The sequence below is a fragment of the Sesamum indicum genome, linkage group LG1 (assembly GCF_026168435.1).
Source record: "Sesamum indicum cultivar Baizhima isolate 11 linkage group LG1, ASM2616843v1, whole genome shotgun sequence".
In the NCBI taxonomy this organism is placed as follows: Eukaryota; Viridiplantae; Streptophyta; class Magnoliopsida; order Lamiales; family Pedaliaceae; genus Sesamum; species Sesamum indicum.
The window spans coordinates 18,252,424-18,318,788 of NC_142657.1; the positions used below are offsets into that span (position 1 = coordinate 18,252,424).

At 32.4% G+C, this 66,365-nt stretch overlaps 7 protein-coding genes across 12 annotated transcripts in view; 5 read left to right on the top strand and 2 right to left on the bottom strand.

Annotated features, from left to right (window-relative positions):
* Positions 1-3,661, top strand: part of TOC64-III (translocon at the outer membrane of chloroplasts 64-III) — a 10,880-nt gene extending 7,219 nt beyond the window's left edge. The window contains exons 8-13 of one of the 2 annotated variants that reach the window (XM_011085867.3): positions 642-779; positions 868-1,068; positions 1,708-1,835; positions 1,919-1,970; positions 2,835-2,904; positions 3,245-3,661. In XM_011085867.3, the coding sequence (XP_011084169.1) occupies positions 642-779; positions 868-1,068; positions 1,708-1,835; positions 1,919-1,970; positions 2,835-2,904; positions 3,245-3,327 (672 nt within the window). In that variant the 3' untranslated portion in view covers positions 3,328-3,661. The remainder of the gene's footprint in view (positions 1-641; positions 780-867; positions 1,069-1,707; positions 1,836-1,918; positions 1,971-2,834; positions 2,905-3,244) is intronic. The other variant, XM_011085878.3, reaches the window with a different exon arrangement.
* A 1,886-nt stretch (positions 3,662-5,547) lies between these two features.
* LOC105166506 (nuclear localized protein) lies at positions 5,548-8,338 on the bottom strand. 2 transcript variants are annotated; one of them, XM_011085887.3, is made up of 7 exons: positions 7,876-8,338; positions 7,604-7,680; positions 7,193-7,255; positions 6,995-7,096; positions 6,858-6,923; positions 6,242-6,314; positions 5,548-6,070 (listed from the first exon to the last, which is right to left on the bottom strand). In XM_011085887.3, the coding sequence occupies exons 1-7, from the start codon at positions 8,324-8,326 to the stop codon at positions 5,574-5,576; spliced, it is 1,329 nt and encodes a 442-aa protein (XP_011084189.1). In that variant the 5' UTR covers positions 8,327-8,338; the 3' UTR covers positions 5,548-5,573. The 2 variants fall into 2 exon arrangements, with proteins under 2 accessions (XP_011084189.1, XP_088734221.1); XM_088878095.1 differs by having other exon boundaries at positions 6,236-6,314.
* A 2,130-nt stretch (positions 8,339-10,468) lies between these two features.
* LOC105166516 (protein C2-DOMAIN ABA-RELATED 4) lies at positions 10,469-12,092 on the top strand. The gene is made up of 3 exons (XM_011085897.3): positions 10,469-10,602; positions 10,779-11,185; positions 11,279-12,092. Exons 2-3 carry the CDS (start codon positions 10,907-10,909, stop codon positions 11,567-11,569), a joined length of 570 nt encoding a protein of 189 aa, XP_011084199.1. The 5' UTR covers positions 10,469-10,602; positions 10,779-10,906; the 3' UTR covers positions 11,570-12,092.
* Positions 12,093-17,901: 5,809 nt separating this feature from the next.
* LOC105166523 (putative auxin efflux carrier component 1c) lies at positions 17,902-22,613 on the top strand. The gene is made up of 6 exons (XM_011085905.3): positions 17,902-19,445; positions 19,740-19,971; positions 20,058-20,143; positions 21,010-21,167; positions 21,871-21,947; positions 22,387-22,613. Exons 1-6 carry the CDS (start codon positions 18,266-18,268, stop codon positions 22,451-22,453), a joined length of 1,800 nt encoding a protein of 599 aa, XP_011084207.1. The 5' UTR covers positions 17,902-18,265; the 3' UTR covers positions 22,454-22,613.
* An 18,178-nt stretch (positions 22,614-40,791) lies between these two features.
* Positions 40,792-47,597, top strand: LOC105166538 (phosphoethanolamine N-methyltransferase). Of its 4 annotated transcripts, none has more exons than XM_088882062.1 (12): positions 40,792-41,019; positions 41,263-41,378; positions 43,707-43,844; positions 43,943-44,080; positions 44,234-44,377; positions 44,801-44,911; positions 45,124-45,265; positions 45,642-45,922; positions 46,472-46,633; positions 46,970-47,023; positions 47,116-47,190; positions 47,281-47,597. In XM_088882062.1, the coding sequence occupies exons 1-12, from the start codon at positions 40,950-40,952 to the stop codon at positions 47,377-47,379; spliced, it is 1,530 nt and encodes a 509-aa protein (XP_088738188.1). In that variant the 5' UTR covers positions 40,792-40,949; the 3' UTR covers positions 47,380-47,597. The 4 variants fall into 4 exon arrangements, with proteins under 4 accessions (XP_088738188.1, XP_011084235.1, XP_011084227.1 ...); XM_011085933.3 differs by having other exon boundaries at positions 40,988-41,149; XM_011085925.3 differs by lacking the exon at positions 40,792-41,019 and having other exon boundaries at positions 41,238-41,378.
* A 5,064-nt stretch (positions 47,598-52,661) lies between these two features.
* On the top strand, positions 52,662-56,020 carry WOX1 (WUSCHEL related homeobox 1). Its single transcript, XM_011085944.3, has 4 exons — positions 52,662-53,382; positions 53,559-53,870; positions 54,093-54,169; positions 55,283-56,020. The coding sequence occupies exons 1-4, from the start codon at positions 53,196-53,198 to the stop codon at positions 55,760-55,762; spliced, it is 1,056 nt and encodes a 351-aa protein (XP_011084246.1). The 5' UTR covers positions 52,662-53,195; the 3' UTR covers positions 55,763-56,020.
* Positions 56,021-64,647: 8,627 nt separating this feature from the next.
* Positions 64,648-66,365, bottom strand: part of LOC105166560 (thaumatin-like protein) — a 2,708-nt gene continuing 990 nt past the window's right edge. The window contains exon 3 of the mRNA XM_011085956.3: positions 64,648-65,113. Coding sequence (XP_011084258.2) covers positions 64,812-65,113 — 302 coding nt within the window. The 3' untranslated portion in view covers positions 64,648-64,811. The remainder of the gene's footprint in view (positions 65,114-66,365) is intronic.

Consider the following 66,365-nt stretch of genomic DNA (forward strand, 5'->3'; position numbering starts at 1 on the left):
CTTTCTTGCATTTTATTTATTAGAAATTACTTTTTTGCTGTAGTAAATCATTAGATCCGTTTCAAATTGTTGTGTGAATTGATTTTCTGTTTGTCAGCGCCCTGTACCACTGCCTCACCTTCTCTTTCTGTCTTGTAATTTGGATTTATGAAGTCTTTGGTTTAGCATATAATGCTGTTATATTCTAGGAACTTTCAAATGGAAGTTGGTTTAGTCATTTTCTCACTTAATAGTCAGTAACACTAATGATTTATATAACCAAGGAATCTCACTTGAGGTCGGATTTTTCTTTTTAAAATATGTGCTTGAGTTTGTTGCCATTGCTACATCGTAATTTCATGTGCCCTTTATTGTTATATGTTATCTGGTTTACAGAATTACTTAGATTAAGAAAAGGGTTCATAATTTTCTAGCACTTCCATGAGATTCTTGGTCCTTAACATCATAATGTCAAGTACCTGTGCTGCTATGACAACAAACCTGGGGTGGGGATGGGAGGAAAGCAGCTCTTCTGTGCTCTTAGCAGAGATACTTTCTCTAGCCAATATTGTTTCCAGATGTTTGGCCTGAATTTGGTACTTTTTCGCATCTTTGCTTGATGCCATAGTTTTACTTATTTTTTATCTGAAAAATGGTCTAAGCAGGATGATGGAATATTAGTAATTCCAACCTCTTCTGATCCACCTCCGAAACTTGGTGCCAAGGATGTTCTTTCAGAGGAATTCCTTATTCGAGCATCTACTCTTTCAAGTTTAGGTAGTATGTCAGGATGCTGCCAGGTTAAAATTCCCTCTCTTTTCCACACACATTTCTAGTGGTAACATTGAGTATAATATGTTTTCACACTGGCTTCTACTATAATTGTAGGTTGCCGTACCGCTCGGTGTGTATGAAAAGTGCCCAGTTTCTTTGTCACTCCTAGCTAGGCATGGGGGTGATAGGTTTCTTCTTGACACTCTGCAGACTGTATATGCATCTCTACAAGAACAGGTTGATACAGCTGGAAAGCCTAAATCATCTAGTAAAGCTGTTACACAGGAAACATCAGCGGAGATGGCCAAAGAAAAGGTAATTCCTAACTGAACATGTCTTTTTGGTGCTGACATGAGTTGCCTCTACAACAAAATGAATTGAGTAAGTCTTTTGTTGTACACTGTCATTGCATATATTTTCTGCATTTGGAGTTAGTAATGTTAGTTTTGTGGCATTCTCTGTGCAAAATTTCCTAGGAACCTTCCAGAATGTTGAATTGTATTTTCTGCATTTGTTTTCTATTGACCTTTAGGTGAATAAATTTCTAAGTTGTGGCATATCAATCTTCTGCATGTAGAGAAGTAAACTAGCAGGTGAATTTTCAGGCCTATTAAGGAGATGGGTTAATCTAGTTACATGGGCAGTTTTCTGGATGAAATTCAGCGGTTCTCATCCTAAGAATAACAGTGTGCTGTAATTTTTTCCATGCATGCACTCACCCATGCTTGCCCCACTACTCTGATCTTGACCTATTTGCAACCCTGCCCATTTAGGTTTCCTTGAATTCTCTTTCATATCTTCTTGTCGAAGTGGATTGAGGATTTTCGTTAATCTTCTTCCGGTCCTGTTAATTTTGTACGTTGGCAAAGAAATTAGGTTAGAACCTGTTGCTTAGTTAACTCGTGATATTCTTCTGAAGAGATCTTGACGTTCTATTAATCATCTCTCTTTTAGGGCAATCAAGCATTCAAAGATAAGCAGTGGCAGAGAGCCATTGGATTTTATACAGAAGCCATCAAACTAAACAGTAGTAATGCAACATATTACAGTAACAGGGCTGCAGCTTATTTGGAGATGCGAAGGTAGTTGAGCTTTTAAAGCTTCTTGGTTTATTTCATCTGCTTGGAGATTTTATATATGTTGCTAATTCATTCTTGCTTGCCAGTTTCATCCAAGCTGAAGCCGATTGTACTCAAGCCATTGATCTGGATAAGAAGGTTGTCTCTCTGTCTCTTAAAAATGTTCTATCTTCTTTGGGGTCTTGTTACCGCACACCTTGCCTAAGATATGACTTCTGCATATTATGTGAAGCTTTAGTAATTTGTTTCCAACTATGTAGTTGATGTCTTGTGATGATTTGTGGTTTTCTTTCATTTAATCTTTTGCCTTCCAATTTGAGAAATGGAGTTATTAAATCTTGCGACAGAAATGGCTGTAGAGGTTGCTTGTGCATGTCCTCAGGTGTTCTTATTAAGACGACTACTGTATTTCTCTGTTACTGGTTTAATGGTTGCAATTTGGTAAACCCTGGCAGTGCAATTGTTACAAAATATTGATGCAATGTATAAACTTGTTTTTAAACTGAGTTTTTGAATGACTGCTTCGGTTTTGGAGACCAGCGGCTCTGGTTTCATGTAAGGTGATAACAAACTTGGGCTGGATGTAATTTGAGAAACTTCGCTTGAGTCTACTGTATCTAGACCTAACCTCAAAGGCTTTCCCACTACTATACTTTTGTGTAATTCAATATGCCTTATTCTTGGCAATGCAAGGATGTTCTTACATCCGTTTTTGTTTCAACTACTAGTTTCTGCATTTTCCACCTGATGAAATTTGATGAGATTATATGTGATTATTTGTTTTTTAAACTTTGGGGACCTTCTGTTCGAATTATTGTGCTTCATGTAGATGAGGAGGTTGCATCTGGTATTTATTTGGCGGTGCAACCATTATTGTGTATTGTTTGATCTGAACATGTATGCCTCTTGCAAACGATTCCCTGCTCCTTGGTTGGTATGGGAATTTTGTATTTGGATAAAGAAACACATGACATGTGCCTGATACTTTTGGTACACTTGCAGAATGTAAAGGCCTATTTGAGGAGGGGAACAGCACGGGAAATGTTGGGATACTGTAAAGAGGCAATGGAAGGTTAGTCCATTTTTTCTTTGCTTGTTTTGTAAATGTGATGTGAATCAACTCTGGGATGCAGAAAAAGGCGAGGGGAGTTGGAGTGAATCAGAAATTTAATATGTTTAAAGTGTTATCGAGAATATTCTTGGTCGAGCCTCGAGAATAGTTGATGTTAGCGTGATTGGGTTGACCTTTGTTTCTTATTAGAAGAAAACTATCTGGATTCTCGCATTACTGCTTTGGTTCACATACAGTATGATGTATGATGATTCGTGTTTCGTGGTGTGAAGGCACTCTACCAACTTTCTTGTGCTGTTACTTTCTTCAATTTTCCTCAAACTCTACTTTTATCTCGCAGATTTCCGATATGCACTCGTTCTTGAGCCAAATAATAGAAGAGCAGCTCAGTCTTTGGACAGGCTGAAGAAGTTGTTTCAGTAGTTCATTATAATGGATGAAGCATCAAGAATACCTCAAGTTGCCAAAATGTTGTTTGTGTAAACTGAGAAATCAGTTCTTCCATGGAGCCACTATCATCTTTACAAATCCAATTACCAATTTGCGTTAGAAATGGAGGTCTTGATGATGGTCTCCCTTTTTGTCATGTAGCAAGAGGACCTGATGAGAAATACTTACCTGAGCACGGTACATTCTCAGTAGTTGTAGTTTACATCATTTATTTGTTTAGTATAGCGCGATTTTTGTCTCAGTTAAACTTTACATTTCAGGTTGTAAGGTCATTTTATTTTTTTGGTAGTATCCATATTTTCCATAATTTTTTTTAAATTTCTTTTGGTCCCTCAGCTAACAATAAACACACTCTTGTTACATTAACCTGGTAGAAGTGAATTCTGATATCTCTGGGGGAACAATGCCTGAAAAAGTTTATAGTTTCTCTGGTTCTTCCTGATATTAGCAAGTGTTGCTCAAACTTCTTTGCCCTAGTGCTCTACACTAAATGGATTAGAGCATGCTTTATATGCTGGTGGTGATCATTATTGCGATTGAATTACCAAGTAGATATTGCAGCTGAACATGTTTGTTTGCTTTTTAGCTTGTTATTACAAGTGGTGGATGTCTATTGCTAATATTGCTGCACTTCTTGGTTCATCCGGCGCATTGCTGGCTGAACATCTTTTGATCTGCATTCACATTTTTCTCAGTGTAGATTGTATCGAAGTAAAATTTATCTCAATTTGTGCTTCTGAGCCGCAATTTGGTGGTTGCTTGTGTTCATGGGAATGACTGCATGTACCTGAGAGTCAATGTAATGACTAGGAAAAGAACTATGCTTGTTTTTGTAAGTGCTTCCTCTTATGATGTATTCAGCATTGTTCCTAAATTTGCTATGGTCTTTGTACCTGTTGTCCAAACAGTTTATCCACACATCTGGCGGATGCTCACAAATAGAACAGGAATGGGGCTAAATCATACTTTGCTACATCAAAGGTTGTGATGAAATATTTCTGAACTCGTAGGAATTTGTTGACTGAAACATGAGATGATGTTGGAAATAATCTGGAGATCCCTTTGGCTGAGCTTGACAGTATGAACACTGTAACATCTTTGTCCTGGAAACGATTAATGGTGCTTCTATTTCCCATGAATTTGCATCAAACTATTTCTGAGAGGCCAAAGAGTTGGCATAAGAGGGTGTTTGGGTGAGGTGATCAGCTTAACAAAATATTTTATGAGATCTTGAAAAATATTTGGTGAATTTTTAAGAGAATGAGTTTATATGATTAAAGAATCAGATACTAAATTTTTATTAGTTTCTTTATCAACTTGTTTATGGGTTTGTTCCTGTAAAGCGGTTGAAACCCATTTTCCTCTAGAGAATTAGCTTTTTGAAGTGAGAATCAATGCCAAAATAAATAAATGAATATAAATGTATGTATATATATATATGTGTGTGTGTGTGTGTGTGTGTGTGTTCATATCATAAAAGACGCTTGCTAGTTTAGTGGAATCTTTGGCATTATGGTATGAATGGAAATTTATAATTGAAATTGGTATTATGATATGATCAGAAATCTATCGAAGATTAAATTAGTTCATTATAATATTTCAAACCAAAACCATTTGTACTAGTTACAAGCCATTTAAAAGATTTAGTATCCCATTGTTCAAATCATAGTTATATGATGTATAATAATTGCTTCAAAAGAAAATTTTGGTATATGATTTTAGATTTAAAATTCAGAAAACCAAGAGGATAAACTCTCAGAGTGGGATCCCGATCCCCGTTCGTGGCTGCACCCTCAATAATATGATCGACGTTATCCATGATTTCTTCATGCATAAATTTTAAAGGGGACATCAAAGCTTGATATATACAGCTAAATATAGATAAAAATGGGAACAATAGCTCAAGCAACTGCTCGATATACCTGCTTCAGTTTGTAAGATACTTTCATTCCATAAATTTGCTTTGGTGGATATAAATTAAAAGAACAAGTTGTAAAAAGATGATACTTGGAACCAAAAATTCTTCTTTCCTTATAAGCTGTCAAGTTCTGTTATCTCTTACTCACTAAAAACAAAACGTGTCCCGTAAGGGTTTGCTCTTTTTTCTTTCTTTTTCCTTTCTTTCTTGGTGAGGATGGTGGGGTGGGGAATATACATTCTTTTCCAGTATCTGTTCAGTTAATTCCTGAAATCTTTGTAAAATGCTGCCAGAGGAAATTTTACCAGAACAAAGAGCCACCATCTTCATCACCAGCAAAAAGTTCATCCAACTGTTCATCTGTCCACTGTGGCAGAGAGGTTTTCGATATCTGAGGCTGCCTTTGCATCTGGACTACATCAGCTCCTTGAATCTCTTCACAACTACTTTTCCCAACTGAATTGGTCATATCGTTAGTGTCATTGCCGTTTCTTTTACTTTTATCATTGCCATTCACAAACTCTAGGTGGTCAGCAGTAATCCTAGTTCTGGTCATTTGTTCAGGTACTTCTTTACAGGCATCTTGGCTTAAACTTTTAGGCTCTCTCCAGGCTGCACTTTCACTGATGGTGGCACTATTTTTTGATCGAACACTTACAGTGAAAAGATTCTGCCTCTGGATGACACTAAAACTTTGCAAATTCTCAGCCTCTCTCGTGCATTGTCTCTTCTCAATGGCTTCCACTGTGACACTTTGCATAGTGGTCATCTCCATTGCTTTCGCTTTTCCACAATATTCTGAAATGCATCAAGTGTACGAAATATTAGATAGATTTCTTTCTCTGAGCAAAGACTTTCAGCTGTTTAGCGTCCAGGTGAAAAAGAGATTCTTGAAAGATCTCTTCGCCACCAAATGTTAGCAGCAAAATAGAGTTTGCTGATAAAGTAAACTCTTTGATGTACCAATACCAGGATCAGCATATTGGACAGGATATGCACAGCCTTGAAGTTTTGAAGTTGAGCAACTGTCTTGGCTGAATACCTGCAGATATGACCAAAGGAAGCAGTGACGATGAGAGCCAAGAGGTACCACAAGCACCTAAACTAGTCAAAAACATATATGTTAAGAATGTCAATAGGACTGTGTAATACTGTTGTTTCATGCTAGAGCAAGTGGACAACAAGCTTAAGAAAACTCTTTACCAAGAATACAAGTATGATATATGGTGTGAACATTAGATAATGTATGCCCTCTGCAACTGAACAAACTGCTGCCCACAAGAGATACTTGCCGCAGAGATGGCTTGCTGCAAGGGCAGCTGGATTTATGGTTGATGCTTACTGTGATGAATATACTCATTGGCCCTTTTTATTTAATTTTTACTACAACGAAGTTTTCTACAACTCTTAATTATGTGATAAACAGAGAAGGAGAAGTTGCACGATAAAATAGTAAACTGCATTTGTCGCAGCGACAACACAATATTATACATATATATATATTCATTGACCAATGAAGTTCTAGGTTTTTGAAGTCATCACATTGACCATTTCATAATGGGACATGCTGGAAAACAAAGTGCACCTTCACCATATTCCTCAGCGTTATATTGAGATAGTGTGCTGACCTTACAGGAGCAAAAACAGCAACCTGAAACACAATTTCTCATCAGTTGCTGAAAATACAACACTAAAGCAGAGCACAATAGATTTTGAGTGTACCTTATGAAGTATTAAAACGGACCCAATAGAGATGTTCTTTCCAAATTCACTTTCAGAGAGGACCTTGTGATGAATGGTAGCACCAACTGTACCTGTAGGGTCCTAAGTTTGGAAATGATGAAGTCAGTAACATAAAGTTCAGTGTATTATTATTATTATTATCGTTATTTGTTATTATTAGTATGCTCTCCTTTATACCTTTAATAACACCATCAGACCCCCAAGACCATTTGGTGTGCATGACTTAATAACAGCCACAACCTAACACCAGAAAATCAAACATGTAATGGAGCAAATAATGGGTTTCTGAATTCAACCATACAGAAACATCACATATATAGCTTAAGCAAACAATCAGGTTATATTATTTTCAACGTGTGGACAACGGACTTTTTTGCGACCTCTGTTCTCCATTTATGTATCAATTTTTGCTTCTCTTCACTCAGCTATTTCAGTTTCAAGTTTGCCTATACCAGTAATCTGGTGCTTGTTCCTTCTAAAATATTATTTATAACTTTACCATCAAATCCATATCCCAACCTCTCTCTTAAGAAATATAAGTCAAACTTTTTGTTAGCTTGCAGTGCCTTCGGAAATCTTATTTAATACCTGAACAACCTTCCCAGCATTCAGGCATTTCTTGATAGAGCTGATAGGTGTACTTCGGATCACACCAGCTTCAGCACCTACAGAAGAGAAACACGGGATACATTGCCATTCATTACATCTAAAAACAAACAAATAAACAAGAAATACGTTTATGCAAAAAACACAAACATATAAGCTACACTAAATACGCGAGAATCTCACATAAAATGTTGAAACCTATCAAAGCATAAAAGAATTAAATAAAATTCGTGGGCGGTAATTTATCACAGTACCGAGGAATTGGAGCGCAGAAAGCCAAGGATGTCCAGTGAAGTCATCATCAAATTCGGCAGTGTCTTCCATTGCCCTCCTTATATAATCTTGTGTAGAAATTACTCCATCACTATGATTGCTACCGTTAAGGTCCTCGCAATTACCATCTCGACGGCAGGAGAAATTCAGACTCTCGGAGTCAAGATTTTTACGAAGAATGGCCGCTTGAACTGCTCCGGCGGGGCCAGGAATAGAGCGGGGGCGCGAAGTGGAAGGCGGTGGTTGGTGTTGTAGTTGTTCGGGGTGGTTTTGAGAGGGTTGCGAGGCAGGCGATTGAGGAAGAGGATTTGCAGCAGCAGGTGTAGCAGTGGTGGTAGGGGAGGGGGAACGGCGTCGTTTGCAAGCGCGGAGGAGAGAAGGGAGGTCAGAATCGTCTAGATCTAAAGCTTCCCATGGCTCCTCCGCCTCCATTGTTTTGACTGTTTCATTTGGAGGGAAACTCAAAGGTTAAATGCATAAAACCTCCTTATATTTTAGTAAAAATGCAAAAAAGCCCCTTATCATATGATAATTGTATAAAATGCCTTTGTGATATTATTATAGTCTGAAGACCACTTGATCTAAAACTATACTAATATTTTTATTTTTTTTTTAAAAAAGGACTCTTTTCAATAACCAACGGTTACTGTATCATTTCTTTTTTTTTGGTCAATAATACCCTAAGGCTGGTTTTTTTTTCTTTTTATATTTTTGAAAAACAACGTATTAATTTATATATTTTATTCTTATATGTACTAATTGATATCTTCCTCGGTTATTTTTCTAATTGCCCAAAACAAAGGACCAAAGTACTAAACCCATAATTTTTGGATTTACACTAGTCACAAACAAGTTTAATTCAATATGACGACTCAACAAACAATAGAGGTTCCACGTCATACAACTCTCCAAATTTCAGGCAATGCTACCTAAAAAATCTCTAGCCAATTCTTCCTGTATCTTTGAAATCTGCCCTATCAAGCAGCAAGTATTTGTCTCTCTGGATTTCAAGTTAATAGTCATATTTTCGTCAAAATAAGACAAGTCGAGGGTGTTTAGCTAAGCTTATAAGCTCATCAAAATATCTTATAAGGTGACTGAGAGTTTATAAGCTCAAACAAGGTGCTTGACAATTTTTTTTAAAGAATTTATAAGATCTTAAAAAAATTAACTTTTCTAACTTTTTTTAAAACGTTTTATAAACTTTATAAAATTAATATATAATTAGATAAAAATATCCTTACATACACAACCACTCTCTCACACACACACACATACACAAGGATATAAAGAATTTTATTGCTATTTTTTTTGTATTTGAAAATGAGAAAATGCTTCATTAATTTAATAATAAACTATTATTGTTAACATAAAAAAATTGCTATTGAAATTATATTTGTTGAAAAAATATAAATACAAGATATTATAAATTTTATGACTAGATATAGTCATGATAAAAAAATAATTAATTATATATCTATGTTAATATTCTACTAGCAAAAATTTAGGTAATAATTCATTATTTTTTTTATTTTTTATAAAAAAATTATCTATTAAATTTTTATTTGGAGTTAAACTAATGTGAACTATTTATGAAAGTATTTTAAAATATTTAAATAAAATATGTTAAAAAAATAACTACTTATTTGATTATAATAGTATAATGTCCTTTTTTTATCATCTTACCAATAAAAGATCTTATTATGCCAAACATTCTAAAATTTCATAAGATGTGAAAATATTTTATAAACTTTAATATCTTATTTTATCCAAATATTTTAGGGGCTTATTTTTAAAATAAGATCCAATATATATAAGCTTCTAAAACATCTTAGCCAAAACACCCTTTAAATCCACGTTTGATCGTTATATTAGGTAGCTAACACGTGCAGTTTTCCAATTACATATAGATTGTACTAATCAGATATCCAATTCTATCCCAAAGAGTCCTATAAATAGAGACATAGTGTAGTTAATTTGATCTACACATCTTTCTCTAGGCCAACAACATGGAGATCCACTCTCGGCTCAATTTTTGCACTCCACAAACCTACTTTAGATTATATTTCAATCGTGTATCATTCCGCACCAAGTATTCCACCATTATGTTTTGTTAGTTTATCACTTCACATCGATCCCGTGCCAAAGGAAATAGCACGTCTAGAGATTAAAAAATATTTAGGCTCTATATATCAAAAGTACTTATATAATTCTTGATTTTCTAAAAAAGAATATATATTTGACCAAAAATACAATTTCAATTAAAACAACAATAATGTAACATAATTCATTCTTATCACCTATTTTCACAAATAAATACATAAAAAATTAACATTTCAAATTATATATACATTGTATTATCTGAAATAACATTATATATAAAGAAGAATAGAAAATGCAGCACCGTGAAAGGGACAGTGTGTGTGTGTGGACAGGAAGCAATGACAGGCCGGCGTTCTCGCCATAGCACTCCTGCACCATTACATCATCATCGAACAATTAGGCACACCACCGCCCATTTTCCATATTTATATAATAACAATGCATGCATGCAAGCATCCCCTCTCTCTTTCATCCATATATATATATATATATATATATATATAAAACACAAAACACAAACATTATATTTAATTAATTGAAATCAGCTTTAATCGATCCCTCTTCTCACTCTTCTTTCCGTTTCTCCAAAGGATACCTCCACAAAAGTAAGTTCATTCCCACAAATTAATCCTACACATCATCATCATCCCATCCCATCTCATGCATGCATGCATGTGGAGTGAAAATTTTGTCTGTTTATTTTGTATCCCATTTGTTGTTGTAATTATAATGAATAAGGATATATGATGAATGTACGTATGCATATCTGGTTTTGTGGCAGCTGAGAGGATCGATCGAGAAAGTTAATTTCATGAGTTTGGGAGGAAGAGAATTGAAGAGAAATTAATTAAGACAAAAAAGGAGATCAGAATTGTCGTAGTAGTAGGTAGTGGGTGAAATTAATTATATATGGTGTCTGTGATGGGTGGTGGCGAAGCAGCTGATAGTCCTCAAAAGACATCGATATCGACCTCATCATCAATCGACACTCTGTTGGGACTGCTGAGGATTCGAGTGAAGAGAGGTATTAATCTTGCTGTTCGTGATGTCCGAAGCAGTGATCCGTATGTTGTTGTGAGGATGGGGAAACAGAAGCTCAAGACTCGCGTTATCAATAAGGATATCAATCCTGAATGGAATGAGGACTTGACTCTTTCTGTTTCCGATCCTAATCACCCCGTTTCTCTGGTCAGTACTGTTTATTAATTTTTCACTCACACCATCCATCCTTCTATTAATTTCATACCTACAATTAATAATAAAATGACGGATTGCATGCAGACGGTGTTCGACCACGACACTTTCAGCCCAGACGACCCCATGGGAGATGCTGAGTTTCGTATTACTCAATTCCTGGAAGCAGTAAGCATGCAACTTGATGGCGTCCCAGATGGTACAATCATCACAAAAGTACAACCATGTAGGGCTAATTGCCTGGCTGAGGAGAGTTGCATCGTCTGGACAGACGGTCAGGTGTTGCAGGACATGTGCCTCAGACTCAAAAACGTCGAGTGTGGTGAACTCGAAATTCAGCTCCAATGGATCCAGCTTCCTGGTTCCAAGTCCGCCTAGACGGACAACCACCATACATATGCCCGCCATCCAGTTGCTTCTGTTTCTATTACCATCTATCCTTTATCTTTATCTCCTTCATAAACTTCCATGTTTGTTCTTTTTTAAGGGTTTAATCTTTTGTAGGTGAAGTTGGGAAGAAAAAATTGTTGCTCAAATCGAGTTTGATCCGACTAAATTTGTCACATAACAGATATTATATACTTGTTATGTGATTGATTATCGTTTCTAAAATATATATCACACATAACAGATATTATATACTTGTTATGTGATTGATTATCGTTTCTAAAATATATATCAATCACACAACAATTATATTATACTTATCATATAATTAATTCAAATTCGAACAAACTCGATTTGAGTTACAAGAATTTCCCAAGTAGTAAAAAGTGCCTTGGATTACATTATACGTGTATGAGGCATATTTGTAGCTTATTAAGTACACATGGGGATATTTGTTGTTGTTGCTAGTAATTAGAGAATACGTATATACGTGCAAAAGTATATGTACAATTACAATATAAAGAAGTTATTGTTTTGTCTTTCTTCTAATTGGTGATGGCATGATTGTCTTTCTTCTAAGTTGCAGGATCAAAATTATAATTTATTTGTTTGTTTTTCCAAAATATGGTCATGATATTCCACACCTCAGCATGAGTTATAACTATTGTTTGCAAATTACATGATAAATATCATACACTTAACGTATGAGTGGCATACAATTCAAAAAAAATAACTAATTGCATGATAAGTATATCACACTTGCTCTATTGATGATGGTTCGACAAACCTGATTCGGGTATAAATTTTTTCCTCCTAAGAAGCCAAGTGGCTTCCTGTTAGAACCACACATGTCTTCCCTCAGTCATTGGGCCATCCAATTGGGCTGATCCTTCGGTTTTAGTGTACATGGGTGACTCATTCTTGGGTAGTTGGGCTCACAGGTTCTTTGATAAATGAGAGCATTAGTATTGATCTGGGATTTCCATGAATGATGGTGTTTAATTTAATAAAAATAAAATTTCTGAGAAAGAAATATATCCTTTTTTAATATTCCAAACTTGAATATCAATAAACAAAAGAATCATAATATAAGAAGACAAATAGTAATTTTATCCAAAAAAAAGAGAGTAGTTGTTATAAATAATATTTCTTTTAATGAAAAAAATGAAAATATAAAAGAATTAACGTACCAATTTTAATTGCAGGATAAGAGTTAAAAATTGTGAGTCAATCTTTTTATGGAAGTCCAATTAATATTTGAAGAATGGTGGACGCAGATTTAGTAATTATGCAGTCAAAGTAATTAACGACAAAAGATGGATGATTTCGAGACTGACCCTTAATCTTTATCCAATTTATGTTTATTTACACCAAAATCATGAAAAGTGGTCCTAAACTCCCAATAACTATCTCTTATTATATAAATTTCTGGAGTAGAAAAATGACATCTTTTTAGAAAACCTAAGTAAAAGAGGAGGGGTTTTTAATTAATTATCCCATGGGATAAGAGACAAAAAGATGACTTTCCCTCAAAGTAATCAAAAAATTGCATGCCCCTTTTGAAACCCTAAATCCATTCCCTAATCTCAAATTTCCACACCAATTTGTGTGGTTCAAAGATAATGTCTAGGGTTTATAACTCCAAGAAGGTTTGTAAATCTGACACGCCAATCTTTGCTCCCCGCCCCTAATTTCATCTCTCGTACAAGTTTCTTTTCTTTCTTCTTTTTTTTCTTTTTTAAATATATATATATAGTTTTAAACCAATTAATGTACTATTATTATAATATTCAATACACAAGAAATCGATATTTTTAAATCGATCAAGAAATTCAAATTAACAAGAAAATAACATACTATTATTAAAAATAGACTAATTATTTATATCCGTAAAACTCAAACAGAAACTCAACCTCACCACTCTAATAAAGAATCACTTGTCCTAATTGAAGTAGTTGATTATTTTGGAATTACACCATCATTTGTATATATATGTCGTCTGGGCGTTTTTTTTGCCCCCCCCCCCCCAGTAAAAGATAGTAATTATGTAGATTATTGAACATGAATTCAATCATAAATTCATATAAAATAAAATAAATATTCATATATTTCATGGAATTAAAATAATTGATTATATAGACTCTATGTCAAGGGTCCAAATATCTATATTACAACCATTAATTTTTTTATGATAAAAATACCCTTATTATTTATACCACTAAAATATCTATATTACAACCATTCTTCTATATAATCTAATTATTATAAACCTGTTATTTAAAATAAAAACTATCCAAAATTTATAATTTTTATATTGAGTATAAAATATGTATAAACTCCATAAATTTACGATTTTTATATTTTTTACATAACTAGTTAAAAATTTACATAAATTTTGCTTGTGATAATGTTATTTATATTGATTTCTTTTAAAAAATAAATTATCAACATAAATTTAAAATATTACATCGAACACAAATATGTAAATATATAGCACAAATTATACAAATCTAATAATATAATTAATATAATATTCTATATGTTTTTAAGTAATGATATGATTAATCTCATAACTGCAGCTTCTATTTTTATATTTGAATTGAATGCACGCTTGTGTGTGGGCTTTAAACTTTGTTTCTTTCTATTTGATAACTTGTAGAATATAATTTAATTTTGTTATTTTCTAATCATATTATATCTTTGAAGATAATCTTGTAGGAATGTGGTAGGTATGTTTACTTGGTAGCCGCCAATCAGGATCTCCCCCACCCCCATGTTTGTTGGTACTTGGGAAGTTTATTCCATCGATACATTGAAAATAAGCCACGAACCAATCAAATTAACTTTTTCCTACTCTTTTTGTTAATTACATATAAACCCCTCGAAAGATACTGGATCATATTTTTTGAAATTTCACTTGTATCTCATTTTACAATTTGTACCTCTTCTGTTACGATTTAAATAAAAAATATTTATATTGAATAAGATTTATGTAAACGTTCAATTTTACCCTTCATTCAATATTTTGTGTAATTTATAGATAAATATACCATAGTAATATTTTATACTTATAATTGCAATAAAATGTCATTCCCAAATCATTAATTGGATAAAAAAAGTAGCCATTGACGAATAAAAAAACTACTTATATTATAATAATATATACGAAATGCTAGGTGAGGAGTAAAATTAAAAAGTAATATTTTCTTTTTACTAAGATCAACATTTTTCGTCCACCACATAATGAAAATGGTATAGTTATTAAAATAAGAATCTAAGAGGGTGTGCAATTGTAATTTAACAAAAAAAATAGAAAAAAAGGTTTAATTTTTAGAAGGAAATTAAGTATAATTAATATATATATATATGTAGTGATTAAGAAAAATAGCATGGGAAGGCGAAATGAAGTGTGTTTGCTCTTTTATAAGAAGATTATCTTCTCACATTGTAAAATGTGGAGGGCGCTATGTACAAGAATACATGTATTTAATTCTTCCTCATTGAATCCATTTATACCAAAAAAAGAGAAAAAAAAAAAAAAACCCACACTAGAAATACAAATGGAAACTCGTTCTTACCTCGTCTGATTTGGTTTTCACTGAAATTTTGTGTAAATTACAACAATTTTTTTAAATTTAGTATAATTATAAAAGAAGTCTGATCCGATCCATATTCAGCCCATCTCAATGTACATGTTTCTTTTATTTAAATTTAATAAGAATTGAACTCAATAAAGTGATTTTTTCTTCCCATATTTCTGTAAACATATTATACGATTGTGGTGTGAAGTCTGAATTCAACAATAACTAAGGTTTAATGTCCAAGTTTTTTATGCGGTCTCATGTTGTTGGATTTTCTTGTATTAAACTTACATCACAAAGTTGGTCAGAACACTGTCAGCTATGCCTTCATTAGAACTATTCGATACTTAAATTAGTAAGATAAAGATATTAAGTAAAGTTCGAAACTATTCAAAGTAGTATAAAGATATGTATGGCATTTAAGAAGTACGAATTTGTAAAAATAATCAAGTTGTATGATTTATCACGAATCATTTACTGAATCTTAATCAAACAATCATGGGGATCAAGCACATTAACAAGTCATATTTGTGTCAAATTCGGAACGAATTGGTCCAAGAAAAGAGTACGTGGATCCTAGGGTTATTTTGTCATTTTGGCATTGAGGGTAGTTTTGTCAAAATGGTGCAAAAAGCCATCTTTTATGTGAGCCACGTGTTGTCGATTATCTAAATTTGATTACTTCATGTAAGATTTTATTTAAATTTATGAGCTATATCTTATCTTTACAAATCAATTGTAGAGACTACAGATTCACTTTTGCAAATCTAGTGTTAATGGTTGTATAAGTCAAGTACGTTATCCCATTAGTTTTAGCTGTACTCAAACAATTAACAAGTTTAAGACAGCTCAATTCAAGAAAATGCTGACTTAAAAGTGACAACTCCTAAGCTTGAGATCAAAATTCAAGTCCTGTTTTAATAACTTGGACAAACTATAAGCATGTTCATATCTTTATTGAGAAAATCGCAATTTTAGTCGTGTAAGTATGGGATGGTTCCAAGTTTAGTTTAGACTCATTTTGATAATTTTGTCATATTATTTTAAATATTTCGCCCATTGAGGATAAAAACGTCTAGAAATTTGACCTGAAAAGTACACGTGACAAATTTAATTGAGTATACTTTTCAGGCAATTCTAGTAAATTTCAGTCATTTTTGTTTTCAATGTGCTAGATTTTAAAAAATACAGGACAAATTTATCATAATGAATTCGTAGGAAACTAAAATTGCCGCATCTATACTTACAGGACTAAAATTATTATTATTATTTCTATATATGATGAAAATCAATTGTAGTCCGATAGTAAATAAGTATAAAAAAATAACTATCAAACACAAGATCGAGTTTTTTTATTTTTCATTAATGTCAAATAAATTATAGTAGAAGGTCACTTATCACCTACTTATATTCAGATGTCTATAAAGTACTGTACATCTATAATTTTACCTCTTAATATAAATGTAACGTCGAATACGTGATTGTTGGTAATTGAATATAATATTGGAACAGATTTCACGCTCGAACGAATATTAATAATAAAATAAATATTACACAAAAAAAGTACCTAACAAGTATAAACATTATATTTAGGTGAGTCCAGTCTTTGCAGGGCTCAATAATTTTGAATATAAAAGTAGTTGTTATTAATATAGTTGCTAAGGCATAAAGAATGAACCCATTAATTTTACTCATTCAGCACCAATACACACATTGCGCTCTAATTTGCGAGAGAGAGAGAGAGAGAGAGAGGTTGTGGGTGGGGGGAATATAATAATAGTCCATGTAAGCACATTCATAGCCCATCAACAGCCCACGAGCGCAAAAAGCGAATCCAAGAAGAAAGTTAAGTGCAAAAGGAGATCGCAAAGCGCCTTTTCGATTTCTTTCTTTTTATTTTTATCTTTTAATTTTTCCAATATTTATATAATACACACTTCAATATATTTTTATTTAGGGATGATTACATTGTTCTAAATCGATATTTTGTGTAATTATAAATAGGTTTATCGTGACTCGAAAAATTACATTTAGTACCCTTTATGTTTGTTTTTGTTTAATAAATAGATATTTTCATTGGTAAAAATTTGTTGATATTAACAAATTTTTTAAAATTAAGATGAAGAATATTGTAAATGTCACATTATACTTTAATTAACAACTATATTCTCTATTTTTACAATTTTAGGAATCGAGCTCGAGCCATACAACTCAAAATTAACCTCGAGCTCGATTTGTTTACACCCCTATTTTGATGATTTATAGTGAAAGTTATGAGACTAGTCAAAACCCTTATTACATTATTTTTCGATCATACAATATTAGAAATAAAACCAAAACATAACTTTGATAACCAAATGCAAAATATTGATCCAAATAAACTTTGACTATAGTCGATCAATTATATTATTTATTATTTTAATATAATCAATGATCATTATAAATTATAAATCAATTATATTATATGATTAAAGAAAATTTTTATTTAAATTAAATTCAAGTTAACTAAATCAATTACAGAATAAGTGTAATGATTAATTTATTTTTTTTAAATTATAAATCAACTATAAATAAATATATTTTACTTATTATATAATTAGTTGAAATTTAATGTGAGTTGCGGTATGATTAATTCTGAATTTAGCGAAACCGAGTCCAAACTCTAAAATTGAGGCACCTCCTCCGACCGAATTGCCTTTTCTGCCACACTTTACACAACCCACACACCAACTCACTATCAAATTCACACACTCACTTTCAAATCCAAACACAGCTCAAAACAAACAGGAAAAGAACAAAGCCAGCCCCATCCCCTCCCCCTCCCTTTCTCCCTTTGGAGACTCTGCAAGTGCAAGCTTTGCTTTGCAACTCTCAAAGCTGCATTCTGCACCTCTATTTCTACCAAAAATAATTAAGGAAAAATTATATATTATACTCTCCTTTCTCCTCTTCTGCATACAATACTAAGTACTCGGAACCCCATAAACCAAAACACATGCTCCAGCTCTCTGCTCCAAAAACCTTCTCCATTTCTCCATCCCCACAGCCCCATTCTCCCTCTCTCTCTTGGTTTTCTTGATCTGGGCTTTCACAAAACTAGCCGAAAATGATAACATCCTCTGACTTCTACCATGTTATGACCGCAGTTGTGCCGCTGTACGTGGCCATGATACTGGCCTACGGCTCAGTCAAATGGTGGAAAATCTTCACTCCAGATCAGTGTTCCGGGATCAATCGCTTTGTCGCGCTTTTCGCTGTCCCGCTTCTGTCTTTCCACTTCATAGCCAGCAATAATCCTTACGCGATGAACTTACGCTTTATTGCGGCTGATACGCTGCAGAAGCTCATGGTTCTAGCGATTCTCGCGGTGTGGGCTAATGTGAGCAAGAGGGGGTGTTTGGAGTGGACAATCACGCTTTTCTCCCTTTCAACTCTCCCCAACACGCTTGTTATGGGCATCCCGTTGTTGAAGGGGATGTACGGGGACTTCTCCGGCGCTCTAATGGTCCAAATCGTCGTGCTCCAGTGCATCATATGGTACACTCTGATGCTCTTCATGTTCGAGTACAGAGGCGCCAGGATGCTCATCTCTGAGCAGTTCCCAGATACCGCCGGCTCAATAGTCTCCATCCACGTTGACTCTGATGTGATGTCATTGGACGGGCGGCAGCCGCTGGAGACGGAGGCGGAAATCAAGGAGGACGGGAAGCTTCACGTGACGGTGAGGAAATCAAACGCCTCAAGATCAGACATCTTCTCGAGGAGATCAATGGGGTTCTCGTCCACCACTCCAAGGCCATCAAACCTCACCAACGCAGAGATTTACTCTCTCCAGTCCTCAAGAAACCCTACCCCCAGAGGCTCCAGCTTCAACCTCACAGACTTCTACTCCATGATGCAGGGGGGTGGGAGGAACTCCAACTTCGGTGCAAATGACGTCTATGGGCTCTCGGCTTCAAGAGGGCCGACTCCAAGACCTTCAAACTTCGAGGAGGAAACTGCAAATAACAATGCGAACAAGCCAAGGTACTATCATGGCAGCAACAATACACAGAGCTATCCGGCGCCGAATCCCGGCATGTTCTCTCCCACCACCGCTTCGAAAGCAGCGAAGAAGGCGAACGGGCAGCAGCAGAAGAGTGAAGAAGGTGGGAAAGATCTTCATATGTTTGTTTGGAGCTCAAGTGCGTCGCCGGTTTCAGATGTCTTTGGCGGCCATGATTACGGTGCATTAGACCACCATGCTAATGCTAAGGAAGCCAGAATTGCCGTTTCTCCTGCCAAAGGTACAATTTTTGCCCATTCTCACACACACACACACACACACACACTCTCTCCAATTCATTTAAAAATAAATAAATAAATGTAATATAAAATATGACGGCAGAGAATGTCGTTATATTTTCTTTTTTAAAAATAAATTTTATGCTCTGAAGGGTTTAAATTAAATTTGAGATGGTAAATAAAAGACAGTAGCTACTTTCACCAACTTGTGCATTTTATTAATAAATGGATGCATTAGTAGCATACCAAAATTCCAATGTAATTAAAGTGATAACATATTAATGTTGTGGTAATAGGGGAGGGACAAAGAGAGAATGAGGAAGAGGGCGAGTACTTGGAGAAAGAAGAGTTGAGCTTTGGGAACAGAGGTGGTGGGGATAGAGAAGGTGAAGAGAACAAAGTGAAAGTGATGCCTCCGACAAGCGTGATGACAAGGCTTATTTTGATCATGGTTTGGAGGAAACTCATCAGAAATCCCAACACTTATTCTAGCTTAATTGGCCTTACTTGGTCTCTAATTTCATTCAGGTATCTATCTATCTATTCTCAATTTTTAATTATTATTTATTTATCTCATCATTTTCAAGTTAAATTTTTGATCTGGGCCTTTTTAGGTGGCATGTCCAAATGCCTGCTATCATAGCAAAGTCCATCTCTATACTGTCAGATGCAGGTCTTGGCATGGCCATGTTCAGTCTTGGTGAGTCTTCCTCTCTTTTTTCTCTCCATCAATTTATATATACTTTTCATTCAATTTTGTTTACAACATTTGTCAAATAATTCTGCATTTACCTATCACATCAAGTTATATTACGTGGCTATTTCTCTTCGTTCTTAAAAGATAACAGTTAAATGACTTGTATATAATTTTTTTTTTATAAATTTTAGTTGGTAGGAAAATTGAAAGTTAGAGTATTTGCAATTACTGGACGTAATTCGGTAAGCAATGAGATTAAAAATGTACTGAACCTAAGTTATGAGTATGAAAATTGCAAGTTCTCCCTCTTTATCCATTACAAGAAAGGGATTTTTTTTAATACATGATAAATGATTGTAATTTAAAATTAATGATAAATTAATATTATTTATCATGTTCAATCCGTATTTGTTATGATTTTTAACTATGTTTGACATTATGTGCAGCAATTACCCAACAAAATTATCTACTTACTTTTAATTATGATAATTAATTATAAAAAAATTATAATTTTTCTAATGATCATGATCTCTCTTTAATGACAATTTATAATAATTAAGGTCCATTTAATTAAATGAATAGTAAAGAGGAGGAGTTATCCATCAAAAGCATGCGAAAAGCGAAGTTGAGGTCATGATAGCATGTCTCCCTCTTTAGTTGCTCTTTTCTCTCTTTTATTTTTTATTTTTTTATTTCCCCCCCCCCAAGTCTCACAGTACTGTGACAGTAGTTTACAGCAGGAAAAGATACAGACAGAGGAGGAGGTGGTGGTGATGATGAGAGATGTGTGGGCGTGATTTCATTGATTTTCTGTTTTAGTTTTAATAATGTGATGATGGGATTGATTGGGTGTGAGTGGTGCACTGCAGGACTGTTCATGGCATTGCAACCGAGGATCATAGCATGTGGGAATTCTGTGGCAGCTTTTGCAATGGCTGTGAGATTCCTTACAGGACCAGCTGTCATGGCTGCTGCTTCCATTGCTGTTGGCCTTCGTGGTGTTCTCTTGCGCATTGCTATTGTCCAGGTCACTTTTTTTATTTACTTTTTCCCACTCTCCCCAACATTCTTTTTTCTTTCATCTTTTATTTATAGCAAAAAAAAAAAAAAAATTACATTATCATCACCATAACATAAATAGGAAAAATAAAAAGGACTTAAGTTGAATGAATATTTTCAAAAAAATTCACTTTTAATTATTTAATTTCATATTTATGTTTTGAATCGATAGATCTGAACGTGAGGATTTCAAGTCGTAATAACAATTTCTTTGTATCTTTTTGGACGACTGCATATCCCAAAAGATCTCAAATCTTTCGATTATTATTTTAAATTATAATTTTACATAATATCTATAAATTTCAGTACGAAGTGGGTTTGAAGTTTTATCTTTTTTCTAAATCCTAAAGTTGTTGGAGTTTGGAGATATTAATAAAAAATGAATGGTCCCCCATTTTAGAACCAAGTGAAGTGAAACCCCTTTTGAAAGAATCTCACTGAAATACTCCCAACACGTGAATCTAACTCTTTCTGGATTATTATTATTTTTTATTAAAAAAAGTAATTATTATTCGTACTAGTTCTGAAAGGGATGTTCAATAACTCGAAAAATGCAACCGGACAATGTCACACTCAATCCAAATCTATTTTTATATATAACATACTATAATAATTTTTCTTTTCTTTTTTCCCTATAATATGACGTTTGTTTGTGACATTTTGAAATGTAGGCTGCTCTGCCTCAAGGAATTGTACCCTTTGTTTTTGCCAAGGAGTACAACGTACATCCTGATATCCTCAGCACAGCGTAAGTCTGCTATACATGAAAAAAATTATGATTCAAATTGAATTTGAATAGATTATATGTCAAGTTTCAATATATTTATAGTGTAATTAATACTTAGTTAATGATTATATAAGCATAAAAACTGACATTAACGATAATTAGCTAGGAAAAATATTGTGTGCAAAATTGTTGTTACTATAAACAATTAATAACACATGTATAATGACGATTGATATAATTGTCAGTATATATATCTATGTTATTACTAAAAACGCATCATTCATCGTCTATTGTGACAATTTTTTCTCGGGGATAATTTTTTTACTAAAAGATTATAATTAGTTTTTTATTACATATATGCAGCGAAAACTTTAGAATCTGAAATTAATACTTTGTTATTAATATTATGCTTATTTTATCGATGTTATCGTCTCGTAATTCGTCTGTATAACCTTTATAGGGTTATATTCGGGATGCTGATCGCCTTGCCAATAACGCTCGTCTACTACATTTTGCTGGGCTTATAAACTCGGAGTTGGCCATTTGGGAAGAAACAGAATGCATCCATCCTTAGACTGATTTTGTGTTATTTTTTTTTCCTAGTAGAAGTTGTAAAATGATGTTTGTAGTTGATTTTAAAGGGGGAAGAAAAGAAAAAAAAGAAGAAGAGGAGGAAAATGTTCTCTACTTGATTTGGTGTTTGTGATATATATTCTCTTGTTTTTGTTTCAAGAATTAATATTGCTCATCACACTAAGGAGTAGAGGTCGGAAAAGGCGGACTGGATTTTCCGTTCCAGATCCTTTTGCATCTTCTATTTCGACTAATATGTATTAATATGCCATTTATTTTATTTAGGAAGATATTGTACGTATGTGGCATCTATATATTAAATAGAATAAAAGATGCAATATGATTTGAAATAAAAAAGTCGGGAGAAAAAATAAGTGGAGGGAGGAGGGGGGGGGGGTGAAGGTCTATATATGTGATTATATAATGCCCTTTTGATTTATGCAAATATATTCTATCAAAAAAGTTGTAGCAAAGGCTAGTTGGAACGTGGAATCTTAGGTTGAAATTTTGTCAAATGATCCCTACTTTTAGGTGGTATAAATGTGTGGTTGAATTTATTAGGGAGGAAAATCGTTTAATTTTAATTTTTTCAGGAAAGAGAATCGTTTGATTTTTAATATTTAGTATTTTTAATGGGGTTGAGTATTTGATTATTGAAAGTCAAAGTATAATTTTATTTTTAAAACTCATTAGGCATTATTTTCGTTATCATCACTTAATATTATTGATAAATTTAAAATTACTGTTTAATATTTGATTATTATACAACATTATTTCTGCTTGTAGTGCTTCAATAATTTAAAATTAATACATTAACTATATGTAACAATGTGAAACTTATTTCTAATCTCAAATTATATTTACTACATATTAAAGCTCATTTGAATTAAACCCATATGACCACTAAATGAATAATATGGTGTTAAATTTGACAAAAAGATGTGAACAATGAGATATTGGACGAGACTTTTACTTTCGTTTTTATACACTTGTTGCATCAAGAAACTCTCCTATATTATTTTTGGGTTAATTGCATTTTGTCACCATACCAAAATATAGAAGAAGTAAAAGGGTAAATAACATTAATATATTTGAGATTAGATTTAAATACATAAACATTCTTTACATTTTATATAAGGATAAATGATAATGACCTCCCTTAAGGTTTTACATAAGTACGAATATTCCCTCATCGTTTCGAAAATTAACAATACCCACTGATTTTAACGGCCACCTAACAATTAGTCAATTCCGTTAGGTCTTTATCCTTTTCTTATGGTCAGCTGACCATAATGCGCTTGTGGGCTAAACATTATAATTTTATTTATACTTTAATTTTTTTATTTTTTATTGACTAAGTACATAATTTTTCAAACTTTAATTTCTTTTTAAGAAAGAAAAAAATATAGTAGGGTATAGTTGCAATTTAATACCTCCATCCAAGGATTACATAATTTCATCAAACATTATGGGGTATTTGTAATTTTTTAAATAATGAGGGAGTATTCGTAATTATGCCAAATCAAAAAGATGTCATTGTAATTTACCCTTTATATAATTACAAGTACATCCCTTTGAAGAGGTGTTTGTGTAAAGGTTCACTCATTGAAGAAACTATATTTGTAATTTTAAACTATACTCTAATTAAGGGACATACTTATAATTTTAGAAAATAATAAGAAGTATTTGTAAAATTAGACCTAACATAAGAAAATGTCAATATAATTTCCCAAAAAAAATAATCTTTTTAAATAAAAAGAAATTTATTGTCTCCCTCGTTAGGTTTTTATTAATGTAAAGTGTTTAGATATATGATATATATTTTTTGTTTTTAAGTAGTGACATCTGTTTGAGATATATTTGGAAAAAAATATATATATACTGTACAAACATAAATTTGGTTGAGAAATATCCAACTAGATGAAAAATTTTCACAAGCAAATATCACTTTTTTTCCTCACTCATGTTCTCCATATTTTTTTTTTCTTTACAAACTTCTATATTTTTAATAAATGCACAACTATAATTTTTCTTTCTTACTTACTTTATCCCACATTTCTTTTTCTCAAATACTTCTTTCTTTTTTCATCACATCGCTACATTTTGGGTCTTTTTATAATTTTTTTTCATCCCACGCTATAATTTTTTATATGCTTACAGGAATCACGTGTAAAAACAACTGATGTAAATATATAAACAAACATTCTACGTATATGATGTCTGCAATTGTCTTTCAAATACGAAAAAGCAAAACCAAACAAAGTATATATATTGATGCTACAAAAAAATAGTTACTCAAGGAAAGAATGGCAAACAAACAAAATGATGTTATATATATAACTCTCTAATTCCTTCTCTTCTCTTTTCCTTCTTTTTTCCCTTGTCCGGCCCTCCTGCTGGTTGGCTTCAACTTGTGTGTATCTTCTTCTGCAACATCTTTTTTAATGATTGTGTCCGACATTTTTCACAACTTGCATGGAGAGGATGTATTCTTGTTCTTAGAAGTTATCCCTATCGAGCTCCTTAACTTGATAGCTTCTCAATGGTTCCTCTTGATGGCTGAGTTCGTCCGTTCCAGTTGTAGGCTTTGGCTTGTCACTTACCTTCTTCCTTTGATTGTGAGTGATGGTGGTACTTAGGTTGTACATCTTTTAACTCTCTTGCTCAGGTTGTAGCTTTTCACCTCAGTCATTTGTCCTCAAGCATACAAAATACCAAAAAAAAAAAAAATTAAATTCAATTTACCCACTGTGGTAAGGGAAATGCGAATTTACTCTCTGTAAAAAATAAAGCAACAATTTACCCTCTGGTGTTATAATAAATAAAGCAAAATCCCCTTGATGTATTTTATGAATCACACGTGCCTTTTTTAATTTAAAATTTGAAATAATATTATACCCTTATTTAAAAATCGATAAATTTTAATTTCAATTTAAGATCCATATTTAACTAATAGATTAATGGATTAAATTCCACCTCATTTGAATCAATGATTTATATTTAATTAAATAATAATTAAAAGTATATATAATTAAATTTGAATATATATATATATATATCTAGAAATATTTATATGCTTATATAATAATATATTTTTAAATGTATCTAAAGTATATATCTATATGTAGAAAAAGAGAGAGAGGAAAGAAGGGCGGATCGAGACGGGTTGGGGATGGGGGCGGATTTGGGCCCGGGAAGGGGTAGGGGACGGATTTGGGTGGGCAGCACGAGAGGGGCTAGGGAGGGGGGTGGCCGGTGCGAGGGGCTTGGGAGCGGTGGCGGCGTAGCCGACAGTGAGAGTAAGATGAAGAAAAAGAAGGTGGCTATATGTATATATATAATATAAAATAATATTTTATTGAGTAAAAATCATTTCCAAACTTAGAGGTGTTTGTGTAATGCACTCATGGGTACGTATAAAGAATGTTTTTTATTCTAATTTTTATAAAATAAGAGGATAATTTTTTTTTTTTTTTTTATAAAAAAATATTTTGCACATTTCGCTTAACACACAGCCAAATTGTATTTTTCCCAAATCTCAATTTTTAAAATGTTAGAAAAAAAAAAAAGCACAGTAAAAATGAGAGTAGGTAGGTAGGTATATATAATGTTGGATGATAAGGGTATAATGAAATGATTGTTTGGAAGAGAATAAATGGGATGGGTGGTAGCTGCATCATCTTACACCATTGAATCTTCCGACATTGGGACAAGATAGAGAGAGATTCTTGGGTTGTCGTGGAGGGTAGTACTACTGCATGGCATTTGGGAGGATTGGCATCCATGCAGCTGTCACTAATATTCTTATGCTTTCCGTTTGCATTCATAGATATTGCGTTGCATGAAAAGACTAAGCATATTCATTCACACCAATATGCCAATCCCATCCATCTCCATCTTAACTACTCTTCCCCCTTATTTTCCCAGAAATTTCAACCCTGATTTTATATAATTGTAATTATATTTTTTATTTTTTAAAAATTATTAATACCTTATATTATTAAAATTCTTCTAATAATAAATCCATTTTGTTGGCTTCTACTAAGTTTTTATAATTATGTCAAAATATATATAGAAGAGATAGTTATAATTTACCTATATATTTAAAGGGATTCTAGTGGAAGTTATAGGTATATATAACAGAAAGGATGTCTGGCTGTTCTGTGAAATATATTCTTACAAGTTTCATACATTGTTATGTAAAATATTTTTTACGGTGTATCAGTGAATTTATAAGCTTTTTAGCTATTATAACATGTTTTAGAGCTTTTAAGATCTTACAAAATATTTGATTGACTTTTTTTGTTTTAAAAAATAAGTTTATAAGATCTAAAATATAAAATAATAGGTGGTTATAAATTCTTTAAATATTTTATAAGATGTTGCAGAGTGTTTGGATGTTGATCTTTTAGAAAAAACGAAAAACTTATAAGATATAAAAATAAGATATTGTGAGCATATAAACTCAATTAATTAAAAATAAGGAATTTCGTACATATTTTAAAAATATTTACATAATGTTAATTAGTTAAGTTTTCTTCAAATCAAAACTGTGACATATTATAAGCTCATGAATGATCTAACATATTATAAACTCAAAAATTATCTTATGAGATGTATGTAATGAAGGTGAAAAATTATATTTTTGGTCCTATATATTTGTATCTTTTTCAATTTAATCCCATTTGTTATGTTTTTCCCACGTTGCAGCCTATAAGTAAAAAAATTTCATAATTTTAATCCCTACTTGTATTTTTGTCCAATAATTAATATGTAAAACACAAAATACGATTTTTCTCATTAAAGATTTTGTTGTAAAGTTAGTGGCTTCATACACAATTCAACTAAAATTTGAGGATAAAAATTGGGATCGAAAATGAAAATTATAGTAATGAGTAAGTTTGAGAATAAAAAAAAAGATTAATAGGAGATAAAGATGTATAAGGATGAAGTTGGAGTCGGGCACGCACTCGTATGCAAAAACAGGAGAGGGAGAGGTGGAGGTGGGTGAAGAAAGTGAATAGAGACAGAAATGCGAGAGAAAAGCAGCAAAAATGGCAGTGGCACCACCCAAACGTCACACTCAGAGAGATGGAAGGATTTGTACAAGTCTGTGTCGCCCACTACCCATTGTTGGGTCGGCCGCTTCCCAGACAATCCCTACTGCCTTTCTCCTCTCATTCCATCTTTGCCTCCTTTCCGTCTCACCTCTCTACCTCACACTCCCACCCACAACTTGCACACCGTCTTAATTAATCATAATTCTGTAACCATTATTATTTATTATTTTTATAAATAATATCAAATATTTATTACAATATGACGAATATTTTTACTATGTATATATATAGATGAAATCTTAATAAATGTTTATTATTTATAGTCGAAATATAATGAAATGATATCGATCCCACGAGAATTTAAATGAAATATTCATCGAAATTATTACTAATTTGTGATTATTTGGATGATCGAGAATCAAGTGATCAATTATGACTATGAAAAATAACTACTAAAGAGAAGTGTTTTGATAATGAGCAAGATAAGACTATAGGTCCACCTAATTGATCCAATGAATGCAAAATTTAACAAGAAAGTGTTTTCATATACTGAGTTTCTTCCCAAATTAATCCGATATACTCTCTCTTGATCTATGTCAAACCTATTATTATCAATTAGGAAATAGTGCATATCTCCAATTTAAAACTCGTTACAATAATCCGTTAAGATTAGTGAACAACTTATGCAACCAAATAAATCATGCATATGTGTGTCAACATATCATTTAATTCACACTGCAAGTTACCTTATTACTATGACGAATTCCCTTTCAGTTCATCAACATAATTAATTTTATTTAAGAGATGATCAGACTCTCAAATTATATCCACATCCTTTGAAGTTATTTTAATTAGAGAAAAAGAAAATTTATTTTGATTTGAATTTCTTTTGGTTCTTTAACTTTGACAATACTGGATTTAGTCATTTATCTATTAATTTTATATAGATTCGGTTCTTTAGTCTAATTTAGAATTCTTTTGCCCTTTTGAACATAAAACTTAATAGTCCATCATAATGCTCTTAAAATGCCCAACTTGCTTTCGAAATAAAATTAAGTCTTTATAATTCATACCTTCTATATGAGCATTAGTTATGAGATGCAAAATGAATGGACATGAACTAAATTTACTCTTTAAAAAGCATGCAGAGGTAAAATTATCCAAAACTGGGTAAGTAGGCTAAATTATATATTTCTGAAAGTTACAGGACTAAAACTATAACATGCGTAAACTTCAAGAACTAAAATTAATACTTTATGTCATTTATAAAATTACATGAATATACTTTGAGGTTGTAATTATAATTACAAGCACATCTTTTGTTAAATGTAGAAATTTTAAACAAATATCCCGTGGGTACTTGCACTAACACCACTTTAAAGAGTATACTTGTAATTTTATAAAAAGCGCAATTAGGCCTAACCTCATAAATTGTCGATGTAATATACCCTAACTATTAATGCTTAAGTTTATGTATATTAACACAAAATAAATGAATTATATATTAAATCAAGCAAAGAATTATAATAATAAACTTATAAATATAAAACAAAATAAAACAATAATTTAACAAAAAAAAGGGAAAAAACTTAAAACTAGATAATCGTATTTAGATAACAATTTGACTAAAAAACTTATATAGTAAACTTAGAACTTAAAAACTCAAATAAGAATTACAAAAGATAAAGCAAACTAAGAATTAAAATAAAAAAATTAGACCGCCTCAATACATCATATAATAATTTGGCCAAAAAGATTTAAAATAAACTTCAAACACGTAAAATAGAAAAGAAGAGTATTAATAATCTGAAATCAATGTAATAATGTAAAAAAAATAGAGTATTAGAAAAAATAAAGAATTTTAAAAACTACTAATATAATTAATTAAACACATAGAATTTGATTTATTAAATAAATGGGTTAGAACTTGGGCCTGGACCGGAGCATTCTTGGATAGTTGTAATTGGTAAAGGAATTGGGCTGAACCGAGCAGGCCGAGCCCATTACTTAATTGAAGCCCGAGAGCAAGCTAATAAGGAAGGCAATTATTCAATTGCTCACTCTTTCTACTCTGTAATTTCAATTTTCCCGCACTTTATACATTCAAGTTTCCGGCTACGGTTGTTGAATTATCATCCAAATCCGCCTCTTAGTTTCAACCACTAGAAAATTCTTCAAATGGTTCACCAACGCTAGCCCGGCTAGGAGAATCTTCGGAAAGGCGGTCCATATCCGACGCCGGAAGCGCCACCGTCATCGTGGGCGGAAGTAAGGTCACCCGGCTGACAGCAAGTGGTACGGGCGCTGCAATGATGAGGGATGCGAGGAAAACCCCGGCCCAGACGCAGGCGAACAAGTCTGCCCTAGCCTCGAAGTGCACGGAACAGGGTTGGACTGTGATCAGCATTCTCTTGAGAATCTAGTGGTACGCGTAGCTGTTATCGGATTTTTCCAGATGATTCGTCTGGGTGTTTTAAATTAGGGCCCTGATTCGGGGATTTCGGTGATTTTCATGGATTTTGAGGGGAAGTTTGCTGAGATGAAGAAGGTTGTTACGACGGAAAATGCAGGTACAGGTGAATGCCTCTGATCGCAAATTCGAGGATGTGATTACTTCGGTGAGGAAGGAGGTTTGATGAGAAAGTGGAAAAGAAGGGGGACGAAATGGATTTGGAGTTGAATGCAACGAGTGATGCGTTTGAGAAATTTATGGATGAGTTTAGAACTAAGAGTTCTCTGTCAAAGGAAGACTATTGTGAAATTTTCAAAATATTCGAGAAGGCCAGGAGAAACGCTAGTAGTGATGGTGGAGAAGGAAATTGGGAGGCATGCGGCTGATGGGATGGGTATGGTGGATTATGCAGTGGCATCAAGTGGGGGTCGGAGCATAATGATACTGGGAATGTCTTTTTTGCCGTCGGATTATGGTCCGGAGATAGGGTTAGTTCGAATCAGAGAAGTTGACTAGGCCAAGCTTTGGGGAGCTTCTGCAGTGTTTTCCTCTTGAGGGGAGAAGTGGCTTTCTTTAGATAGGGCTCACAACTGCCGTTGTACCAAAAGCCGTGACTCTGGAACATGTAGCTAAGGTAATCATTTGACTCTGTTATGTATGATTTTATACTTCTGATAGTTTAATGCTGTTTTGTCAGGGGTTATTTTTTATGTGAACATAGCATGAGCATGGCATGAGTTTTTTTTTTTTTTTTCATGTACTGCATCGGTGCCTTTATTGCATTACTGAAGTGAATATACTGTCCAAAATGCAGTTTTTCTTGTGTTCTGCATGTGATGTTGTTTAGTGGTTTACTAGATGGGTGCTTCGATGATGGGAGTTCATTTGGATAACTTCTTTCATGATTATTTTGTTAAATACTTGGATGATTGTTATTTCTTTAATGCCAAACTACCAATCTAAGATCAGGATAGATGTTCGCCAACTTACTCAATATCATTTAGTTTGTTCAATCTTTGGACCAAGGTATATTTGCATATGAAATCTCAAAAGAGATTCTCGCATCTTTCGCACACAGATATATCATAGCTTATTATTTCAGCCATATGTGGACATCAATGTTTATTTGCATCAGCTTGCTAAGTACTGTTTTTTCCATCACAGGACTAGAAGCATCTGAAGAGCCAGCAAGAGATGAGAATAGTTATGTTTGTTTTTTGATTGAATTTATGTACAAACTTCCTTTGAGTGCCCCTACTAGGACTTAAGTTGGAATTTCAACTCCTCCACTTCTATTTGCCTTTACCTTCTACCATCCAATTCCTTTGTGAATATTTCCTTGAATGGCTCTTTACCCAGTACATAGTTGTTAAAGACTCATGGTGCACCATGACACAAAGGGGTCTTGGAGAGCCATGGGGCATGGTGCACGGTGTGGCCTGTGTTGTTGGAACACGATGCTTGAATGCCAAAATGCGTATAAGGCTACTGACAAGTGCAATAGTTATTAAGTAGTATATGTGTATGCTTTTGAAGTTTCCGTCATCCTTGTCGTGCAACCTTGGGTCAGTGAGGAACTGTTGCATTCGGCTGTTCTAATTCAGTTGTGCAACAGGATGTCAGTAACAGTCAGTTCATGAATTATGTTCCTCCATTTGCTTCTTGGAAAATCGTTAAGAAGAACCAATGGTTTAGAGTCTAAGGGAACCTAAGAACTGTCTTTGTCCAGATTCTTCTTCAGTCGTGACTGTTTGTTTATTTTGGCGATTGGTGGATGGTTCATACAGATCAAAGGGAGATCTTTGGAGAGATCTTCAGTGTCAAAATTCCCACCATTAGGTCTGGAGGCTGGTTCACTTTCTTAATTCTGGAATTTGTCTTAGATCTCCTTCTAGGGGAAGGATTGGTTTGTATAGAGAATATTCTTTTAGGAAGGTAATCAACTCATTTTTGGAAGGTTTGAACATCATCTAGGAACTAGTGTATGAAGAGCTAGGTTTGTCTGAGGAAGATTGGGAAAAAAAGTTGATGAGTAGAGGATTTATTCTATGGATTCAAAATGTTTTATTTCTTTTTGCATATTTCTTAGGGACTAAAATGAGAAGCAGGATCTCTAAACATTTGTTCATTGTGAGCTTGTTCTTCAAGCTATTTCCTCGTCTTGTATGGATTATAGGCGGATTTGGTGGAGTTGTATATTTGACATATGATAGTCAAACTTTTTGTTGAGCTCTGCAAGAAGATCAAGTTTTGGGTCACCATCTTGATAAGCCCACCAACTCCTGATGTGTTTATAGGAAATTGGTAGAGAAGGCATTATCTAAACTGGATTGACACTAGGCATTTTGTTCCTAGAAAAGCTCGCCTCTGTGGACTAGAAGATATGATCAATAGTGCTTGAAATTTTGAGGAGTGAGTCGGTAGTTTGTGACCCATGCTTCGGGGATTGGTTTTAATAGTTGGTGCCCCCCAATCTGTCTATGTACATATCTGCAATAACATCTATAGGCTACAACAATTAATTTTTTTTTTAAAAAAAGAACACTCTACAGTCTACCACAAAAGGCAATTTACTAACAAAACATTAAGCTATAATTTAAAAGTTTTTACCGACTATGTATATTAGGTGATAATAATTTTAATTTTTTGATAATATAATTATTAGTAACAAAAATTATATATACAATTGTTATTAAAATAGGGGTGGATAGGAAAGAAGGAGGGATTACTTGATTAGTATTTCATGAAATGTCATAAATTTTATGTTAATTCCACAAAATTTTCAAAATCAACTCGATCATATACAAAATAAATGTCATTAAAATCCTTGAAAAATTGAGATTTAAAAGAGAGTTGAAAAAACAGAGCTGAGTGTTGTTTTATAACCATATTATAATCTGCTTGGCATCGAAAAATTCAATATCAATTGATTAGATAAAACACAAGAAAAATGTTTATATCATTTAAGATTGGATTTTTATGCAAAGCTGAGTAGTAGATGATTTAAAACTTATTTTTTCAAATTAGTTATATCTCTTATTTTTATGGAGCAATGTAATGACATGTACTTTATATATGGTTTTATAGTTTTTTCTGAAAATTTTCAAAGTAAACTATAATATATGAGGTAATGACATTTTATAAAATATGAATGAAGGAATTTGGCAGTTTCTCAATTCTACCCCTTATCACTAAAATATTACACATGCTCTTGTTTCTTTCTTTTTTTATTTTTTATTTTTTTTATTTTCCATTGCAACATAATGACATTTTTATATAAAATTTATATATATATGTTTTTCAATAAAAACTGATTTTTTTTTTGTATTTTGAGAGGACTAAAAACTGAAATAAAAATATAAAAACATAGTGGTTGTGGGGTGCTACTTGGTAGCGTCCTAATCTCTTACACACAAATAATAATACTAGAAGCGCAACGTGGTGGTACTAAATTGGTTGTACCAGATTTTGAATGATGACATGTACTCTCTCTATATATATATACGAGACACGACGCATTCCCTACCCAGACACGCGCCTCGTAAATAGTTAGCGTGATAGCCAGACAAATTAATATTATTGCAAATTGGTCTGAATTATTCAGTTTTTGTCCTCCTTTTGTGATTGTAATTAAAATATTAGTCCAATGTTGCACATACTCTGATATATTTTTCCTGGGGGTTGATTTTTGTTTTTGTATCTATATCCATAACTATAATGCTTTTCTTTCAACATTTTTGTAGATAATATATATATATATATATATATACATAAGCAGAGCGCGTGTGTGCGTGTGCATGTGTGTGGATCTTTGTCTTTCATCAAAACCATTTCCCCGAAGGGTTTTTTTATATAATTACAAATATATATTTTTTAAAAAAAATTATAAATGCCCCTAATTTTAATATTCATTTTAAAACGAGCCGATTTCATTTAAAATAATTTTATCATGTCTAATCGTACGAACCAAATGAAATGGAATGTATACAAACTCCATAGATTTATAATTTTTATATTTTTTACATAACGAGTAAAAAATTTACATAAATATTGCTTGTGCTGTTATATATATTGAATTTTTAAAAAAATAAATTATCAATACAAATTTAAAATATTACACCAAATATATATATACTGTAAAATATGCAAATCTATAATATAATGTTCTATATGTTTTTAAGTAATGATATGATATATTTTTATTATGTGGACACGTAATTGAATAAAAATTTATAAGTTATATCACATACTTTTTCTATAATCAAATTTTTAATATAATTTATTTACTTTGTAAAATATATTTGCATGTATTGATGTTGTAAATATTTTTTGTGTTCCATAATTTATAAATAATTGTAAATTATAAATATTATTTATAAAATAAAATATGACTAAAATTTTGAACTCTAAAAATAGTTTGGAGGAGGATATTTTAATAAAATATATTTTAGGAAATAAATAAAATATATAGGGGTAAGTGAGAAAGACAACTTTGTCTTATGAATACCGAATTATTTTGTCAGGGGTGTTTTTGTTAACCTTCATATTTTAGGGTTGTAAACAAAACAAAATACATAGTTTAAGGGTGCAAAATGTATTTAACTCTATTTTTAATGACAATTATGATATATTGTCATTGATATTATGCTTTGTGTAGTGATAAAAAACCTGATTAACAACAAATTCAATATAAGTATCACTAATCGACTGATGAATTAGCCGTTATTTTTATGTTAATAAAGTCTGAAAGGGTTTCCAAACCAGAAACCTTACACTTATAATAATGTCTTAAAATTAGTAGTCTCAATCTATGATTGCTTCAAAACTTTAGCAGGATATTTTGCTTATTTTACTGAATTGGGACCATTGGAATCTAATATTATCACATGCTATTGGCTTTCAATTATTCAGTTTTGTCCCGCTTATAGGGGCAATCAGATTCTCAAACTTTTATGTCGCTTATGTCTTTTGTGGTATAGTGATTTAAAATTGAATGTTATTTATATTTATATCATAAATTTAAACTATTGTCAAGGCATTTCTTGAGAGTATATATATTATTTATGTATTAATTTGTACATGGTTCAATTTTAGTTCTTGACGATTGTCAATCGACTATGAGGATATTGAATACCGCATAGGCATCAACATAATTATTCTTTTTGAGTTTGTGGAGTGTGTTTCTTGTTGTGGAGTTTGTGGAGTTTGAGTAGGGATTGGGTTTCTTGAGTAAAAAAAGTCTGCAGTCACATTTTTTGTTGATGATTTTGTAGAGTGTCTTATCAGTGTTGCAGAGGCAGAAGTGCAATCATCCATAATGCGTCTATGAAGTGAGCTATAGAGGTTATGATTGTGCATAATGAGTTTGTGGAGATGCTAACTATCGCACAGTTGCAGATGTAGATTTGTGGAGTGCTGCATCTGAATTCTTATTTTTTGTAAGGAAAGAGGAAAAAAGAAAATGTCGACAAGTTAATGAAATTATTGTTGATTCATCTCTTTACTTTCTTTGTCTGGGTCTATATATCATAGACAACAATATCTCAACTAGATTGCATTTCGTACCAGAAATAATAGAATAGTACTACTTTTTATGAGGTACCAATTCTTGATTTCTTTTGACTAAATTACATTGGACCTCATATGGTTTGGTACTCTATAATTATTTTTTATTTTTTAATTTAATAATAGTTAATGGCGGGTGGGGTTATAACTACTGGGAATCATTAGTTGAGTAATGATTGAGATTATAAAATAATTATATATATTTTTAAATACTTATTAAGAATAAATATCTTTATAATGGTCCCCCTGTAATTGCCCAACGACTCCATTCATTGCTTCAATATTTTTCATCTCAATCAGAATAATTCTGTTGTATCTGAAAATTTTAATAAGCAAAATTCAGGAAAAAAAAAAAACAATAAAAAGAAAGAGAGGGACACTGAAAATGAATGTTTGTATTAAAATTAATTGTTAAAATATGTTATAATATCAAAGGATAATTACACTCCCATCTCCACATATTTGGTGTAGTTATACGTAAATTTCATGTAGTTTGAAAACTTACATCTTGTACTCCTGTAAATTTACTAAATTTGTTGATATTAGTAAAAAAAAAAAGATTAAAATAGATATTTATCCTAAATTGACTTGTCACTGGTTTGTTGCAAGTCAAACAAATCTTTTATAACTAAACTATTCTTATAACGATGAAAATATACTTCATTACGTATAAAGTGTGAAGATGTATAAGAGTAGTTTGCTGTAAAAATATTTATTAAATATAGAGATACAAAGAGGGTTTACCGATGCTAAAAATAAACACCTATCAGTTAAGAAGAGTGTTTTTGTCTTACAGTATCTACTTTCGAATTGTTTACATTAAATTAATTTAAGCTAACAACTATAAGCAACTTCATACTAATTTTTACAATTCAGCGATAAAATAATAAATATAAAATTAATTTTTCAAAAACTACAGCTTCAACTTTTATTTTAAATTATTTAGTAGTGTTTAATTTTAAAAATAATTTGTTATAATTAATTTGTATGACAAAATGAGAAGTGATTATTACAACAGGAATTGGCCTTTCCAATGAGTGCAAGGGTGAGAGAAAAGAGGGTTTGATGGATCCAATGCGATTTTTGTCTATTATTACTACACTACTACGTACCTTACAAGAATCTCTTCTTGAACAGTGCAATGCTTTGCTTGACAGAGACTTCCCATTGCCTCAATATACCCTCCATTTCTGTTCCATCTATTATTCAACATATTCTATACTTCCCTTCTCAATTTTAATTTTTTTATGAATTCAATATATTTACATTATAAATTTTAATTATCAAATAATTAATATATATTAATTATCAATATTAAATTTGTATATCTAGAAATTCTTTTTCTTTTTGGGGGTTAATTTAATTGCTCACACGCATACAAATTATATTGCTAATTATTGCTTGAAACAAATCATTATTTAGGTTGAGAGTACGAATTCTAAAAAACATGGATAAAGTAATGAGTTGTTGACAATTTTGTTGTACATTGATGTACACTTTTTTGTTTTTATTTCTAAAATGCAACATCACATCATTTCAATAATAACCACAATTTTGTTTCTAATTTTAAGCCCTATCCCTAAACACTATATTTAGATGGGAAGAATTTTCAATGATTTTATATTAAAAAGATTTAAAATTAATTAATATTTTATAGACCATAGTTCAATATGAGAATCCAAGATTTATGAAAAAATTTCTAATCTCAAGATTATCCAAACAAATTTAGAGTATTTGGAATCCCTAATTTTATATTTATCAAACCAAACGCAATATTATTGAGAAAAAATTTCAGGTATTTCTCTCCTAGTGATTATAACAACCAACATCCTCATGAAGAAAATATTGCAGAATTTGATGTGGGGACCACTCCAAACTATACAAAACAATTAAAATATCTCTAAATATTATCATAATATTTCAAAAATCTGCATAGTTTTTACTCGAGTGGGGAAACCCAGCCTCCTATTGTTGTTATTATCTAAGGAGGATCATAGCATACCAACCTATTGATAGCAAGTATCTCTATAACCATCCGATCATATTTGAAGCAATGGTTCACGTTGGCCTTACACTTCAACCAATACTCTGGATACATAGCTCCTAAATGTTAAATATATTTTCTTTTACGATATTTACTAATCTCATCGACCTAATTAACTTAAAACATCGTAAGACTATGATTGAAATCTGTCTAATGTTATTCTTACCCGTAAACGCAAGTACCCCGTGATCAGTTCGTCTAACGGTCTGGGACTTATAAGTAAGAACCTAAACCAACATAAGTGGAACCGAACATGAAATTCAAGTAAACTCTTTTTTATTTGGATCTAATTAGCCTGACTTAAAATCAAGACCAATAACGTCTGCATCTTATTGATATTTTCCATTTTGAGGATAAGGGATTTTCTATTTCTTATGCTATTTTAAGCATGAAAATAATACCTAAGTTTGCAAATGAATGTCATCCAATAAATCCTATCTTCTGATATTTGTTGGATGAGAAAATTGACTTTTGCCTCCAAAGGTACTTTTGCCTAAATTTCGTCCAAATCCTCTCCTTGAGACCATCAGAAACCGCCCTTTTACATTTGTAATGAAACAATAGATTTTGTAATCTCTATTACATATCATTTTTCTAGTAGCCTTTTTCTCCAAAAAAAAAAAAGAAAAAAAAGAAAAAAACCGTTAGAACTTTGAAATAAAGAGGAAGCTTTTGTACAAGTTTGGAGGGTCTTGAAAACTTTTAACTTACATATACTTTTAGTGCCAAGTTAAGGGGTGTCATACTTTCACAAAATTGATAACATCTCTCTCTCTCTCTCTCTATATATATATATATATCAAATAATAAATAATTTTGAATACAAATTAATAGTAGGATCCTTCTGTTTTCAATTAATTATTTCGTCTGGAAAATCAAAACTTGCGGATAGAAAATCCGTCCTCGACCCGTAATTAAAGATCCAATGGCCAATTTTAGGATGGAAATTTTTTTTGTCTCCGATTCAAGAAACGGAAGTACCGTCTCTAATTCTGTCAATAAACCTGTCTCTAATTCTATTGATAAAAGGAAAATAGTTTTCCTCTGTAAATCCATCTGTAATTGTAATTCCTTCTCAATTTATATAGTATTAATTTCCGTACTATCTAAACTGGCAATCTATCTTTGACTTAAAATTTAATTTATAATGCAAACAAAATTACTTTCTTCTCTATATTTGATTCTATTAGCTATGGAAAATAGAGAGACGAAAAAATTATCATTTCTAATTTTCATCTTTGATATTTTATTTTCTTGTAGTGTAAGGAGCTTTACTTGAAATTATCATCTTATTTTTGCAGAATATAAACTTCTTCCAATAACTTTTTAACATCTGAAACAAGTTATAATACATTTTAAAAAGCTTATAAAAATATAATACTCTCTTATACAATATTTTTAAAAAATATAATATGTAACTGCGTAATCATGCATATCATTATAACATGTATCATCATCATATTGATGGGTTGAGGTCGTCTTCAGGATAGGTCCTCAAATTGTCCGGGGTCACACTACAAGAGGTTGTTGCATGCTCAAATTGGACAAGAAATGAGTCTTGAGAATACAAATTCATGTTAGGCTTGTTGGATCATCTCATGCAACAATCCTCGAATATTTAAAATAATATTTGCTCGAGATATAGGAAGAAAGATTGAAGAGCATAATAAAAATCATAATAAATGCTTATCCCAATGGATAAATGATAGTTGGTATTTAATCACTGTTCATCCTGTCATGACTCATATGGATCTATATGGCAGTTTTAGAGGAATTTGATTCCTATAAGATCAATGGCTTTCAATTCGTGCTGGTTGGGCTATGTTTGACCCAATCAGATTAAAAAATGAATAGACCTTTATCGTATTTTAAACTTTTTTTATTTATTTTTAAGTAAAGTTTTATCATTTTAAGAAGTTTTATGAATAACCCGTAGTGCTACTTTCCCTATTCTCTTAGTGGGAATTTATTCATACTAGGACAAGTATACTCGTCCCCTTTTCCTATCAATCGGTGTTGTTAGTATGAGATAATTTTCATTGTTAGATGTACTCCAACCTCAAGAAGGTTATCTGATATAAATCGGATTTTACCACTCAAATTTTTTCACTTTCCATTTATTAACCGTAAAAACTTGAGATCTAATTGATCACCAGAAGGATTGCTTAGACTTCGACCTCCCTCAGTTCATTAAGGTAAAAGCTAGAACTTGTACTTGTACTTGAGCTAGCTCAATGTATTCTATTCGTGATCACTTATATTCTTTGCCTCATTATGTCAGATAATGTTTAGAGTTTAATCCTGACATTCAGAATTTTTTGATTCCTATACTCAATATCCGCCTCAGGCCCTCAACCAAGACTTGTACAACCTAGCTAATGCCCTTTAGAGGGACCTTAAGTGATTCTACTCATTGTCTTACCTTATATTTTCTCCTTGTTCTACTACATGGAATGATCTCACTTGTTTTCCTTTATCTTTGTAGAGACGACTTCTTTTACAATGTAAAATACTTGATTAAGTATATATTTTAATTAATTAAAATAATTTTAAATAATTATATTAATTAAATATATATTTTAGTTAATTAAAAATAATTTTAAATTTATCAACTATAATTTTTAATTTTCAGTTTTAACAATTATAAAAATTATAAGTCGTGTGTAATGCACCTTCTAAAGAAAGGGGTGTTTTTTATTGATTTTTACAAAACATAGGGGGATTTTAGCCTATTTAAAAAATATATAAGCAATTTTAACTTTTTCGACAAAACACAGGGGATAAAATGTATTTTAGCCCATAATGAAAAATATTTCAGAATTTCCAACAAAATATTGTAGCGAAATGAGGATTAGGGGATTCAATACAACATTTGATAAAGGGGAAGTGTCGTCCACAAAAATAAAAAGTTAAGGGAGCAAAGTGCAATATCGGTGTATAGGTAACTTTTGTTTTAATAATTTTTAGAAAGTGTGGTATGGACCTTTATATTATGGCGTTTGTAACCTTTTATGAAAAGAAATAATTGGGGTTACGTACATTAGAATAGGATTGTAGGGAGTAGGAAGAATCTTGAGTGGGTTCACGTGGAACTGGGCCATTGGCGCACTCAGATTCACGATTCATGATTCATCATACCCCACTCTCTCTCTCTCTCTCGCCTCCCCGCTTCCCCCTCTACAACCAGACTCTCTTCCTCCTCCCTCTCCCACTCCCTCGCCACAACATATACATTTTTTCCTTTTCCTTTTTTTCTGAAATTTCTTGATTTTTTTCCACAATTTTGCCCTATAAATACCCCTCCATCCTTAACCATTAAACCACAGCTCATGCAGCAAAAGGGTAGATCCTACAATCGAAGGTCCAGGACTTTTACAAGATCCCGAATCGCCATTGAGGGTTGTTAGTTTCTCGTTCCCTCAATTTCCCAATTTACCTTCCTTTTTATCCCTTGAATTCCATCTTTCTTAGAGGCCCGGATAAGCAGAACAATTCATCTGTGTTTCAACTGCAATGGCTGCTATTCAAGGTTCACTAAATTCAAGATTTTTGGGTTTAAATACTGGTTTTGGTGAATAAATTATTTTTGATAGTTTTTGAATGAGAAAAAATAAAAAATGGCATCTGGATTTGATTTTGTAGAGCAAGAGCGTGAGGTTCAAAAGAGTTACTGGATTGAGCATTCTGTGGACCTGACACTGGAAGCCATGATGCTTGATTCCAAAGCATCTGATCTTGACAAAGAAGAGAGGCCTGAGGTATAATCTTGAAAGGTTCAAGCTTTCGTTTGGCGTTCTTTACTTTGAGTGCGCATGATAAGTTTGTTACATGGATGCTGCAGTGTTTTCTGTTATATTTATTTTATTCACTATTTTATTCATCTGTCGATTGTGTTGGATGCGTAAGAAACTTCTGTTCTCGATGCTTAATATAACTTTTTTGAATGTGATAGTCATGGATTAAGACAGGATTCCAAGTTTCCTTTTTGCGTTTGCTTAATCAATCACATAGTACTTGTCATAATTGTTGCTGTGTCACAATCACACTACAAATACAAATCATCCGTTATGCGAGATTCTTCGTTTCTTCAGGCACAATCCTGGTCAAAACTATTTGCATAAGGGATGTATTGTTTTTACCATTTAGCATAATGTTCTATCTGGTCTTACCTGTTTGTTGCTATACATCTAAAGAGTGAATTGTTTGAGAATTTCGTTATCATTATTTAATTTGGATTTGATGTAGTAATGTAAGTTTGCATAAAATATCATTGGTTTAATTATACTACGTGTATTAAAATGCGAACCTTTGTTTTACGTCAGTCGCTATACGACGATTGAAAATATTACAAAAAAACCCATTGCTAGCTTTCAGTGTCATTTTCATTGTATCTTGTGAATATCTATAAAATGGACGATAAACTACATCACAGTTCACGAGGTTTAGCTTTATTATAATTACCTCTTCCGTAGAGTAAAAATTACATCACATCCCCGAGTATATAGAACTTTACACATCCAATTGCGAATTATTGAAAAATTAATGCCTTTGGAAGCTCTAGCCAAATAAATAAAAGAGTGTTAAATATTTAATGCTGAAAATGGCCTTTGGGTATAAAAGTCGATTTATTTGACAGGGGAACTTGAAATGAAGAAAAAAGGACAAGGGGTGTTTTTGTAATATTTTCAATCGTCATATAGTGATTGACGTAAAACAAAGGTCCGCATTTTAAGTTATTGACAACAGTAAATATACACATATACTTTTATATAAAATAAAAATAAATGTAAAAGAATTAGTTTTCTTTTCACATATTCATAAAAAATATGTATATATATTTGTGATATATCAAAATAAATATATATGAACCAGCCCCCAGCCATCACCAGCCGTAACAACTGCCCCCCACCCCCTCAAGAAACAAAGACAAAGCATTATTCATATATATAATATATGAGAATAAATGCAGATTTTATATTTTTTGTTCTATATATTATATATATATTTTTAATTAAATATTATATATTAGTGAATGTCAATTTGAGGCATTATATTTAAATTCAATAACATATGAATGATTGCTTTACATCAATCGAAATATTGATAAGATACTACAAATATACCCCACGCATCACTTATTTATAATAGGGCTTACATTTAAGCAAAAAATGCATCTTGGTCCAGAAAATGGTCAGATCTCATCTATGCCTGTGGAAGGGCAAATATGGAAGAGCACACCACTTTTTTTCCTAATCCTAATAGAAGGGGATTGGGGATCCTCACGGGTATGGATGTAATTGTTACTCTAATGAGTGAATTTTGTAATTATGCTAACCATTAGCATAAAGATGTATTACCCTGAATGGACTTACTTGGCCCATTAGTTGAGCGCTATGGCTTCTCCATTAACTTATAATGAGCATTCGCCTAGTTATTACAGAACCAATGTTGGAAAAACTTGTGACGTCATGCTTATGCTGTGAAATGAATGATAAGATATCTGGTTTCCCAGCATAAAGCCACAATCATGTTTGCTATCTGCTCTTAGGATGTTGTCTCTTATGTTGTTGAATGATATTATAATTGCAATCTAAACAGAGGAACTGAAACTGATTCGGAGTGATTGCATTTTCTTGCCTTTTTGCTGAGGGCATGACCAGTCATTTTACTCCAAAAGTGGCTCCTTTCTTGTCAAGGATATTGAACCTTTGAGGTTCAAGTGCTTAGCAATTTTGATGATTCTAAAATTTTGGCTTGGGGATTTCCTTATGCCCACTTCGAACTGTAAAAGAAAGGAAAATATTCTCCTGGTACTTTTAGAACCTTACATCAAGTAAACCAAAAAGTTGTGTTGTATCTCTTAGCTTTTCCAGAGATCTTAATTATTCAGTTTCTTACAGTTTCTCCATATGTAAGTGTTAAAGATATTACCTTCTATGTGATATTATGTTTATCTTCTTCCCCTCTTTTCTACTTCTCGTATTGAATATGTCATGTTTTCGAGTCAATTATTGTGTGGTCATGCAATTTCTATGATAATGGACACCCTAATATCTTCTACTTTTATGTCTGATAAATCTGCACAGGTGCTGTCTCTGCTTCCACCATATGAAGGGAAATCAATTCTGGAATTGGGAGCTGGTATTGGGCGTTTCACTGGTGAATTAGCTAAAAAATCTGGGCAACTTATTGCTCTGGATTTCATTGAAACCGTGATAAAGAAGGTTCATTGCCTACTCTGAGACATTTATCTTCTATGGTCTTCTTTAATATGTTATCTGGTAGTTTTGTGAATTATAATCATGTGACCTTTGTTCTGCAGAATGAAACCATCAATGGACATCATAAAAATGTCAAATTTCTGTGTGCTGATGTGACGTCCCGAGACTTGAATTTTTCTGAAGGATCCTTAGACTTGATATTTTCGAACTGGCTATTGATGTATCTCTCTGATGAAGAGGTAGAATTCATCATCTCCATTTGTTAGTGACCAGCTGCTTTTTGATTTTTTCTATTAGATTTTCATGTGAATTTGTGTTCTGTTCTAATTTTTCTTGAGAAGCAATTTTTTTACATAGGATAACCAATATATATTTTTCCAATTGTTCTCCAGGTTGAGAATCTCGTGGAGAGAATGGTCAGATGGTTAAAAGTTGGTGGTTACATATTTTTCAGAGAATCATGCTTCCATCAGTCTGGCGACCACAAGAGAAAGAGTAACCCTACACATTACCGTGAACCGAGATTTTATACCAAGGTTCTAGCCTTATAATATATTCCCCTTGTTTCATGGCGTGCAGCAATTATGTCTTGATAAACTTCTATAACGATTAATGGGATCAAATTTTTTGTTCTCATGCATGGTTCTGTTGGCAAAAACATATATGAAATTTTCTAGTTAACCAAGAATGGGCAGAAAAGCAGCAATTTGACCTTTTTGCATCTCGATACCCAAAAGATCAACTATAAGTAGCATTTTTTGTTTATAAATGTTATGTCTACTTTCGCCAAATAGTTCACCAGCACTTGCAGCCATCTATTCATAATTTCTATATATATGCACTGTAATAGTGGTTGTGAATTCTAATTATAATAGGGATTTAATATCTGCTCAATTCTGATGATTCATTTGATTTCTGAGTCAGCATGTTGAGTATGATTCCTAAATTCCAACTTGCAGGTGTTTAAAGAATGTCATTTGTATGACAATTCTGGAAACTCATTTGAACTTGCCCTTATTAGTTGCAAGTGCATTGGAGCTTATGTAAGAAACAAAAAGAATCAGAATCAGGTATTTTTACTCATGACTTTTTGTCACAGGGATGATTCTTTTAATACATTTGCACTGCTATTGGATGCTAGAATTTCTGCCATGTGTTGATTGCACTCCGTACAAACAACCTTAATTAGAATTGCTCCAAATATAGAAATCCACTTAATTGAAGAAATAAATGAAAATAAAAATATATCCTGTTTAGTATTTGTCCTATTTGTGTTGGTCAGATTTGCTGGCTTTGGCAAAAAGTCAGGTCAGATGATGACAGGGGGTTTCAGAAGTTTTTGGACACAGTCCAATACAAAAGCAATGGCATATTGCGGTATGAGCGCGTCTTTGGAGAGGGATATGTGAGCACCGGAGGGATCGGTATGTTTTCGTGGCTGCAATTTACCTTCCATCCTTTTAGCATTTATTGAACAATAATTGTTTGGATGATAGAATCTAAGAATATTGACCAATATAACATTAATGCAACATCCTAAGATGCCATTATTCTGTGTAACATTGACAAAACGTGATTGATGACATCAACTGATTTATGCACTAGTGCTTTACCATGTAACATTGCATGATCATGTTCTTTTTGAACATCTAAGGTCTGAGGAGCAAATCTTGGATCTTTCGATTATATCCTGATGAAAATTTCCTGCCAAATTGTCCTAGACCGAGTTGTTATTATCCTTCCTTCACAAATCATAATTTCTTCTAATGTTTTCTAACACTCATCTTTTGATATGTCCAGATACAACTAAGGAATTTGTAGCTAAACTGGACCTTCAGCCTGGCCAGAAAGTCCTAGATGTCGGGTGTGGCATTGGAGGAGGTGATTTCTACATGGCCGACAAGTATGATGTTCATGTTGTTGGAATTGATCTCTCCATCAATATGATTTCTTTTGCACTTGAGCGTGCAATTGGTCTCAAGTGTGCTGTTGAGTTTGAGGTTGCCGATTGTACCAAGAAAGAATACCCTGATGGCACATTTGATGTCATCTACAGTCGTGATACTATTCTCCACATTCAAGTGAGTTTCTACTTAAAAATTTGCACAACCTAGTTTGTCCTGTACAATTAAAAGATTCCAGGGCTGAATGTTGGACCCCTCTTTTCATCTGTTCCCTGTCATATATTTATAAGCTTTTTGGCATTTCCTTTTCTAGGTTTGATTTATGGAGACATTAAGACTTAATGAGGGAATCTAATCTGTCTATATTTTGAGTTGGTTCTTCCACTTCTCATCGAACTTTAACTTTCTCTTGGTAGCTAGTCATAAACTATAAACTTTTAATGTATTTATTAAATGTCTTGTTATGAATTTCTGCTCATCCATAATTACTGGAACTGAAGCAGTGTCAAAGTTATCCATCAACATAGAATGATACATCTTCCTAACATAGCCGTCTACAACTGTCGTCTTCTTTTAGGAAATTTGGCTTTGTAACATCTTTAATATTTGAATAATTACAATTGTCTTGAACCGCTATATTGAGAAAGGTATCGTCATAAACATTGTTATCTTACTTACCTTGTTCTTCTAAATCTTCTAATATGCACAATTTGGTTTTATTTTCAGGACAAACCCGCACTGTTTAGATCATTCTACAGGTGGTTGAAGCCGGGAGGCAAAGTCCTCATAAGTGACTACTGCAGAAGTTCTGGAACCCCATCTGCTGAATTTGCAGGGTATATTAAGCAAAGGGGCTATGATCTACACGATGTAGACACTTATGGCCAGGTATATCTTTAACATGCAGCTCTTTATTGTCAACCATATTTCAAAGTAAAGGCTGGTATCAGATATATCGGCCAAAACCAATCTGAATATCCAATAATAGCTATTATTATCAAGTATGTATATATCCATAAAATTTGATAATATTGAATTATTTGTCAATATCATGCACCAAGATAATTTTTAAGAACTTCTGAACATCTTGTAACGTATTTGTTTTGTATTGCGTGATAATATCCTGGCACGTTGACGTTCTCAGCATGTACAAGAATTATGATATTGTGTTAACAACCATATTCCGGTCCGTCCTTATTTATTTCTGTCTTCATGTGTTTATAGATGCTTCGCGATGCTGGCTTTGCTGAGGTCATTGCTGAGGATCGAACTGAACAGGTGCTCGTCAGCCTACTTCTTTCTTATAGAGTTACAAATTTATTACACTGAGAACACAACTAAAATTGTTGCTCTTTTTGTACGTTTTCCAGTTCATAAAAGTTCTGGAGAAGGAATTGGATGCAGTAGAGAAAGATAAGGAAACATTCATAAGGGACTTCTCTGAGGTATGGCGATTTTCTTCGTTTATCATTTCTCATCTTCTTCTTTAATCTTACTAATTTTTTAGCGTCTCTTTTGTTTGATCTCTTGTGCAGGAAGACTATAACGACATAGTTGGAGGCTGGAAAGCTAAGCTTGTGAGGAGTTCATCTGGCGAGCAGAGGTGGGGTTTGTTTATTGCCCAGAAAAAGTGAAATCTTCCAAAATTGCGATGTCTTCTACCTGTAGCTCTTTTATGTATGTTTTTTAAGTTAATAATAGGCTTGGGTACAATAAAATCGACTGTTAACAGTTGGGCAACGATGGGGTTTCTATGGTAATCTGTTGGATCCATGAGGATGAGTTGTCGGATGTGTTTGTATCTTGATATGAGCAGCTGTTTATCTATATATATATTTAACTTGTCTTCTTACATGGTGCATCCTGATTGTCATCTTGTTTCCAAGTTTTTACATAATTGTTATAACTTACCATAATTTTTAAACCCTATTTATTAATAATGTAGGGAATACAACTTTATGTACTTTTTTCCTCTTAATTTCTTTTATCTCAATTTAATTCCTTAATCAATGTCCTTTTTTGCTTCTGGGTAATACTCAATCTTGCTTAGCAAAATAATCGCATTTGAGGAAATCACTATAATAAAATATTAAACGATAGTTTTTTTTTTTCTTTTAAGAAGACAACTATTTTGATGTTGTTATTATATAATTATTATTATTGTATAAAATTACAACTTCAGATAATTAGTGGCGCATCTAAGACATTACAATATAGTTATAACAATTAATTTATCATTGTTAGATTGTTATTATATATGTCTCACTAATTATTTTTTCGATGAAACAGCACAGGCAACTAACCAGCCAAAAAAATATATGGAAATATATATCTTATTTAGATAGATAAAAAAAATATTTGTAAAGAAATGATTTTGCACACAGAATAAAAAAGTTAAAATGTTTGAGATGGGAATGGATAGAAGAGAAGTAATTGAAAGATAAAAATAGAGTTTACCTAATCCGTATACAGCAAACCTAACATTTGTGGGCAGACCTGTTTGCCCTACAACATGCTACTTAACCAATTCTGCAACTACGTACAGCCACCTTCAACTTGAATGCGACGGACCTACACTAAATTCAAGAAATTACAACAACCCCCCCCCCCCCCCTCCCATCTCTCTCTCTCTCTATATATATACACACACACACATTCAAACTTCTTTTCTTTTTTACATATAAATCATTTCATCATAATGAGTATATGTACAAATACAACATATATATATTAATTATATTAAATTACAACAAGATCCCTTAAAATTTGACATCATTATACATACAAGTATCCCCTTAATTTTAACTACGCCCGTTAGGTTTCTATCCATTTTATGGTAAACTGACTAAAATGACCTTATGGATATGAATTATAATTTTACATATTTTTTAAAATTTTATAATTTTTTGGACTAAGTGGATTTTCTTATAGTTTTTTCAAAATTTTCTATTCACCTCGTCCAATATTTTATATTTTTTAACTTTTAAAAAATACATTAAAAACAAAATTGACAATTCTAAATTTTTATCAAAAAATTACATAATTTTATCAAGTATCATGAATTGTTTGTAATTTTGCAAATAATGAAGGGATCTTTGTAATTGTATCAAATTTTAAAAGAACTCGTTGTAATTTACCTTGTATATTATGAGTGATAAATACATATATATACACAAATATGTTGTGTGTGGGGGGGGGGGGGTGGGAAATCATATGAAGAGAGATTGAATGTAAGGGATGACATGAGAATGGATGCAGAGAAGATTCCAAAAGGGAGGACACAGTAATTGTGATAGCACGTAAAGGTGTTATATTATTGCATCATATATACATATATATATATATATATATGTGAAGGTAAAGGACAATAATAATAATAATAATAATAATAATAATATGGGCATGAAACAAACAAACTACTACAACCATAATGTATATGTTGACTGGACAGTGGGACGACTGTTATGTAATAATACATAAATAGGAACATATCCACCCAAAATAACCCTTTGCCCTTGGGAATTGTACTCACCTTCAATATATTAATTATATTACTCAACATTCGCTTCACTTCCAACACCCAAACTCTAAATTTAATATTGGAATAGCTTTTTTAAGTTTGAATATCAAGCTTTATTCGATTCAATTAAAATTCATTCAATTTGATAGTAACAAAATCAAATCCAAAGATAAATATAAAAATTCAATAATGATTCAAATAAATGTAAATAATATGCACTACAAAATAGGTTCCAACAGAAATGGCTTAGTTGCTACGAACCCCATAATTATAAGAAATGATTTTGGACGGAAATGTAGATTCATTCGAAATATTTCCAACAAACTAAAAAAGTCATTAGAAATTACATTGTCCAAAAGAATGACGACTTTTGATGAAATTTGTAACGGATTTTTTATTTAACTTTCGATGGTATTTTGAAAAACTTTTTGTATGGAGTTATTGCCGCGGTGATCCTCCGACGGGACGTGGCAAATTTGTGATGAATTGTTTTGATGGTTGCCATTCAAAAGTTTGTACGAAATTTTTTTCTGATGTTTTCTTTTTTAAAAAAGAAAATTTCATGTATTGAGTTATTGCAACAGTGCTCCTTCGATTGAATTGTGGCAAACTTTGTGGCATATTTTCCAATGAATTATTTTTTATGGTTGCCGTTGAAAAAGTCTGTTTGAACTTTTGTTCCGACAGTATTTTTGGAACAAAGTTTTCCAACGGTATGCACCATCGGAAATAATTTAGATCATTTATTTTTAAAAAATATTTTTATTTATTGTATTAATATTCGTAATAAATAATTATTTGCAGTTAAATTTAAAAGACTAAAAGAAATTAGAAGAGGATCAATTATTATAAATAAATTGAAAAATCTAATCATTACAATATCAAATTAAAATATAAAAAAGAAAAAAGAAAAATAAAAATCCTAATCTAATGTTAGCATCCTTCCCAGCGCCTGTGCTGATCAATCGAGCAAGTGTTGACTGCTGGGGCTGGAGGTCAGGTTGCTGGTCGACTACTAGGGGGTGGGGAGCCCATGTGCAACAACACATGATGAGGGTGTTCTTAATGTGCGCAATGTTTTTGAGACTGGTGTCTTGAGACGGGCCGGCGGTTGTCGAGAGCGCGCTGGAGGTCTTAGCGCGGGCGACCTGCAATGTATGTGCCACGGAGGCCACGCCAAACACCCCTAACCCCTCTTTCGCCCGCTAGAGCCTCTACCCACAACTCTCTTATTGTTGCTATGGGCCACTCCCGATTGATGAGGCAGTATCTGGAGGCTGCTGCCAGAAACGTTCCTCCATCAATTTTTGGAATATCTTTTGAAACAAAAAGAACAAACAAACAAACAATTTAATTAAATTTGTTTACATCCCTGGATCTTATTTAGCTTGTACCAGGAATACATGTTTTCCATTTTTTTATCTCATTACTAAAATTAATCCAAAAAATTAGTCTCGCACTTGAAAAAAAATGACTATTGACTATAATTTTAATAGCTATGAAGTAAAAAAAAATTACGTTAAATAATTTTTATTGACCACAGTTAAATAAAACCAATGCAAAACATAGATTTTTTCCACCAAGAAAAAGTTATTTGTCATTATTTGTCATGGCTAAGAGCCATGACAAGTGTTTTAACCACCCGCGCAGATACCACGGCCAACAATCATTACATGGTCATGGTCAATGACTATTTATTGCGGCTATTTTATTTTTAATCATGACTAATTACCATAGTTAAATATTACATTTTTTATAGTGGCAGTCGAAAGAAATGAGATAATATAGTTCATATGCAGACATGCATGATAATTTTAAGAAATTAAATCAAATGTGTTCTACGATTGATTTAAATATAATATCCTAAAGCTCCAAAGGTAAAAGAAAACAAATAACATCTGGTGGACTATGAAAAAGTGTTGTTGGTCAACAAATAAAAAAATTTAATTAATTAAAACATCTAATTTCCTAAAACCCAAAAGCTAAATCAAAATAACCTTAAATATCACTACAAGAAAATAGTTCAATAATTACGAAAAATTTTGATGGTAAAATCAACGTCAAACTAATTAATAAATAAAACTTTTGTTGCTAATCTATATTATTTAATATGTATTTTAAATAATTTATTGCTAAATTTGATAACAAAAATATTTTCTTTGCTAAATCCATTAGTAAGTAAATTCATTATATTAAATAATATAAATTAATAATAAAAATTTACTAATTAATTCGACGTTATTTTTTTTTATTGGTATTGATCACTTTTGTTATAGTATATTAACCACTAGTATAGGCTAAATTGAACTGGCACATCACAATGCCTTAATTATCTGTCATCTCTTCTTGATGAGGAAAACTAATAATAGATGGGGTTGAGTTATGGGTATCTAATTGTCAGTTTTTTATAGTTGTAGTTCTTAAAAAATCACCTCCTAATTTATTCTTCATTTATGTCGCCAGAGGTTAGGTGATTAGATGCTGCAACAACGAAAATTCAATTTAGAAAACCCTAATTTCATCTACTATAATCATTTCCGACGAATTATAAAACTCCAGTGATTGAAGTTCTGTGATTACTAAAATTTATTTAATTATGAGTTATAATTTATTATTCTTGTGGTAAGAATCCTTAAAATAACAGATCCAAACATATACGACAGCAAATACAATTTGGCCTCATTTTAATAGATAATAAGTTCCATGAGTCTTTACTTCTTAAAATGCATAAAGGTTATCAAATTTGTTAGTCTCTTAAGCTTAAGTACTTTTCTAAGAATAAAGGAATATAACTTACGAAAATTAGCAGGAAGAGAAAGTCAAACAAAAATTGAACACCAATGTAATGTTTAATCAAAATATTAGAGCAAAGTAGCACTCATTTAGACAAAAATCTTATCTCCATTGTGGAAGTTGAATACTATAAAAGTTTCCTATAAATGAGAGCATATAGCGTGAGGAAGGTGGTATTTTAGTGTGAGTAGGGAGAGGAAATGGTGTTGGTAGAGAGAGACAAAGAAAAGGGTAGAAAAGAGAGAGAATAGGGGAGGAGGGGCAGTTCGGATTGAGAATAAGTGTGAAAGGCACGAGACAGGCAGAAGAACAATAAATGAGGCTGTAAGAAGGTGATGAGGCTTATGATAACCCTCATCATCGTCACGTCCCTCTCCCTTCACGTCTACCGATAACTCTCCAACACCCCCACCCCCACCCCCACCCCTCCCAGAATTCCACGCCTTTCCTCCCCTTCCCCTTCTTTTTTTCTTTTTTTCCCTTCACTTCATATTCTTTCCCTCCTCTAATCAACCGCCCCCCTCTCTGTAAAAAGTCCAAATACTTGTGATTTGTGACTGCCTCTTGCCCCCCCCCCTCCCCCCCCTCTTAACTTGTATAACCCCAGTCAACCTCACCTTGTTTCAATTTCAACCAACACCCTATTCCTTCTTTCTTGCCCTTTCTCTATCTGTCTCCATTTTTCTCCATCTCTTTCTCTCAAACTCATCATTTGCAATTTGCATACTCATTCTCTACTATGCATTTTTTGCTACATTAACTCAAACCCTTTTAAATTTGAGATTATCATCAAGACTTGAGAAGCACTACTACTATTTGTATATATCATGTATTTTTGTTCAATACCAACCATCTAAATCTCTTTTATTAATTACTACGTACCATCCATTCATCCATCCTAGCTAGATTCCTTGCTCTCTTTCCCTTCTTAGAAACTTCAGTTGAAGCCATTATTTCAACCTCAGAAGGCAAAAAACACACCTCCCACTAGGAAAATAAGATCTTTATCTCCAACGATAAGTCTATCTTCTCCTTTTACTGCAAACAAACACTTGATCTCTTTCATATTATTCCCCTTGAAACCCTAAGGCCCTGAAAGAGCAGAATAGAGTTCGTGTTTGTTCCCTAAGCTATCAGATGATGTGGATGATGGGATACAATGATGGGGCAGAGTTCAATAGCATGCAAGATCCATTTTCCGGCAGGAAGCTCCGCCCCCTCATGCCGAGACCAGCCGCTGCCGCCGCCACCACCTCCACAACCCCGCCTTGTTTAACTCGTATCCACGGCACTGATCATCTTCTTGCTTTCAACCACCATCTTGGCAAGTCATCATTGATTTCGTTGATCTATTAATTTAACATATATATATATATATATATATATATGCACCCACCTCTCTTGATATGATGATTCATGGAAACGCTTTGATTATATATATATATATGTACATGAAATGAATATTATGACGGGATTGATGTTAATTACTCGTTGGAGCAGCAATGGCGGAGCCAAACAGGAGCACACAACAGGTTGTGGTTAGTTCGCGCTGGAACCCGACTCCTGAACAGCTTCAAACCCTTGAAGAATTGTACCGGAGGGGCACTCGAACTCCCTCGGCCGAGCAAATCCAGCACATTACCGCACAGCTGAGGCGATACGGCAAGATTGAGGGCAAGAACGTGTTCTACTGGTTTCAGAATCACAAGGCTAGAGAACGCCAGAAACGCCGTCGCCAGCTCGAATCTCTCTCCGATGAACAACCCCATAACAATAATCACACCGAAAATGGCGAAAAGAGAGAAACATCAGGTAATTGAAACATCATCATCAGTTAAAAACACATATAATTGCAGTTAGCAAGAACCATTTTTTTACCCTCACATGAGTACATTATTGTATGTTTTTCGGGTCGGTAAAAATGTACGAAAGCTACAAAAGGAGGAATGTATGATTCTTGAGTTGTAATTCCGGTTATTTCTTGAGTTGTAAAGTTGATTTCTTTTTGTTTTGTCTGTGTGTGTGTGTGTACAGGAGCAAATAGGACAGCATTTGAAGTTGAACAGACTAAGAACTGGGCATCTCCTACAAACTCTAGTACAATTGCAGAGGTTCAGTTTTTTTTGCTTTCACCTTTGTCTTTCTTCATGTTTCCGCAAGGACAGGAGCCCCCCCACCCCCCACCCACCCTTCTCTCCCTTTTCTGTGACTTAGATTTTGAAACAACATCACTACATCAGTCTTTTCAAAATCTTACAATGATCTTAAATTGCTTTCTTTTAATGTTTTTCAAGATGGGACTTTGTTTCTTGAAGTAGGAATTCTTTTTTTTTTTGGCTAAAAGATTAATATAGTTGGACATATATAGTAGTTAAATTATTTGACCCTCATTAATTATAAAAAGAAAAAAAGCCTAGCAATGGCAGCATATTCAATGTGTTTGTATAATTTTAATTTTTTTGTATTATATTTATTTAATTATATATTTTACTAATCAAAATTAGTTATTCTAACTCCCTTACATTTAATAAAAAAGTATAAATATTTAGAAAAAAATGCTTTCTTGAAGTTTGATCTAAAACTCCATGTTCATCAAACTGAATAATATATATATATATATATATATATTTGCGTGTGTGCGCTCATAAATATTCTTGGAGGGAGGAAAGAAGGGTGTGGCTTATAGAGCTTAAAAGAAAGTAAAAGAAATTGTATGAGTTGGGTAGAATGAGTAATAATTAATCAGATGATAATTAGGACATGATTACATAAGTATTAGATTTCAGGTTAGAAAAAAAAAACAACCTTTTAAAAGGAGGGGAAGAAGAAGCATCAAAAGCTTTGTTTGTTGGGAAATGAAAAGGGTCCAAAAGCTGCTTACCTTCCTTTCTGTCGGGGCTGCTATTGTTATGAAACATTGCTAGGGTTTTTGGGGCTTGTGCTATTCATTACATTTTGCAAATATGGGCACTTACAGTATATGTATTCATCTAAACTTAAAAGACCATTTCACCCTTTTTCACATGTATATATATAAATTTAAAATAAATCATTCAAACTTATTCAATTTAAATATTATATAAATATATATATAAATATTTTCAGGGAAATTTTTTAAAAAATATGTACTATTTAATGTAATTATATATATATATATAATTTGTTCTAGGATGAAATTCAATTGGTTATTAATTTGTAGCTGTTTGCATGCATTTAATTATCAGAAAACTGTATGTAAGCAAATGGGGACAGCAAAAGCAGAATGTAAAGCAGATGGATGGGTACAGTTCGACGCAGAATTTCCACAGCAGAGGAGGAATGCCACGTGGCAAATAATGCGTTGTTTGTCTTGTTCTTCATCTCCCACCACCAACCTAATAAACCCCTCTTCTGCCCCTACTGTCCCTTCTACTACTACTATTCCTTCAACAACAACAAAGCTGCCGCCGCCGCCGCCGCACCAACAAGATTTCATCAACCTCTTTCTCCAACCCTACCCTAATCTTGACCACCGCGCCGGCGGAGACGAGGCACAAACTCTTGAATTGTTTCCTCTTGAGTCCAGCGGCGGCCCCCAGCGCCGGCAGAACCACGACTTATGTGCTGTGGAAGAGGAGGAGGAGGAGGAGGAGGAGGATTCAGGTGGTGGATATAGTCATGTTACTCCTCAGCAATTCTTCGAATTCCTTCCATTAAAGAACTGATGAATAGAGGGTGAATGCATGCATGCATCCAAGCATGGATGAATTTTATATATATATATATATATATGAAATTTCACTTAGCTATCAGCAATTAATCGATGTAGTGAAATGATATGTGATGGCTTTGTGTTTGGATTTTCGATGGGTTGATTTCTTCCAAGGTTTTGTCATTTCGGGTGCGATTTTCAGAAGCTGGGAATGTGGAAAAGATTGTAATGCATTTATGCTATGTTTATGGAAAGCTCTATTTTGACAGAAGTAGACTTCTATGGTTCCTCAGAAGTAGAGAGAGAGAGAGAGAGGATCAGATGAGTTCCCAGAAAGTCCAAATATGGAATTTAATTTGAAAGCTTCACATTGAATGCAAATTGCAAAATCTGAATTCGAGCTGTGTGTGTGTGTGTGTGTGTGAACACATTTATAGAATATAAATACGTTTTATTTATCTATATATATATATATATATATATTAGATTAATGTGAGAAGACATTCCTTCCTGCTTTTTTTCCTTTAAATTTTATTTTGATTCAATATGAAGTTTTCAGTTAGAATGGAAAATTAAAATTTTACATTGTGTCGTCCTTAAATACTAATTTGGACTTCTTTTCTGAAAAAAATAATTTATAACTTTAACGTAGAGGGTCCCTTTAATTTAAAAGGAAGACATTTATTTCATATTGAAAGAATAAATTATTTTAGAATGTTCCAATAAAAAATAAAATTATAGGAACCCAGATGTTAATATAGATCATCAACTGATACTTGGCTTGGTTTAACTCCAATTTATATTAGTGGTGTCTGAACTCGAATAGCTTATATAACATAATTAGAGATTAAGATGATAGTATGGCTACCTAAATATTAGAGCAAAATGTTCTTTTAGTCCCATAAAATAAGGGTAGAATTTTTTTTTGTATCACAATTATGACAGTTGATGCTTTTAGTCCCACAAAACATCTTTTTAGTTCCAAAAATGTAACTTTGGGTTTTTTTAGTCCCAAAAATTACAATGTCTTTTTAGTCCTAAACCACAACACTAGTGACTTTTTGAAACTAAACATACGTGATTATGAGTTTTATGCGACTAAAAGTGACACCAATCAAAATTATGGTACAGAACAAATTCTGTCCATATTTTATAGAACTAAAAAAAACATTTTGCCCTAAATACTATCAGGGAAAAAGCACTATTATTTGATGGATTTTTAAATAAATTGGATACAACTCAAGTTTTATGGTGGGCTTTTGGACGGCAAGAGACTGGATAATCTGCAAGGGCTTGCAACAGAATAAACAACCCCTCGCAAGTATTTGCAACAGGCACTTATATTCATCGCAAGACCTCATGTTTTGACGAACATTAAATACATGATTTGCAATTATGATTGCGACAAATTTTGCAACGTTATTGTGGTTTTCTATTGTGATTTTCGATGGGGATTTCCGACAAGCAAAACAAAAGAAGGACAAAGATAATTTCAATTGAACAATTTGGGGCGGCACAACTTTTGCAACAGTGGCTTGTTCCGATTTTCAAAGGCCGTCACAACTTTTCGATGAACAATTGCAAACGTACACCAGGTTCAATCAAGTTCTGCATGATTATTTATGTACAAAAGCTCAGTGAAAGGAATAAACGATCATATCATTTTTAGAACGTGTTTAAGAACGACTTAATTATGCGCACGTCCAAACTATAGTATTTGGTATCTTACATGTAGATGTATATATATGAGTCTACAAACTTAACCCAATATCCAACTCCGATGATTAAAAAATATTGCATACATAAACTAGTAATTGCTCTTTCCTACAACAACTCTTTTCAAATAGTAATGAAAAGATAACTCTTTTAATACCTATATTCCAAAAACAAATATATATAAAAAAAGAAAAACTTGATTAGGACAGATGTTCATGTAGAAGATGACAATAGGCAGGGCTGAGGCAGACAATATATATATATATATATATATATATGATGAAGGTAACCATATTTAAAATTAGGGACCACAGAGAAATTCAGTAAAAACAACATGTTTGGAACTGATTGCTAATCAATCAACCATACATATATGGCATACAATGGCCTTCAGCTATCATGCTTTCATTCATTTTTCGTTTCACTCTGACTGTGTGTATATATATATAGGCCACGTACAGACAATTTTCCTACTATATATATATAGGTGTAAAGTTATCAAACAAAATAGTACAAACCCGTTTAATTGCAAGTTCAGAACATGTGTTATTTCATGTGGAAATTAGGTGTGGTGGACTGGCCTAGCTTTATTGATGTCATAGAAGACACTTAAAACTGTTCATGTACACAAGTTCTAATTAATAAATTTCTCCCCAAAATACTAAATTCTACTCTTTACTATTATTATAACTATTATTTTTTTGTTGGGAAAGGTGGAATTAACTAGTATTTTTCGTTCCGTAAATTGGGGTCAATCAATAAATATCTTTGCTTATTTGTGCATTGCATATGAAGCCACGGAAAAAATGCAATTTTTTTCCGCTAACTATAAGATGGTACCATTTGAAAATTGTAATGATTGGCTGTAATGTAAAAAAAAAAAAAAGTGGCATATTTAGCCCAAATCTTAGTGGGAAAAGCTAAATTGGCAGGAAATTATCACATTTTTGCACGTTGTGACCTAGTTAATCTGGGCTTATATTTTTTTGGCCATTTTAGTTGATGCGGCATGAGGAACGTGAGGGAAAAATGTATTTTTTGTTTGATAATTATAAAAAAAATATATATGACAAATTTAATTCAAATATTACCTGAGCAAAAATAACTAGAAGTTGTGAAATTAAAGGAGTCACGTGTGAAAACATGTGTTGGTTTTCCGTGAATTTAAGTGGTAAGAATTTTTTCAAAAATCTTCTTGTATCCTCTTTCATTACTATCAAATGAATTAATGGAAAACGACACGTGTCACTTGTTTGGCCATTTGTGGCCGATTTTTTTGGGAGGAAAAACTCAGCGAGATACGCATTTACTTCTTTTAGGGTATTCGAGTTTTTATTTTTGTTTTTTTAAGCCTTGTGTAGTGGTTAATTTGGCATAGTTCAGGGTTAAATCGACGGTAAAAAGAATAGAAATTAGTAAGGGCTTTCTTCTTGATATATAGAGTGGTAACTCAAAAGTGATCAGAGGGAGAGATGATTGAAGCAATTGTAAAGTAACCTATTTTTGTCGGGACGACATATCGATGGTTTACATCATCACTAGTCTTCCATGGATATATTGACTACATCGATCCCACCAGACCAACAACACATTTTTGGACCACGATCTACGCCCGGGTGGGTAATGTTTTCGAAAATTTACTCACAGTAAAATCGGTGCATGGGGCGAATCATTTCTGCTGATTCTCATATCACATATATCTAGTTGTCACATTTCTTGGTCATGTTGGTTTTTCTCTCAAATGTTTTCTTGATTTTCAGTGGCTCAAGAAAAATTGACATTTCAAATTGGGACAATTTTGGTCCATGGACATAGGAGTGGTGGTCCAAGATTTGAAATAAACATTTGTAATTTATGAATATAATAATTTTGGTTCAAAAATTCTTAATTTGACCGGAATTTGTCACATAGATTGCATGTACTTGACATCTAGAAATTGAGATTTTTTAAATTTTTCGGCCAAATTAAGATTTTTTAAACCAAAATTGTTATTTTTTTTATAGTCAGTTATTATGAATTTTAAATAACTGCCACTATTCTTATATCAGTGAACCAAAATTGTATTTTTTTTTCCCTTTCAAACTAGAGAGAGCGGCAAGAGTTAGGGTTTGCACCCTTATGATTGTTCTTGTATTCGCCTTTCAGGTATGCATGCTTGAGCTTCTCAGATGAGTTTTTTCACCCCCTCAAACTCAATAGAAAATTATAGTTTAAAGTTGCGATGTTGACGATAATATCATGAAGCGTTTTTTTTTTAATATGGACTAGTATGGATATTATCGAGTAATAAAAAAATAAAATATCAGTATATTTTAAGAAACTAATAAATTTATCAAACAAATTGCAAATAATTAACATGAATTAGTATGTATTTGTAATAATTAAGATGTTTTTGAAACAAAATATCATTGTCTAAATTGTACATGTATTAATTAATACAGTACATAAATTAATTATATTGCAAAGAGTCTTTTAAAAAAATATAACATTATTAACGGATGCAGTACAGCTAGTATTTGTTACAATCCAATTGCAAAATAGTTATGATGAAATATATATACTTGCTAACAAAATTTACAATGAATTATTTAAAATATATATCAAATAATATACATTTGCAACAAAAAAATTACTTACTAATTAGTTCGATATTAATTTTAATATTATTTTTTTTTATAACTATTAAGTTATTTTGTTATAGTGACTCTTGCGTGGGTGGTATAGAATTCCAAGTTAGACATAAGTTTGTTCCATTGAAAGGGCAAATGAAGTTGAAGAGGGGGGGAGGGGGGGTGCATGAGCTTGAGATTCCTCTTCACCACTGTATTATGCATATATACTCCTCTTCCTAGAACTTTGAGCCTTTACAAGACAGATCCATCTTTTATATTTGGCCTCGGAAATTGGAGTCCATATCTTATCCCCTATGTACATGTAATGTATCATCTTCTTCTTCATCACCTTTGCTATTTTGTATGAGTTGGGGGCCAGTTTTCCCACTTGTTTTAGCGCACCACCTCTCATCATAACTTGGAATTCTTCTCTCGCCCTTCTATTCTACATGCTTAATTACTACTTTCTATTTGTATTTTCTTCAGCCATTCTCGCAAATTTCATCTATTTGGTGGAGGTTAATTAGCCCACAGTTGGCCACCATCATTATCTTCATGGTCATGGTGATGGATCATGTGTGTTCAATCCCTGCTTCAATGGATAGGCTGGCTTCAGCACTGTATATTAGGCTAAAGGCAGTTTCTCCTTTGATTCACCTGCTAGTGGTTCTATATGACCATGGAATGTCAGCAAGCACATCTACACTACACAAAAAACAAAAAGTGGAATTTGACACGCGTCACTCAACCATTCCAAAATAAAGTGCAACTTGAAATGATTTTAGTATGCATGTGGACTAGTTTTAGAAAACCCGTTCCTAAGTATGATTTCTACTTAAAACTGTTGTGTTACAACGACCGTGACTAAATTAATTTCAATTGGGATGTTTTTGTGTAATTTTAATAATGTGTTACTATAGCCATTCTAAATATAGTACAAACGGATATATTTAAACGGATAGAAAACTCTTCCAATTTTGTGATTCTAAGACCGTTACAAAATTTAAATTAACGGATTGTTTTAACGGCTATTTATGTCTTATAGAAATCGTTTTAAATTTTCATATACATATGTCCCTCTCTTTCCATTTAATCTTAGTATCTTCTTCCATTCTTCTTATATTCTCTATATTTCCTCAATCTCTCTCGAATTTTTATTAATTATTTATGTTTCATAATGTTTATTACATTCCATTATTTCTTATTTATTCAATCAATTAAATTCATAAATATAATTAATTAAAAATTTATTAAATTAATTTATTCAATCAATCAAACCGCTCCAAAAAAAAAACAAATCGTTCTTAAACCCGCCTTAAATCCCTTTTTTTTTTTTTGGTAGTGATATTAGGAGATAAATTTGAATTAATAAAATAGTTAATTACTATCATCACGCATGCTAAAATTCAATATAGGATATGAAAAGTGTGTTAATTGAAAGATATATCTCACATTTAAAAAATCAAGAGTGATGCAAGTAAATGGCCAAATCTAGTAGTTGACGAGTCAAAACTTTTATATTTATAAATATTCCTCTTCTTCAAAACAAAAAAAAAAAAAAAATTAATTTTGAGGCTTGGGGGTGGGGGTGGGGGTGGGGGTGATATTCATTAATGAGGCATGCCAATACTGTCTGCGCAAGAAAATGACAATACCTAAGTCGGCAAATATATATATAAATATAAGCAGGCATGACGTACATGACATGAGCAGTTTCCTTCTTCTACTTTGAAGCTCATATCATGAGCTCATCATGCAACTTCTATACACCATCATCTCCCTCTCCTTCTCATCATCTCTACCATCCATCTTATGCATCATTTCATTCTTTTTTTTAAATTATTATTTGATATTTTAGCACTAATATTGTATTTTATTTTGGTGTCTTTGCATGCTGCTGGAACTGAAACGAAATTGTTCTTTTCTAAAAAAATATTTTATTATATATTTCTAAACCAATTAACATGTTATTATTATCATATTCAGTATATAATATATTAATATTTTTAAATTAATTAACAAATTCAAAATAAACAAAAATAAAATAACGTACCACTATTAGAAATAAACTAAAATGCCTACATCTACGTGGACTTGAGCTCTTTCACTAGCTTTTAATTTCCAGATAATGTGGCAGGGTAATTTTAGTATTGTAATTATATAGAGTGGAATTTTTGATTCAGTTGGAATCAAAATTTTAATTTAGTCTTATAACTTCAAGAAAAATATGCAATTTTAAGACAACTTCAGCCAATTTCACCAGAAAATTGCAAGACTCAATTGGCCAGAGTTGTCCTGAAATTGCAAAATAAAGTAATAATAATAAATTACAGGATCAAATTTTAAAAATTAATTTCGACAAGACCAAAATTGTCATTTTTCTATTTTATTGGACTAAAAATTGCATTTTTTTCCCAATTGGATGTTATAATTTTCATGCACCTTCAATGAACAATACATCTCTCTTGTGTACGTTTTTTTGAATATTCTTGAATTTAATGAACTTCACAAAGATAATTTATTTACACCTTCTCTCGCTTTCCCTTTCGTTCTTCATATGCATTCAAGATTAGCTCCAGTGACTCCTTTATAGAGGGGCTTGAAGAGGAGAAGTCGTGGTCCACTTGAATATTTTTTATATTACCTTGTTACAATTTTATTTATCGATATATATATATATATTAAATATTTCTATAATATTATTGATAAAATTATTATTAACTCTTTAATATTTATATTTTTATACATAGACAATAATAAATATTTGTCTTGATTAAGTGGAGCACACGTGGTCGTTTGATTGTCTTGAATTCTTGACTGGAAAACTTGATTTGATTCGTCGGACTATTTTAATTTGACAGTTTACGGCACTTGTTTATGACAAAATACATATTATAATATTAATTAAATTAATTATTTACATTTGAAATAAAATTTAACTTTTCACCATATAATTATAAGGTTTACTCACCAACAGAACTAAATCTCTCACAACATATGATCTTGTTTTCCAAAAGGCTGCCACACATTGCTTCATAAAATATGAACCCAAGAATATCTACCCCAGTACCCCTAGCTGCAGCCCACATAAGCCCTACAAATCTTACTATAGCCCAATTCTGCCCAACAATTGATTTTGAAAATCGGGTAAATTACAACGAGCTTGTCTAAAATTGATATGATTACGAGTGCTTATTTATTATTTGAAAAATTATAACTTTTTCTGATTTTTTATGAAATTTTATAATTTTTTATGTAGATCTGAAATTGTCGAGTTTATCCTTCTTGTATTTTTATTTTTTTATAAAAATTAAAAAATTATAAAAAAACACATGTACAAGGTGGATATAAAAAATTAAAAAAAAATTATCCACTTAGCTCATAAAATGAATTCTAATTTTTTTTATAATTTATAATCCACAGGCATTTTAGTTAGTTCACTATAAAAAATTGGATGAAAATCTAACTGATATTAACGAGTTGGACTAATTGTTAGACCGCCGCTAAAATTAGGGGGTTTTCATAATTTTTCAAATAACGAAAAGGTGTTTATAATTATACCAAATCTCATTGTAACTCGTTCTAATTTACCCTTTTGAAGGATAAATCACAATGGCGCCTCTAAGTTTGTCATAATTATAATACTCCATCATTTTTTAAAAAATTAGATATACTCCTCTGTGATTAACAACCACAAATACCTTCTCAGATAGTCCATTGTAGGGAGTATTTGTCCAATGTTCGTCAATCTCATTAAAATATTTGTAAGTTTTTAAAACATGGGAGGATATTTGTAATTATAAAAACTTTAGGGAGCTATTATAATATACTGAAATTTTAATTTTAAAAGAATAATTATGACGTTTGAATTTATAAAAATTAACAGTCATGGCACATTGTTTCTATGTTCACATAATAATAGTCTTTCATAATTTAAAATATATCATAAATAAGAAATAACATACATAAACCAATAGATCATATTTCATTAAAAAAATATAATTAATTAATTTAAAAATATTATCGACACAATAAAAAAGAACTAATATCGCACAGACCGTCATCTATGAGTCAAAAAAAGTCTTTCGTTTTTTACATTAGTATAAATAAATTTTTGTAGCTAATTTCCAAAACAGATCTAATTATTAAAGTTAATAAAAAAAAATTAAAAACTACTTAATAGATATAATACATAATTAGATAAAACATGATTACATTAAGATTGTTACAACTTGCAACTTTTCTCAAAACGAAGTTTGTTGAAAAAAGGCTAAACTAAACAACCAAAAAAAAGTGTATTAATAGTTGAACACATATTTGAACTACTTAATTAGGACCAAAACTAAGTACCTTGTTTTATTCCATTTAACATATACAATCATGTATATATTAAATGGAGTTGAAGATAAAATAGAATTTTGAATACAAAAAATCGATATGCACAACCAGAAAGCAAAATGTAAAAGGAAATAGCAGTGAATCCAGAAAGGAAACTAACCTAAATCCAAGTCCAAGAACACAACCAAAACATCATAATACCATGTCAGTTTACTACGACAGCTGAGTCCTCTTTCTTTTAGACTAAACCATGGAACAGATCCACTCACCAACATGGCAAGAACACTAACCAGATCTCACTGTCCACCTCCACCAATTAAGATACACTATATGACTATACCAGCTAACTAATTGAGATAACGAATAAGATCCCATAAGAGAAAAGGAGCAAATGCGCTAACGGTGAGGGCAGAAGGTGAGCAAGTAGCTGCCGCCAGTGCAAGTGGCGATGCTGGTCGGATCGTCATATGCATACGAGTAAGCCTTGGGGCAGGCAGCTTTGAAAATCCTGGAATATGCTGTGGGCTTGCACGACTGCGGGTTGCCGAAGCTCCCAGTACAGCAGTATCTGGGGGAGTTGAACGCAAAGCACGCGCTCTTGCACGCCACCACGCTCTTCTTGTCATGAGATCGGACTTGAAGCCCTACCGGGCACATCATGTTCAGGTCACTAACGCACCCGGCGTAGCTGCACTTCCCTGCAATGTAAAATGCATTTATGCATATGAATCAAAGGCTTCTTTGAACACATTAACAAATAAACAACGTGGTTCAGAACATTAACACAATCCTCATTTGTCCCCAGGAACTGCGAATGGTGTAAAGGAGAAAAGGAACATGGAAAAATCAACTTTAATGGGTGGAGAGAATAAATATCTAGAAAAGGAAAAAAACCAGTATAAATGCAATCTTGAAAAGAAGTGATGATTAAAGGGCAGAGCTATCAGATACAGAGAAAGTTAAACTCTAAATCAAACAACACCAAGATGTGTGATGTCGAAGACATTTAATCAATTTTTCCAGTTAACTGTTGCCATTTCTCTATATTTTCCAAAATTTTTGAAGAAAGAATTATATTACAATGTTGAGCAAATAAGTGGTGTTTGATTTTTCCTTTATCTCTGTATTTTCCATCACTAGGTGACAAATATATTCTAAAAGGTCCTTTCACTTTCAGGCCGATAAAACAATTAGATCAATCATAGCATTTATTAATGCTACACAGTCGTACTCACTACAGCTTGAAGTAATCAATAAAGGGATCTACAGATGCAATACAAAGAACAACAAGATCTTGACAAAATGAGATGATTTCACATATTCCTCATCAATTGCAGCTGAACTAATACTCCAATAACAACAGGGGTATAAACATATGAAGAACTATGTCATTGCCTCGTGCTCACAGATAAGGATCCAGTCACTTAAAACTTCACTACCAATAAAAAAGTTGAATTATTCCCTATGTTGTAAATCACAAAGGCTTAAGAACTTTGTAAATCGACGCTGTCAGCCACCGTCAAACAGACCAATATGATTAAGCTTTAACCACATTTAGCCGACATTAACCTTTGTTTTAGCTATGGCCAAAGTATTCGCCATGGTTCTTAAGTATGGCAAAGATATTTGCAGTGTCCTTAATTGTAACTAATATTTTGGCCTTACACAAACGTGGTTAGTTATGGTTTTTCACTTTTAACCATGGTAAAAAGCTACAACTATATATCATATTTCTTTTAATGTACTTAAGATTTGAAATAAATCAAAAAAGAACAAAGTTATACAGTGTGGTGCCTTCAAGAACCCTCACAGTAAGAACTTTTTGGCTGGAAAAAAGCATTGAAAATCAAGTTCCATTGTCACACTGTCCTTCTTAATAGATCAGTATCACTTTCAAATACATTTTTAGAATTAATCGAGTACCCCGACGATTTATACACAAATGGGATC

Coding starts and splice junctions, on each gene's coding strand:
- LOC105166506 (XM_088878095.1), bottom strand. CDS start 8,326: ATGGAGGCGGAGGAGCCATGGGAAGCTTTAGATCTAGACGATTCTGAC. Junction 7,097..7,192: donor GTCTGATGGTGTTATTAAAG/GTATAAAGGAGA, acceptor TTCCAAACTTAG/GACCCTACAGGTACAGTTGG. Junction 6,924..6,994: donor CCGTTTTAATACTTCATAAG/GTACACTCAAAA, acceptor ATTGTGTTTCAG/GTTGCTGTTTTTGCTCCTGT.
- LOC105166516 (XM_011085897.3), top strand. CDS start 10,907: ATGGTGTCTGTGATGGGTGGTGGCGAAGCAGCTGATAGTCCTCAAAAG. Junction 11,186..11,278: donor CTAATCACCCCGTTTCTCTG/GTCAGTACTGTT, acceptor GATTGCATGCAG/ACGGTGTTCGACCACGACAC.
- LOC105166523 (XM_011085905.3), top strand. CDS start 18,266: ATGATAACATCCTCTGACTTCTACCATGTTATGACCGCAGTTGTGCCG. Junction 19,446..19,739: donor TGCCGTTTCTCCTGCCAAAG/GTACAATTTTTG, acceptor TTGTGGTAATAG/GGGAGGGACAAAGAGAGAAT. Junction 20,144..21,009: donor CATGGCCATGTTCAGTCTTG/GTGAGTCTTCCT, acceptor GGTGCACTGCAG/GACTGTTCATGGCATTGCAA.
- LOC105166538 (XM_088882062.1), top strand. CDS start 40,950: ATGCAGCAAAAGGGTAGATCCTACAATCGAAGGTCCAGGACTTTTACA. Junction 45,923..46,471: donor ATACTATTCTCCACATTCAA/GTGAGTTTCTAC, acceptor TTTTATTTTCAG/GACAAACCCGCACTGTTTAG. Junction 47,024..47,115: donor CTGAGGATCGAACTGAACAG/GTGCTCGTCAGC, acceptor TACGTTTTCCAG/TTCATAAAAGTTCTGGAGAA.
- WOX1 (XM_011085944.3), top strand. CDS start 53,196: ATGATGTGGATGATGGGATACAATGATGGGGCAGAGTTCAATAGCATG. Junction 53,383..53,558: donor TGCTTTCAACCACCATCTTG/GCAAGTCATCAT, acceptor TCGTTGGAGCAG/CAATGGCGGAGCCAAACAGG. Junction 53,871..54,092: donor CGAAAAGAGAGAAACATCAG/GTAATTGAAACA, acceptor GTGTGTGTACAG/GAGCAAATAGGACAGCATTT.